This window comes from Solanum dulcamara, chromosome 1, assembly GCF_947179165.1.
Source record: "Solanum dulcamara chromosome 1, daSolDulc1.2, whole genome shotgun sequence".
In the NCBI taxonomy this organism is placed as follows: Eukaryota; Viridiplantae; Streptophyta; class Magnoliopsida; order Solanales; family Solanaceae; genus Solanum; species Solanum dulcamara.
The window spans coordinates 40,316,971-40,377,253 of NC_077237.1; the positions used below are offsets into that span (position 1 = coordinate 40,316,971).

At 36.1% G+C, this 60,283-nt stretch overlaps 2 long non-coding RNA genes and 1 pseudogene across 2 annotated transcripts; 2 read left to right on the forward strand and 1 right to left on the reverse strand.

Annotated features, from left to right (window-relative positions):
- Positions 1–9,524: 9,524 nt before the first annotated feature.
- LOC129892721 (F-box/kelch-repeat protein SKIP11-like) lies at positions 9,525–10,596 on the reverse strand (annotated as a pseudogene).
- Positions 10,597–26,389: 15,793 nt separating this feature from the next.
- Positions 26,390–27,353, forward strand: LOC129887854 (uncharacterized). Its single transcript, XR_008766503.1, has 3 exons — positions 26,390–26,499; positions 26,594–26,685; positions 27,304–27,353. It is a non-coding gene; the product is annotated as an uncharacterized LOC129887854 (long non-coding RNA).
- A 6,444-nt stretch (positions 27,354–33,797) lies between these two features.
- On the forward strand, positions 33,798–34,761 carry LOC129887858 (uncharacterized). The gene is made up of 3 exons (XR_008766505.1): positions 33,798–33,907; positions 34,002–34,093; positions 34,712–34,761. It is a non-coding gene; the product is annotated as an uncharacterized LOC129887858 (long non-coding RNA).
- The last annotated feature ends 25,522 nt before the right edge of the window (positions 34,762–60,283 follow it).

A 60,283-nucleotide genomic window follows, 5' to 3' on the forward strand; every position in this document is an offset into this window, starting at 1 on the left:
CTGGACATGTGAATGCTGTCCATTCTATACTTTCTGGGTGCATTTTTACCTGCCAATATCCTGATTTACAGTCAAATTTACTAAAGAACTTTTTACCTTGTATTCTATTTATTAATTCATTTTTGTCTGGTAATTTGTAAGCATCTGTTTTAGTATTATCATTTAACCTTTTATAGTTAATTACCATTCTTGCTTTTCCTCTCACCTGTTCACTATGGTTTCTAACCATGAATGTTGCTGATCTATGTTTAGAGGTAGATCGTCTTATTACTTCTAATTTTAATAGTTCTTTAATCTGTTTACTAAATTCTTCTGTATCTTCATTATTAGCTTCTATAGCAGCAGTCTTTATAGTATATTCTGGGTTAATTATTTCTAATTTACACATGATCTTGTTATTATCCCAATGTACTAGGGGTCTTTCTCCAATTATTTCCATTTCATCTAGTATTGAAATTATTTTATCTAAGTCCTTAGGATTATTTATTTTTCCTAGTGCATTTATTCCTTTCTGGAAATTATAGAATTCTGTTTCTATATTTATTAGTGTATAATCTTTTTCTATATCTTCTAAGTAAGTATCTTCTAAGTATTCTTCCTGTTCTTCATACAGGTTTTTTGTGGTACATGTATTTCCCTTTGTGCATTCTGTACAACAGGCATTTTCTTCTTTTGGTTTTATATTTATTTGAGATCTTCCCTTTGTAAGAAACTTTTCAGTCTGTACTGGGGTATAAGTAGTATTTTGGAATAACATTATTCCATCTCTAGAAAACAAACAACTCCCATTATTTTGTATGAGGAAATGTAAACCTATTACTAAGTCGGTTTTTATATCTAAGTCTTTTGCCAATATTTTATACATACTATAAGTAGGTTTGTAGAATTCATTACAAGTATTAATGAAGCTTATTTGGGCTTTTTCTATGTAATGATTATAAAAATTATAAGTTCCATCCATTTGTATAGCTGATATAGGTTCTTTAAAAGTTTTTAAAACTTTTTCTGGCAATATCTTTTTATTTATAAGACAGCTTGTACATCCTATGTCTACCAATGCTAAGGTTTCTATTTCTATATCTTTAATTTTTATTCTAGCTAATACTTTTACCGTTCCAAATTGTTTATCTTCATTACATATGAGGCTAGTATTATTTTCTTCTATATTCATTAATTCTGTTTCAATATTGTCTAGATGTATAGTTCCTAAAGTTTCTTCTTCATCTTCTATCTTTAATTTACCTTTTTCTAAATATATTAACCTTTGTTCTATTTCGTTTATTCGGGTTTCTAGAGTTATTAGTCTTAAATCTGTTACTGAGTCTTTTGCTATTGTTTTGTTTTGTTGTTGTTCTTTTTCTTTTTGCTTTCCTATTTTTATTTCTAATTTGTTTTCTATACACGTAATGCATGCTTCCATATAACAATTATTACATTTTGCTCTGTTTATTTTACTGGGGTACCATTTACATATATTACATTGGTTACTGTCTATTCCTTTATGTCTTTCAAAATTATGATTACATTTTATTCCTATGTTCATCATGGTACTTAATTGTAGGTCCTCCAAATTTAGCATTCCTCTTTCTAATCCTATTTCGTTTACTAGGTTGTCTTCTTCTGAATCAGAGGATTCAGACTGTGTTTGTTCTGCTACTTCAACACTTACAATTGAATATATACTTTCTGTATCTGACATACATTCGTCTACATTTAAAAGTGTCTCTTGTAATTCTTCTATTAATTGAGAGTTTCTAGTTCTAATATTATTTCTTTTAGGGCATATATTTGTTAGATGGTCTATACTTCCACATGTATAACATTCTAATTTATTTTTGTAGTTTCTATCACTTCTATATTTTCTAACATGTCTATCTTTATTTAAATAAGGCTTTCTTGCTGATGATCTTTTTAAGTAGTATTTTTTACGTCTATATGGTTTTGGATTATAATATGATTGTCGTTTATGCCTTTTTGATTTTTGTGGCTTTTTATCATAATTTTGAGTTGTATAAATAACTGATTTACAAAAGTTCATTTCATTTTGTTTAAGTTGTTTCTGGATTTGTATATTGGTACATTTTTCTTGTAGTATTTCCATTACATGTTGTATCTTTTGTCCTATTGACCATAAAGCATTTGGGTCTTGTATTACTCCTGCCCTTTTATACCATCTTGCTTCTATTTCTCTTCCTAAAGCTCCTGGTAATTTATGAAATAGTTTTTTACCTAGTTCATCATCAAAGGTGTTACCACTAACTGTACAATAATAGAAATAATCTTTTAAAAAGTCTTTAATATGCATCCAATTTGTTATGCTTAATTGTTCTAATTTTATTATTGCATTCCTTTGTAAAGCTAATAATCCACTATTTGGATCCTCTCCTGTTAACAAAACATGTATTTTATTAGCAAAATTGTATGGATTAGGTCCCATTTCTATTAATCCTTGGAATTCTTGAGGGTAAGTCTGTTTATATGCTTCCCAAACTGCTTTACATGATTCTCCTAGAAAAGTCTCTAAATATTTATACATTGTTTCTGCATCTGTTTCTTGGTAGGTTTTTATGAAATCTGCTACTATTATTCCTTTCCATACATCTATTACTGTATTCCACATTTGTGGATCATGAGCTGCTATATTAAGTATTTTTCCTTTATTTCCTCCTTCTTATAATTTAATTGGTTCTTCTAAAGGCATCCGTCTACCTGCTGGTTTAATGTTATCTCTTATTTCTAGGTCTTGTGTTGTATGCCATGCTTTCCTTGGAAGATTTCCGGAAGTATGTGTAACATTTGCTGCTGGACTAGTTCTTTGGAAAGGGCTCGTACTATGAGCACTAGTTGCTTCATTCATTAATTCTTTGTAACTGATTAGGGATTCTATATCATTAAAATATTCTGAGTTTTCTATGATTGAGGTCTTTTCTATACTTTCATCTGTATCTTGTATTCTGTATATCAAGTTATCGTCTCTTTCTGAGCATGATCTAAAGTGTTCTATGGTCTCTAAAATGTCCATTTTATCTTTTTTACAACCTTTACATTTAAACACACTATAGTTATTTTCTTTGTATAATTCTTTTGCTATTTCTATGACATTATCTACTTCGCATCCTGTTTGTATTAGTTCTATATTCATAAATCCTTCTTCTTGTGCTATAGTACTTTCTGTGTCTGTGTCATCTACTAGGTTTTGAGTTATATAATTATAATCTGTAAATCTTATCGAAGTTTCTCCTTTGGAGCTAGTATACATTAGGTGTTCTTTAGGTGCAAATGATTTAGGTTTATTTAATTTGTCTAAATTCCATTCTAATCCTGCATATTCTTCTGGATTTATTTTAATAGGTTTGATTAATTTTATTCCTTTGTTTCCCATTACTTCTACTACATTATTTACTTGTAATCTAAATTTTGTATTACTATTTAACGTTAGTTTTCCTATAAATCCTAAACACATTAATAAATTATTACCACTAATCATTTCTTCATAACCTTTTATTTGTATTCCTATCTTAATATTATTACCAAAATCCTTTAAATTCATTAGAAAGTCTGGACTAATATAAAATATCCCTCCGTTGTTCGTCATATCTACTTCAGTGAGTCCTATTATAGATTTCTTTAAGTCTGACCATCTATCATTATATATTACTATCAGTACTTTTGTACCTAAATTTTTTCTAGTTAGACCTTTAAGTCCTATAACAATTAGCCCCATATGCATCATCATAAGTCGAGGATTTTTTATTGTCTTTAAAAAATTGGGAGTGACTAAGTTTAAGATAGAGCAATTTTTACCTAGGGCTGAGATTTGTTCTTCTCTATAGTGTCTATATAATTGATTATCTTTTGAGAAACAGCCTACTTTGTATAAGGTCTTGGGATTTAGTAGTTTTAATTGATTTTGCTGAAAAATCTGTAAATCTTTATCTACGTCTACTATTTCATTTAGTTCTTGGTTTTGTTCTTCAGTAAGGTTTCTTCTTCTAGATAGTATTCTTGATATAAGGTTAATTCCTATTCTATTATCTGAGTAGCTTACGCTTGGCCTGCTTCTTTGGATATTTTCTTCGTCTGTTGATCTAGACTTGTGTGAAAAAAGGTCCATGGTTGCGGTTTTTTGACGACTTGTATCTTTTCTTTGTGGGGAGTTATTTCTATTCTTTTTAATTGTTTTACTAAATCGTCTATTTCTCTGTTAGGAAGTTGAGGTATTAGTACTTCAGGTTGTTTTTCCTTCAGTATGTTATCTATTTTGATATTTAATTCTATTAATAATGCTATTATTGTATTATTTTGTTTTACAATAATTTTGTCTGAAGTGCTGGTCGGAATATGTCTTGTAAATCCTATTGGGTCATCATGGTATTTGTTTGAGATTTCTATGGCTTTTAGATAGTTTATATCTTGTTCTTGTTCGTTCATGAAAGGGAAATTTGTTCTAATCTTTTTATTATTTCCTTTAAATTATTTATTTCAGAAATGATATAATCTATTTGTTCTGTGATTTTTGTTATTATCTTGGTGTTTTTTATTTCTAATTCTTTAGGTGTTTCTAGAATCGTCTTTATTAATCTTTCTATTTCCGGTTTAGTAGGTATCTTTTCAAGGTTAAATTTAGTATTTAAAAAATATATTTTTCTATCTACTTCTATCTGTTGCGTCTTTAGAAAATCAAAATTTTGTTCTAACTTATTTAAAGTCTTTATTTGTTTGTTTACTACAAAGTCTATAGTTTCTAGAAGGCGTATTACTATCTTTTCCTTTAGCTGAGTATTATCACTAAGATTTATGATTAAGTCGACTAGCGTATTATGATGTTTATCTTCAGAGTGTAATATATGTTCTCCTTGCGAGAAATTACACCTAATTGTATTAGTTTTATGTATAATTCTATATTTCCTTTCTGGATGTATTCTAAGGTCTAAATATTCTAAGTGTTTTAGGGAATCTATTTTGTTTATTCTAATGTATTATTTTTCCAAATTACTTCGTATAAACTTTCTCTATATGCACTGAATCTAATGTCTGCTTCTATCTGATTTATTTCTCGGATAAATTTTGCTCTAAGTTCTGTCTGTTTTTTATATAAGTCTTCCGAGGTATATGGGTCTATTTTAAGTGTAGGTTTTTCTAATTGTTCTTTCAACCACTTAAGGTTTCGTTTTAGCTGATTTCTGTATTTTTATTCTTCGTGTAAACACTTTTTTCTTAATCTAATTCTTTTTATATATTCTAACGGCATTAATATAATTATCCTAGTGGAATAGAGTTTAAAATCTTTTTGTATTGTTTTATTCTAACTTCAGAGTATACTCTTTGTGTTTCTAGGTTTTTTAATTGAGTCTGTAGATACTTTGTATACTGGTCTACGTGATACAAGGAGTATTGATCTATAACTAGTCTAAGTTCTTTTTCTGACTGCTTAACTTCTGAGTGGTGTTTTAATTCTTCTTGTAACCAACCTGATACTCTTTTATATCTTTGGAACAAAGGTTGATTTTGCATAACCTAAATTATCCTAATTGATAAGCCTATTCACTAATTCTTTTACGACACCAAGCAATTCTGTTACCACTATATTTAAGATCACTCTCTTGGCTTTGGATTTCCCACTTTAAAGCACTAATAAGGTCTCCTCTAAGTAATCGTCGTTCTCTGATCTGATATATTTTATCTATAGAATCTATAGTTTCTACTATGTAAAGATAGTCTTCTAATGCTTTTTACAATTTTATGGCTGTCTTTTTAGCTTAAATTCCCTATATAAAAGCCAATATCTAGATCTACAGTCTCTATGAGCAGGGTGTCTTTTCATGAAAATTGTCTAGCTTTTAGCTGGGTAATAAATTTATATTCTAGTCTAGAGATTATGTCTATAAGTTGTTCTAGTCTAAAATTATCCTTTTTGGTTTTGTTTAACTGCTTGTACTCTCGATATAGAATTTGTAATTCTCTCCTTGTATGTTCTAGGGCTAGACTATTATGTAAAGGTCTTCTCATTTAGTGTCCACAAAAACTTCTCGCTCTGATACCAAAATTAAAATGATATTTCGATAAAATGATATTTCAATATTTCAACAAGGTAGTATTTATATGTGGTAATCAATTTAAGTTTTTTGACTGATTGTTGTAAAATCCTACTCAGTACTCCCTTTCTCAATTTGTTTAGTCATGTTAATCTCTTAGTTTTACCATAATTTTTCCCTTATATATATATAAAAGCATGTTGAGGTGCAATTTGTGATGTACTGTTCATTTTCTGTTGTATTGAGTGAGATCTGTTAGGTTGGGCTGATTTTGTGCAGGTTGTAGTTATGGATGTTCGGATGGATTGTGATGGGATACCTGTGTTTTGCATTGAATTACTTAGAGTTAGTTGTTTGCTCACTGCGTACCATTTTTGTTTGGTACTCATTCCCTTGTTTCGACACTTGTGTAGGTTACGAGCCCAGATCATTGTGATTACTTCTCTTCTACGTCTGAGGCTTATTGTGGAGAGTTGTGAGGTAGTTTCTTATCAAATTAGTGGGCATGTCTAACTACTTTATTATATTCGTGTTCTGTTATTGAAATAATGAGATTGAGAATTATATTTCTTTCGAATCTATTGCAATACATTAGAGGATTGTACACATGACAGCCAGGTTTTTGGGTTATTTTGACAAATACTATGTTATTCGCATTATTGAAACTATCTTTGTCTTTCATTCTATTTTACTTCTACATTTCCTATATTCGTTGGGTTTAGGCTGACTTGTCTTAATGGGAGATGACAAGTGCCATCACGTTGAGTTTTTAGGTCGTGACAACAGACTTAGGCAATTCTCCCCTCATGTGCTAGTTTTAGAGGTTGATTTAGGCCCAAATATCATATCTTTATAAAGGATTATAATTGTTTTTAGCTATGCTCATATCTAAGTCCAACATATTTCTTATAATGTTTGTTGTCAATTGAGGTACACAATTTAAGCGTAGAATAAACATCATTTACTATTTTTCTCAAATTAGTATATAATTATTATGTATAAATTCTAATAATATTTAGGAAATTAAAGTTATCTAAAATTTTAACTTTTACAACAAAGTAAATACAAACCTACTTAAGTTAAAAAATATATCTATAAAAAGAACCTAATAACACAAATTTGTATGAACTTCTAATACGAATTCCCTATTGCTAGAATGTTCCAACGTTTTAGCTATTTGAGATATTGAGTTCTACTTGTGCTCATATTTCAAAGTTATACTAATCTCACATGAAGAAGAATACTTCAATTTAAGTATTGTCTCTATATAAACGGATATGTTCATACTGCTATGTCCACAATTTTTTTGGTTTGGGAAAAATTGCCCACCCTTTAAAATAAGGTAGACCTAATGACATTTAGGAGTAGGATTTGTTGAAGTGCTTTCAATTTGGGTCACTTAATCTATGGGATATAGTTGAAGTAGATCATAAATGAGTTTTCTCTATACGTATATTCGCATATCAATACCAATATAATTTGACGTTTAACATTGATGTCAAAGTTTAGTTCACTACCTTTAGTTTTGCTTCTTAATTGTTAGTGTGATGGAGAATTATGATCATTGTTCTATTTAAATATATTTTTCCTTAAAAAAAATACATTTTAAAAAAAGTTTTGTACTTAATAATATATTGTACAACAATAATTTTTTATATAAATTAATTATTAATTAATGCAAAAAAATGTGCAAAGCAAGTTGTCACGACCCAAAAGCAAGCCATGATGATGCCTACTACAATCCACCAGGTATGCAAGCCTAAACCCCACGGACAGAGATATGCGGAAGATAACAATTTAAGTATAAGGTAATAATAAATATGGCCATGAATAATATATAAGAAAGCGGGTCATATCATAAACCTGTAGTTCGATACGAAATATACAAAAGAGGCCCAAAAGTGACCAGAAAGACAAACTAACACAAGACTAAATCTCCGGACCTGGTGTCACCTATACAGAAGAAACTAAGTACGAAAGGCCATATATACAACAAAACTGACTAAGAAAAATACAAAGCATAAGTTAGTACAAAAGAGGAAAAGCAGCAAGTCTCTGGACGCTAGGAGATCACCACAATTCAAGTCGGTGAAAACCAACGCTCAGGGAGGGCGGCTCGTACTTAGAGTTGCACTAGAAAAGATGAATAAAGGTAGTATAAGTACCAAAACACAGGGTAATCAGTAGGTATCATAGGTTGATCAAGCTCAGAAGAATCATATGTATAAGTAAGTAGTAAGAAAGGTATAACAGGGTCTAAGTAGAAGGTAAAGGCAACCCAAATGGTGAAAAAGTATAAAACAATAATCAAGTTACCACAACAACTATCACAAAATCAATAACTCACATCAAATCAAGTGCAATGCGTATTTGGAAAATGCATAATGAATGTAAAAAGTTTTGAAGTTGTCTCATTGATTTCCCGCAGACCCCTGAGACAACTATCGAACCCCGCCTCAGCTTATCAGAAAAGTAAAATCTAAAATTTAATCAGTGGGCCACTAAAGGTTATCAATATATGCATTATTAGGTGAAAATCGTACTTTACCTCGAAAACCTAGTTTCCATTGGTAAAATCAGTCAAAAACCGATATCCCTCTCCCTTGGAGCTCAAATCCATAGAAAAATGTAGTATATCTCAAAATAGCTCAAAACCTCTTTATCTTCAGAAATTAGATGTGAGTATGCCATAATCATGCTTATGCACCAGTACAATCTAATTAATATTTCAAAACAATCCAACTCACGCATATAACCAGGTAAAACACCAAACACAGCTTAAAAATACTAATCTGGTAGTCCAAGCTCATGGCCTTAGCCTAAAATTTCAATCAAAAAGGGATATAAGATGTAATATAGCACAAAAGGGTCACACAACCCAAATCTAATAAACAAAACACACACCAACTAAGTTTCACACCACTTAGGAGCAGTTTAAGGATCTAAGTATAAATCAAGCCAAAAGTGTAATGACCTTCCAGGTCATTTCTTTCATCTTCTAACCTTTTCGGATTTTAGATCTTTCCTATAGTGACCCCAAGTCATTTATGACTTGATGGCACTGACTGTTCAGTCTCTTGGTTGTCCGTTTGGGGTTTAGGCCTGTTTCCCTATTCTAAAGCTTTTATAACTTGAAAAGTTGACCTCGGTCACAACTTCAAGTAAATGACCTTAAAACAGAATTATGATGGTTCTATCAGTTCCGAAATAGCCAAATTAGGTTAGTAGCATGGTCGGCATGAGAATCGATGCAATTGGTACGGTTTGGGGCCATTTGCCGATTTTGCCTTTAAAATTTAGCCTAAGGTTAAATTTGTCAACATTCTTGGAAAATGTTCTTGGAATGAAATTATGTCAGTAAGGTTAGCTTTGGAAGGTCGAGTTTGATCTAGAACGACCCTTCGTTTGTCTCCCGAGGCTTCCGATCTAATCTCGAGACACATTATGGAATTTGGCTAAAAATGGCACTTGTTGTGGGACTACTTTTCATTAAAATGACATTGTACGGAATTTTGAATGTGTCATTGAGTCTGGAACATTAAATTTGGTAGGGTAGCATATCTCATCTGCACGCACTAGGTTCCAATCGAATCCCGAGCACCCTATCGGAGAATTGGACATGGTAGCCCGTGTTTTATTTTGCTTTTTATACTTCCTCACCTCTATGTTAGCATAATTAGAAGCATACAAATCATTATTTACAACTTCCACCAAAGTAGGTTCTTCAAATATAGCAGGTGTATCACCCCTAGCTCTAGGTTGGTCTGGAGACATGATCAAAAGTTTAGTCTATTTTACTGTTTTCAGATCATATTTGTCTCCACAGTGTGTAAATAGAGTCTTTTAAGACTGTTAATCCAATGCCTCCAATTACATATAACTTTCTATTCATAAATACCGCAGAGCACATCTTACGCCGCTTGTTCATACTTGGTAAAGCTTACCACGTTCTAGTCTCTGAATTGTAAAGTTCTGCTGAGCTAAGTATATTGCTCCATGAGTCACAACCACCACCTAGAATGGCAATCTCCCCAAAGCTGGCAGAGCCAAACAAACACTATGGTTAATTCATTTGTATTCTATATGACCAAGTGTTTGTCAGTATATTGTAAAAATAAGTAATATGCGACAAAAGCTCCTTTGTAAACACAAGCAACTCTACACAAACTGCCAAAGACTCCTTGTTTGAGATCACAAAGCATTCATAGGGAATCACAAATGGTAGATGCATCCAATGGCAATGATTGGGGTCAAAAGCATCCCATTCAAGTAGATGGCTAGAAAAAGAAACACAATGCTCAACAACACCATATTGATGCCACAATCTGTAAATCTCCCCAACTCCTAATTAATGAGAGAAAACTATGATTCAGTTATGTAATAGCTGCATAATCAGACCTGGAGCAATGATTGAGAGGGGTAATGGAGTTTTCTCGGCCAATGAAGTTGTGCAATGCAAGTTGCCAAAGAGATCTGATGCTCTAAATGGAGAAATCTCTCTAGATGACCAAACAGGTAATCAACATTATACTGCAGATAATGGTCCTCTTGTTCCTTCCATTAGCCGAGACAGCTCTATTAGCTCTCTCATTCATTGGTCAAGGTCTGATTATGGGGCTATTGCATATTTGAAATCTCTCTAGATGACCAAACAGGTAATCAACATTATACTGCAGATAATGATCTTCTTATTCCTTCTATTAGCCGAGACAGCTCTATTAGCTCTCTCATTCATTGGTCAAGGTCTGATTATAGGGATATTGCATATTTGAAATATAGCTTTTGCTTATTAATTAGGAGTGGGGAGCTTCACAAACTGTGATATCAACATGGTGTGGTTGAGCATTGGGTTTATTTTTTTGCCATCTACTTGAATGGGAAGCTATAGATTTTGTCGCATATCATTTATCGATACAATATACTGACAAATAGTGCAAGAGTTACCTCAGAGTTAGGGGTTCATCTAAACCCCCTTCTGCAGAAAATTATACTATTTATACATGATTGAAATATTTTTTATGTATATATAGTATAAACCAAACTTCCTTCAACTTGTTTGTGTATCTACTTCTTTAGATTTTGAACTCCCTTAGTCAAAATCTTGGTTCTGCCACTGCTGATAAAAAGAATGCAAATAAATGCACCAAGGTGTTTGTTTGGCTCTACAAGCTTTGGGGAGATTTTCATTCTATATGGTGGTTGTGACTCATGGGTAAATACACTCAGCGTAATTTTTATGTTGACATCTTTATTGATTATAAGGGCCTTCAATATATCTTTTGATAGAATAATTTAAATCTGCGACTACATTGATAGCTTGAGTTACTCAAAGATTACGACATAGACATTTTATATCATCCATCAAAGGCAAATATGGTAACCGATGCCCTCAGTCGCAGATCTATGGGCAGTTTATCCTATTTAGTTGTTAAGAGGTGCCAATTATATTAAGAGCTTCATCAGTTAGCTAGCATGATAGTCAGATTATTAGAGGTAGATAATAGTAGGATCATAGTTTAGGACACAACCATATCATCTCAAGTTGTGGAAATAAAGGCACGATAACATTAGGATCCCATCTTGGAGAAGCTAAGAGCCAAGGCTCAAGACAAGGTATCTTTAGACTTTGATATAGAAAAAGGTGGAGTCCTCAGATATAGAGTTTGATTATATGTTCTGAATATTGCAGGACTTTAACATCAGATTATGGCAGATATATATCATTCATGTAATTCTATTCACCCAGTTTCGACGAAGATATAACATGATATTAAGGATATATATTGGTTGTACATAATGAAGCAGGACATTACGAATTTTGTGACATAGTTTCCTAATTGGCAACAGGTGAAGATTTAGAATCAAAAGACCATCATTCTAGTCAAGGAGATATCCTTTTCTTTATGGAAGTAGGAAGCAATCAATATGGATTTTATTATAGAGTTACCCCATTCATGTCATATGTTTGACTCTATTTGGGTAATTATTGATATTCGAAGATAATCAGCTCACTTCTTACCAGTCAAGACTATTATTATAGCCAAAGACTATGCAAGGCTTTATATTAGAGATATTGTTAGGCTGCACGATGTCCCAACATCTATTATCTCTGATAGTGGAGCACAATTTACTACTAACTTCTTAAAGTATTTCAAGAAAGAACTAGGGACACAAGTTAATCTTAGTACAAGATTTCACCCTCAGATAGGTATCTAGGCAGATCATATAATTTAGATGCTTGAGGATATGTTATGGGCATGTGTGCTAGACTTCAAGAGAAGTTGGATGGCTACTTACCTTTTATTGAGTTTTCATACAATAGTATCTATCATTCCTGCATCAAGTTGGCACCTTACGAGGTTTTTTAAGGGAAAAAATATAGATTCCCCATTGGATGGTTCAGGGTGGGTGAGTCAGAGTTGATTGGATCAGACTTAGTACAACAGATAGTGGAGTATTAGGGAGAGATTATTGAAAGCTCAAAGATGGCAGAAGTTATACTCAGATGTGAGGTAAAGGGACTTAGAGTTTTGTGTCAATAACTGGGTATTCTTGAAATTCTCAACTCTAATGGGTATTATGAGATTTGACAAGAAGGGAAAGCTTAGTTAAAGATTCATTGGGCAATACAGGATCCTTCAGAATGTTGGACAAGTAGCTTATGAGTAGAGTTGCCTTCACGGCTAGAATCTATTTTCCATGTATCGATGCCACGGAAGTGCATGGGAGACCCTTCTCGGGTTTTCCCTATTGAGAATGTTAATATCACAGAGTACTTTTCCTATGAGGAAACTCCAGTTGCCATATTAGATGTGGCTTTAGTTAAACTATTACGGAGAAACAAGAATAGAGAAGAGGTGACCTAGGAAACTGAGGATGACATGAGGTCCAAAAATCCTCACTTATTTCATACCCCAGTTTGATGGAATCTAAATTTATAGTAGCGTAGTAAGGTAAGATACCTATTTGGTCTTTATATTGTTTCTTGATATTATGGTTGTTGTTGTATTTTTGCTCGCACTGTTATTGTAGAGCTATGGTGCTTAGCTATTTATATTGTCCTGTGAGACAACTAGGTTGGAATTTCTGTATTTTAGGTTTCTAGATAGTCACGTTTACAAAGGAGACTCAGCCAAAATTTTATTTTACAACTCTTAAAAACTTAAACGCGTGATTCATTTTTTTTTATTAGAGGACGAATGTTTTTAAGGGGGGAAAGGTGTAACACCCCAACTTCTTAAAATTGCTAATTAACTCGTTTCTTCATGGTTAGATTGATTAATAAATTAAGAATTATGTGGTATGTCATATTTTAAGTGTTCAAGGTTCATATTTTATGTTTAGAAGATTAGTGGGCTGCAAAATAAAAGTTGATAAAAATTATCGTAAGTTCCTTTATAAAGATTTCTCTAAAATTTAGGTCAAATGTCTCAGAGGATTTATGTCAACATCTACAAGGTTAGGGGTTCCACAACCTATCAAATTGAGGGTCTATGTGTCTAATTTTTAACGTATCAAACCGTTTGTCAATACAACTTCAAGACAAAGAGATATGTGCATTTTTGTAAGATAACGCAAGAAGGCACGTAAGGTGGGCCCCTAGGTCGGTGGAACTTTATAAAAGTGTAGATTCTAGATATTTTCTTATTTTTAGTTCATGAAAACACCCAAAATCATATAAATTACCCCTAAATCATCTTTATGCATTTATAATCTCTTCTTGGATCCTTAACAGAAATTATATTGCATCACGAGCTCATCACTTTGGCATAATTTGCTCCATCAATTTTGTGCTATACCTTCTTTGTACTATATGAAGGTAAGAATTTTCTTTTATTGGCTTATGTCTACTTTAGACCTTGGGTAGTAGTTCCCTTGGTGAAAATCCCTATTTTTTGTCGGACTATCATGTCACCTTATCTTTTTACCTATAATTCAGTTATTTTAGTATTATACCATTAGGAGGGTGTGGTAAGAGGTTAATTGACCGCATATCATCATCGAAAAAGGAATGTTAAGGCTATTTCCTTCTTTTAGCATGATTTCTTAAAACTTAGGAGCAATACAAGAAGGTTGTTATTGTTGTTATACTTGTAGACAAGATTGTTGGTTGTTGGCTTCCTGAGTTAGTGTACTCCTTCCTTGTTGGGATTCATATTCTTTAAGTAGTGGCCCTTTGATAGGCATGGTTTATAGGTTATTCATATAGGTTTCTTAGCTAAATTGCTCTCTTTTAGCCCTATTGAATTGTTATTATTTCCCTTGGGGCTATTGTGGTTAGCTGCAGGAATGTGCTCATTTCCTAAGAAGGCTATGTGTTGCCTACAGGGATATATTGATGCCTTAGAAGGATATGTTCTGCCTATAGATCTATTGTGTTGCCTAAGAGGGCTATGAGTTGCCTACAAGGCTATATTATTGCTAGAGAATTCTCTGTGTTAGCTACGAGGCTATATTGTTTACAAGAGGGCTATGAATTGACTATCAGGGTATATTTATGCCTAATAGATCTATGTTCTTACTACGGGGCTATATTATTGCCTAAGAGGGCTATGTGATAGCCTCTGGGCTAGGGGACTGCCAATAGGGGTATATAGACTGAATTGACGCCTTCTGGGCTTATGGGAGCGTAGGTAGGTTGTATTTTATGTTGTTTGTACTTTTCAAGCTTTGGAGGCTTGGTTAGATTGTTGTTTTATTTTTTGGTATGTTTAGATTCAGGAGAAGGTTCGTACGCTTATCTTATTCTTGATTTCCTTGCCTAATTACTTTCAGTAGATTATGATACCTGGTCATTTAGTCTATAGCCTTTCATAAATGGTACATTATTTCGTATTGATGCCCCATTTCCCAAGGGTTGCTTCATGCTTATAGGTCCCCAACAGATGGCTCGATAGATCTCCCCAGCAACATGGTTGAGTTCTAATAGGTTGGGAAGCGCCTTTCTTCTGGAGTTTCCAGATTTTTGAGGTTTGTTAGACTTTGTTATTACATATTTTTTGGGTAGGCTGGACCCCTATCCTGCCAAGCTTTACTACTCTTACAGGCTTGCAGAGTAGTGTATGGGTTGTATAGTTATGTTAATGACCATGTGTCATGGTTTGTTTGTTTGCTAAGGCTTGATAGTTGTGTGATGAATTATCTTGATATATACCTGTGTTCATCTTCTATATAGATACCATGGTGGCCTCAACGGCCCAATCAAGACTTGTGAGCTAGTTGGCTAATTATTTATATGAACTATTAGAAGTACCTATTTCTTTTATAGAGAGGTTGACAGGGGCTTTGCCGGCCTAAGGATTACTTTTTCAGCTGAGATATACTTTTTTATTTTCTTTATTGTGTGTGGCTTCCATGAACTTGTAGAAAATGGTTCAGCATGGTCGGTGCAAGTCTGAGTTTTGGCATTAGGTGTCAGTTGTGCGCTTTGAGTTTGGGGCGTACATATGGACTATCCCTAGCTTGCATTATTAAATAAGAAATTATTCGGATTATCTTATTCTTGGCTCAAACCCATAGAGTAATTTTAACAAGTCCTCATTATTGAGTCTTACCTAACTTTATATTGCTTTTCCAACCCAAAATAGGTTAGAGATCTCAATCAATGTTTTCAACCGCTGATATTTTGGATTAAAACTTCAAGTTAATATTAGATCCATGTCATACAATAAATTTTAGAGAAAATTAATCAAAATCATTCAGGGTTTTACCCCTCTCGCCCCCCATCTAGAACATACACCCCTAGCTAAAGATTTAACTACTCATAAAACAAGGAATGAAAATATCAATAAAGGAACTCATTATTCCAAGCTAGAATGAGGAGCAAAATCTGAATCAAAGCTTTGGGTGATATAAGAATGCAAGTATTTTTTATCTAGAAGCGAAGAATTATTCACTATGACTCTTTTGGTCCTTGGAACTTTCCCAAGGAAATATTAATTTCCATAATTGCATTTTTGGCCCATCAACTTCAGCATCAAGACTTGTGTTGGACCTACAGGATGTCAATTCTTCTTTGTAAGATGCCAGTCCTTCAACCTTCAGCATTTATAGGAGCTTCTTTCCACGACACAAGCTAGACCATAGGTGCAACACGATGATTAGAATCCCAAAAGTCCCCAACCAAGCCTCTTAACATATCACTCATGAGTATACATAGGGTGAGTAAAGAAATAAAGTAAGACATAGATGCTGAAATAAAGTCTCAACATGAAAGTCTCAATAAAGGAGAATAAGTCTCAACTAGAAATGAAAGACAACGTAGACTCCATAACGTCCAAGATGCCTCTACTAACTAAATGGGGGCATAAGAAAACTCTCTAGCTCACCCATTACAACATAAGAAAGTCATACGAACAATAAAGATGAAACTCTGGTCCTCGAAGCATGAGGACTCACCACAAGTGAAAGTATAAGCTTAACTCTATTCATGAATAGGTGGTATGCGATGATCGTCCGACCCTACATTATGATACAATATAGGAAAAAGTATGTGTTAGTACATGAAATGCACTAAGTATGTGAGAAGTATGCATGAAAAATGAATATAGGACATAACCAATATGAATCATGAGATGCATGATCAATATGTTAAAATATGACCAAAACCTTAAAAACCTTTAAAACATAACATCATATGGTTAATGCATCAAAAAATCATTATGAGAAATTTATGCCTTTTCATATACCTTGATGTGGGATAGGACCTTTAGCCGACATATAATAATATGTGAGCTAAATCATGGAATCCGATGTACTCCCACATCGAGAAGGGGAAGGCTACTTTTGAGAGGTAGACTTTGTGATGGTAATTTCTCTATCTCTGTGCTATATATGGATCCACTAGCTATGCCATATTGGCTCTTTTAAATCTACACGGGCAATGTAGTTTGGGACTAAAGTTTGCTACTAGGATTCTCTTGGGTAGCTATAATCGCTACCAGATCGAACCCCACCTTAAATTCCTCTCGGTGCTTAGTCATTATCCCAACAGAACTTTATGAAAACATAGTCATTAAGATCATTAGTAAAGACAATAAAAAATATAAATCATCATTATAAGAAAATCATAGAAGACCTCATTAACATGATTGATTCATAAGAATCCATAAGTTGGTGATAACTACCTTACCACCTCTTTAACATAATTATGTGAGAACTACCTTATTATACCATAACTTCTTACTTAAAACATTCTTGAAACATCATTCATAATCATTCATGATTTTTTCATAAACCTTGATAATCATTCATAAAGCTTTCATTGAAATCACTTGAAATTCATGCTCATAGTTCATTGAAAACATACTTGAAACTAGAATATAGCATGGGTCATTGAAATTCAGCTTGAAATCATGCAACATAATGTGAATTATACATAATTAGGCTACTAAAAATGAAATATATCATAATTTAGAAGACTTAATATAAATTCATGAAATTGGGGCTTTTAGAAGAAGAATCCATAAGAGAAATTTGAGAATAAACTTGGACTCCAATGGTGAAAGGACCCATGGATGAACTCCCACATACCTTAGATCTTAGAAGCCCTAATGTTTCTCTTGATTTGAGACTTGACTTGATTTCTCTTGAAACTAGCTTGAGGATGAAGAATACTCTTGAGAGAATAATTTAGAGAGAGGATATTGGGTTTGAGTAGTAGGGTGAGAATGAGAGGGTTAGGAGGTCTTAGGTGAGTAAATAGGATAGAATAAACCCCCCCAAAATTCCATATTCATTAATGAGATCATAGCAAAAAGACCAAAACACTCCTAACTTAACTTAATTCGAGCGTCCACATGAAAAGGTCTTCATGGACCGTGTAGACCTTCACAGTCTGTGAAGGTATTATCAATATGAAGGGAAGAAATATATAAGGGGTTCACCCTCCATGAGACTCATCACGGCCAATGAAGATCTCCACGGGTCATGGAGAGCGCCGTGGTGATGACCTTAAAGTGATTTGGAGGTTGGGATTTCCACGGACCCTTCCACGCTATGTGGTGTAGTATAAGGGTTGTGAAACCATCCTGTGTCTCTTCTTGTTTCCTTCCCCTGATCCCTGTCCCCATCATGAGGCCACTCCATGGCCCGTGGTGCCCAGAACGGTCTATAGTAGGCACTATGAAGGACTACCTAGTGCCAAAAGTTGTGGTTTCAAACTTGAACTCATTTTTCAGTCTTTCTAACTTATGGGATCTTGCAATATCTCCCCCTTGGGAAACTTCATTCTAAAATGGGATTCAAGCTAGCATGGATGGAATAGCAAAGTGCGATAGGAGCCAAACATGAATGCAGAACATATTGAAAATGCAATAAGAATTGAATATTCAATCCCAAGCTAAAACATGACTTTGAAACTCATTACATAAAGATGGATGCATATGAAAACATAAGTATGAATGAAATATATGGATTTGATAGGGTGGATCATGAAGGACCTTAATACCTCAACTCTCAAAGGAAGGAAAGAGATGAGGATACCATGACATCATATCGGCTTCATCTTCCTATGTAGAAACTTCAACCTCTTGATTCCTCCATAAAACCTTAACTGAAGAAACCTTCTTGTTCCTCAACTTTTTAACTTGCCGGTCTAAAATCTCAACCGAAACCTCCTCCTATGAAAGAATCTCCTTCACACCAATGATGTCCAAAGTCACAATAGAGCTTGGATCACCAAATAACTTTCTCAACAAAGATATATGGAACACCGGATGCACCGATGCCAAATCAGAAGGGAAATCCAACTCATATGCCACCTTTCCTTTCTAGCCAAAATGCATCACACTCTTAATGGGTGAGATTTTTAAGTAAAACCAATCATTAGCCTCAAATTCAAGTTCTCTTCTCTTTACATCTAGATAGGACTTTTGTCCACTATGGGCAATTTTCAATTTTTCTCTAATCAATCTCACCTTCTCTATAGCCAAATGCACCAACTCGGGTCCTATTAAGGCAACTTCAACGACTTCAAACCAACCAATAGGAGACCTATACCTCCTACCATATAAGGCCTAAAATGGAGCCATCTAAATGTTGGAATGATAACTATTATTATAGGCAAACTCTATCAATGGAAAATGCTCATCTTAGTTACCTTTGAAATCAAGGATGCATGCTCTGAACATGTCCTCTAAGTTCTAAATGGTAAGCTCGGCCTGACCATTTGTGTGAGGGTGAAAAGTTATACTAAGCTTTACTTGAGTACCAAGACCATTTTGGAAAGATATCAAAAACCGAGATTTAAATTAAGTACCTCAATACGAAATGATAGACAATGGTATACCATTAATCTTAACCAACTCTTGGATATACAATCTAGCATAGTCCTCTACTGCATATGAAGTCTTAATAGGATAAAAATGAGCTGACTTAGTTATTCAGTCAATGACCACCCAAATCGAATCATGTTGCCTACGAGTACGAGGCAAACCCAAAATGAAGTCCATATTCACATCTTCCCACTTCCAAGTAGGAATATCAATTACATGGTTTTTGATACTCAATGTTCACTTGTTGATAATTTGGAGATTTAGCCAAAAACTATGCAATATCTCTCTTCATGCCATACCACCAATACACCTCCCTCAAATCAAAATACATCTTTGTGGAACACAAATGAATAGAATACCATGATCTATGAACTTCAGACAATATCGTTTCCCTCAATCCATCAATATATACACCTCCCTCAAATTAAAATTCATATTTGTGGAATACAAATGAATAGAATACCGCGATCTATGAACTTTAGACAATATCATTTCCCTCAATCCATCAACATCACAAACACACAATCGTCCTTGATATCTAAAAACACCATCTCTCCCTTGGGAGAAACCCTCAATAGCTTTATCGGCAACCACTTTCTTCAACTAAACCAAAGTAGGATCGTTTTCTTGCTTGGCCTTAACATCCGCCACAAGAGATGGTTCATAACCATTTTGAAAAATAACACCACTATCCTCGGAATCAACTAATCGAACACTGAAATAGGCTAATCTATAAACATCATGAACAAATTCTTTCTTCTCATCCTCAACATAGGAAACACTATTCATGGAAAATCTACTAAGAGCATCAACAAACACGTTCGCTTTTCCAAGATGGTACAACACACTTATGTCATAGTCCTTTAATAATTTAAGCCATTTTCTTTCTCAAAGATTCAAATCCTTTTGAGTGAAGGCATATTGCAAGCTCTTGTGATTGGGGAATACATCAAAATGGACACCATATAGATAGTGTCTATAAAGCTTCAAGGAAAATACCACTCTCCTAACTCCAAGTCGTGGGTCGGGTAATTCTTCTCATGCACCTTGATTTTACTAGAAGTATGGGCTATCACTTTACCGTTTTACATTAAAATACAACCAGGACTAACTCGTGAAGCATCATAATAAAAAACAAACCCATCAGAACCTTCTGGTAAAGTCAACACCAGAGCGGAAGTGAGCCTTTCCTTCAACTCTTGAAAACTCTCCTCATATGCCTCTACCATTCAAATTTAACCTTTTTGTGTCAAAGTAGTCAAGGGCAATGTAATGGAAGAAAAACCTTCCACAAACAGTCTATAATAATCTGTTAAGCCCAAGAAAATCCAACTATCAGAAGGATACAATGATCTAGGCCAATTCTTAATAACATCGGTCTTCTTAGGATCAACTATAATACCTTCACCAGAGATAATATGGCCAAGAAAAGAAACCGACCTCAACCAAAATTCACACTTGCTAAACTTAGCAAATAACTGACAGTCTTTGAGAATTTGCATGACAATCCTTAAATAATTGGCATGCTCTTCCTCATTCCGACAATAGATCAAAATATCCTCAATGAACACAATTATGAACATATCAAAATATTGCTTGAACACCCTGTTCATCAAATCCATAAAAGTTGCAGGAGCATTTGCTAGTTCAAAATACATAACCAAGAATTCAAAGTGACCATACCAAGTTCTGAAAGGCGTCTTCAAAATGTCAAATTCTCTTACACAGATTTAATAATAACCTGATCAAAGATAAATCTTTGAAAAGTAGCATGCTCCTTGAAGTTGATCAAACAAGTCATCAATACTTGGAATGGGATACTTATTCTTAATTGTGACCTTTTTAAATTGCTAATAACCAATACATATATGGAGAGAACCATTCTTCTTCCTTCCAAAGAGAACCGGAGCACCCCATAGAGAGATACTCGGTTTAATAAAACCTTTATCCAATAAATCCTTCAATTGATCCTTTAACTCTTTTAATTTTGTCGAGGCCATTCAATAAAAAGGAATAGAAATGGGTTGGGTATCGAGGAGAAGATCGATACTAAAGTGTATTTTCCTTTTGGAAAGGATGCTTGGTAGATTATTAGGTAAAATTTCTAGAAATTCACTAACAACTGAAACTCACTCAAAAAGAAGAGCTTTGAAATTTGTATCTTTAACCCAGACTAGATGATAGATGCAATATTTGGAAATCATTTTCTGAGCTTTAAGTCACAAAATGAATTGACCCTTAAACACATAATTACTTCCTTTCACTCTAGGACTGGCTCATTAGGAAACTGAAAATTGACCATACAAGTCCCATAACATATAGTAGTATAAGATGTATGAAGCCAATCCATACCGAGAATAACATTAAAATCAATTATATCAAGATCTATAAGGTCAACTAAGGTGACTTTATGGAAAACTGAAATTGGGCAATTGTGATAGATTCTGTTAGCCACAACTGATTCACCAACAGGAGCATAGAACGAAAAAGGCTCTAACATGATCTCAGGATTAACAATGAATTTCATAGCGAGATAAGGAGTAATAAATGATATGGTAGAACCCAGATCTAATAATGCATAAATGTCAATTTCAAATACTTTCAACATGTGAGTCATTGCATCGGGGGAATCCTCTAACTCTTTACGAGTCTGAAGGGCATATAATTTATTTTGGCGATGATCGCCACCCGAAGTAGTACAAAGATGATCCAAATTACCTATAGCCTAACTCTGAGTGTGGGGCCTAGCACCACTCTTTATCTTGATTACCCAACTTTCCACACCTATAGCATATATCTGATCCCCCATAAGCATTCTCCCTTGTAGTTTCTTCTACACTTCTTGCATGGAGGGATGACTTGACCACTTGAAGCTCCTCCTTATGCCTTAGGATTAGGTACCATATCTTTATAAAAATTTCAGAGATTAAGTGTTTGAAGAGTTTTGGGAAGAATATTTTTGATGAAACTAAGGACGGCCACTATTTTTGGACCTACCATGTGAGAAATTACCACCATCAGTTTGGGCCCTCTTGGACTCCCTTTTATATCTCTCTTTCAACTTTTCCTTCTCAATTTGCTCGGCATGTGTCATAAGCCTCGAAAAGTCAATCTCTTTTATAAGCATGGCGATTCTTCATTCTTGACCACCAAATAGGACACACCCAAAACAAACATGCTCATAAGAGCCTTGGATCCACAACCATGAAAGGAGCATATTTTGAAAACATAGTGAACTTGAGGGCATACTACCTCACACTAATATTACCTTGGCGTAAATTGATGAACTCTTACACCTTAGCCTCCCTCAACTCCAAAGGAAAAAACCGGTAAACAAAAGCAACCTTGAATTCCTCCCAATCAACGGGACCATCATTACTACCTCTTTCATCTTTCTATTGCTCATACAAAACTTGAGCAACCCCTTTGAGTTGATATGCCACCAAGTCTGCTTTTTCCACCAGGCTAATACCATGATGTCAACAATCTTATAAATACACTTCATAATCTCTTGTGGATCCTCATCCAGAGAAGAACCATGAAACTCAAAAGGGTTTATGGGGTAGAAAAAAATAATGAACTTGGCTAGCTGTTGTACCCACATTTGGGTTCACGGGATCTACCACCTCTCGGTTCACTTGAACCGCCATGGCTTGGCAAGAACTTGGAAAATGACACTGAACTCTACATAGGAAACTTGTTCATTCGAAGGTCATTTGGAGTTGGTTTCTCCTCTTTGGCATTCTTTCAGGGAAGCATATTTCTTAAATTATAAAGAGGAAGAGTTAGAGGAGGAAGCCTCAGAGTTCAACTTTATCGCATAATGAGATCATGAAACAAATGATTTTTTTCTAAAATACCTCATAGCTTCCTATTAATGATGTGACATGTTTCACACCAATGAACAAATTTCTACTTGATGCAAAATATTAGACTTCCTAGAATACTTTAAACCTTGTATTCTTGTATCAAGTGTGTCACGACCCAAGCAAGATCCTAGGTGTGACACGGAGATTAGAATCCTGAGAGACCCCAATGAAGCCTCTTAGCATATAATAGATGAGCATACATAAGGTGAGTAAAGAAATAAATCAAGACATAGACGCTGAAATAAAGTCTCAACATGAAAGTCTTATTATAGGAGAATAAGTCTCAACTCGAAATGAAAGACAACATAGACTCCATATCATCCAACATGCCTCTACTAACTAGATGGGGGTATAAGACAACCTCCTAACTCATCTATGACAGCATAAGAAATTTATAAGAAGAATAAGATAAAAGTCTTATCCTTGAAGCATGAGGACTCACCACTAGTGAAAGTTTGCTTAACTCTACTCACAAATAGGAGGTACACAATGATTGTTCGACCCTACATTATGATACAATATTGGAAAAAGTAGGAGTTAGTACATTGAATGCACTAAGTATGTGAGAAGTATGCATGAGAAATGAATAAAAGACAAAATTAATATGAATCATGAGATACATGACTGATATCTTAAAATATGAGTGAAACCTTGAAAACCATTAAAATATAACCTCATATGGTCAATGCATCATTATCATCATGAGAACTTTATACCTTTTCATATACCTTGATGTGATCTATGACCTTTAATCGACATATAAGACCATGTGAACAATAACATAGAATCTGATGTACTCCCAAATCGAGAAGGGAGAGACTATTTTGTCATGGTAGACTTCGTGATGATACTTTCTCTATCTTTGTTTTATATATAGATCATTTATCTATGCCATATTAATAATTTTAAACCTATGCGAGCAATGTCATTTGGGTCTAAGGTTTCTACTAGGATTCCCTTGAGTAGCTGCAAGGTCTACAAGACTGAACTCCACCTTAAAGTCCTCTCGTAGAGACCTCTATGGGGATGACCTTGAAGTGCTTTGGAGGTTTAGGTATCCACAGACCCTTCCCCAGCCTATGGTGTTATCTACGGGTCATGAACCCATCTGGGGTCACTTTTTGTTTCCTTCCCCTAATACTTATCCCTACCACGAGGCTACTCTACAGTCTACGGTGTCCTAAATTAGCCATGGTGGCTCCATAAAGGACCACCTGGTACCAAAGGTTGTGGTTTAAAACTTGAACTCAATTTTTTGACTTTTTAACTTTCAAAGTCTTACACTTTTGCATTAGGACTAGAAAATCATTGATCGATCATTATACTGCACCAATTGAAGTGCAAGTTCTGAGATAGCTTGCTCTAGTCCAACTAGCGATATTTCTATCAGCTTCTCTGAGGTGCCAATTCTTTCAATAGTGTGCTTTAGTAGTTTTCAGCTCCAAATTCTTTGAATTTTCTTTTTCGAAGGATTACCTTCACATAAGAGAACTAGGGCCTATAACCCCTTCAATTAGCACTAAAACATAGAAATAACTCATTAATTTGAGTCCAATGAGTCGGTAAAATACCAACTTATCACAGAACTACATCCCACCATAGGATTATAAGGGTCACCCATTAGTTGAGGGCTAACTCCTTAGTCCTTTATAGACATTATATTAATAGTAGCACATTAGCTCAGATCGACCTTCATACCTTGGCAAAGTATATTGTGCCCTTTCGATGAGAATTATATATCAAACTTCATGTAATAGCTCACATGGTTATATGTTTGTTTATAGTATCTCCCATATTTAGTCTTAGATGTTGCATGTCCTTGTAGTCACCTACTTAAGTTTTTAGTATGTTTTAAGTTGCATGTTTTTGTAAGACCCCAAAAGATGAAAAGCCAAACAAAGAAAGTTTCATCTGAAAAAGTTAAATAATTACTGGTGTAGGCTCCTACAGTCATACCTACAGACTGTAGGAAGTTCTATGAGCCATAAGAAAGTAGTCGTAGGGAGCCCAACACTTATGTAGATTTTTGGTTCTGAGACGAGTAAAGTTAATGACTCATAGGGAATTTGATGACCTAAAGAAGTGACCCATAGAAATGGTCTTGGGGAATGAAATTTCACTAAGCGTCCTATCACTCTATGAGGAGTACTTACAGACCATAGGAGTTCCTACGATCCATAGGATTGATTCGTAAGAAGCGATCAGAGACTATGTATTTCTTATTTTGGAAACATTGCCATGAAGAGGGGTCCTTATGACTTGTAGGATTCTTGATGAACCATAGACCTTGGTTGTAAGACAGGTCCAAAGATTGGGAAATTTGGATAATTGTTGATGTGTTATATGGACCATCCGTACTACCCGCAGAAGAGTGAACGACCTATAGAACATGTTCGTAGGGACAACTTATAACTTCTAGATCTTGATTTTTGGTGCACTATTTTGATGACTGGTACCAATGTTGACTAACCAATGACCCATAGGAACCCATTCGTGGGTCAATCTGATAGACTTTAATGAAGGGAATTTTTGTCTTTTCTCATTATTTTAACTAACCAATGTTATAACCCGTATTTTGCACATTAGGATATTTTGGAGATAATGGTAACAAGTCAAGGACAAGGCTATATTTGATCTTGTTGGATACAAAATTCTTATGACTAAATTGGAATTTCAACTTGGAAATATTAGAAAAAGTAAGGGGCAAAAATTGGAATTTCTCATAGAGGCAAAAATTGGAATTTCTCATAGAGGATGTTATATCCCGTATTTTATACGGTTGGATGTTTTAAGGTAGCCGTGGTAAAGTTAAGGGAATGAACATCTTCCAAAATTTATTTAATATACAAGTTGGATATGAATATTATTTATGATCATTAATAGTGTGAAAATATTGTAAAAGGCAAAGGGCAAAAAGGAAAATTCGCAAAGTGGCCTATGGTAATATTGTGGAAGGCTAGGGGTAAAATGGGAATTTCACAAAGTCTTCAAGAAGACTCATGTGGGCCCCACATTCCACATGGCAGCCCATGATTGGATAAAAGGGGTGTGTTGGACCAATGAAACCTTGACATGTGTCACCACTTAGGTCTTGACATGTGTCGCCACTTAGGACTTGACACGTGTCACCACTTAGGGGATGACATGTGTCACTCCTAAAGTTGTATATATATATATGAGTCTTATGAATCATTAATTTCCACACTCATCTAGAGAATTCAATACAAGAAAAACGAAATGACAAGAGAAAGAAAGAAGAGAAGAGAAGAGAAACTTAAGGTAGAAAGAAGGAAAGAGCTACGGTTTTGGGAGGAGAAAAAGGTAAGTTCTCCAATTCCGTTCCAAGAATTAATTATATGAGTTATACCATGATGTTATGAAGATATTATTAATGAAATTTTGTGGTTTGAAGCAGCCCAAAACGTTACCAAACAGCCAATAAGTTTCAGCTGCGCTAAAGGAAATTCCGAGGCAAGTTTTGGCGAGTTTTGGTGAATTTCGGGAAAGGTAAAGTTTTCTGTTTTGAACTGGACTTTATGATGATGTTTTGAAGTATATTACATGTCTTAAAATATGCTGGAAGTGGAAAAAAATGTATAAGGATGTTTGACGTTGGAAACAAACTAAATGGAAGTCGTAGTAGTTAAATCGAAGTCGCGTAGTGTGTTGTTGTGGTGGTGCTGCAGTTTGGTGGTGGTTTAATTGCGTGTTGCAGGGCTGTAAAGTACTCAAAAATGTATGTGGGTGCTGCTGTTTGCAGCCACACAACCCTCCGTTTGGTATGACTACATATTTTACGAAATAAAGGTTAAAAACTCTATTTTGGTACCGTAGTTTGGAATGAGTTGTATAGAGCTTGTATTGTGTAAAGTTGAAGTGATTTACTTGTATACATGCTTCTGGCTGTTTTTTTTGGTATGGTTGTTGACATGGTGGCCGAGTTGAAAACTCAGGGATGTTCAAGTTACAGGGGAGATGCTGCCCGATTTTCGGTAGATTCGGAGCTAGTAATAAACTAGTCGAGAGACATAGATAAGGAAATGATTCCTATGGTTACTTGGGTGTAGAGTTGGAAATTGGAAAGTGAAAGTTTATTAACCTTAGTATTAATTTCATGTTAAATAGGTTCAAGAGACGACGGGGCGAGCATAGTTAAGAGTAATCCGTAACAGGTACGTAAAGCGAACCTTTCTTTCTTTCGCCATGTCTTTGTCATAAGTACGTAAAGCTTATACTTTCTCTTCTTTTGGCATGTATTTGTTATAAGTATGTAAAACCTTTCTTTCTTTTGGTATGTTTTTGACATAAGTATGTAAAGCATATTCTTTTGATTTTCATGTTTTGACATAAGTATGTAAAGCTAATCTTTGTTTTGGTATAGTATTTATGAAACAAAAATATGACTTTTATATAATTTCAAAGAGGTTCCTATTCCTTGAGCCATTAGGATAGCCAATTCCTTGATTTCCAAAAGGTATTTTATTATGCTTCGATACGTCTATATGATTCCAGAAGATTTATTCTGATATAATCCAGGGTAACTTTCAAAAGGTACTTGACATGAGTCTCGTCTCAATTTTTAAATGATAGCTCATTCTGATTATTCCATTGAGTCTTAAATATGATTTAAATTGCATATAGTTTCTCACTACTCCACTCGTGGATGCCTCAATGCTTCCTTCACTGAGTCTGGGCCAGGATATGTTATCGTGCATACTTCTATGCATTATTCGTCGTGTCCCGACGTGAGGGGGCAGGTATGACATGTACATGGGGTGGTAAATGTTATGCCACGGAGTTATGCTGTGCCATGTACATATATGTTTGTGATATGATATGATATGATATGATTTGATATGGCTATCTGATATGATATGATTTGTTACAGAGATATTCCCTACTCTGGTGTTATGCTGTGCCGTGGCGCCGATGATGGGAGGGCGACCACACTTTGTTCACTGAGTCCCATAATGGGGCCAGATATGACATATGTTTTTCTGCATACATTATCTGAGGTTTTGATCAGCATTTGATATCTCCGGACATTTTGCTCAGTTTTGTACATTCTATTGCGGTAATGACTTTACTTATTACAACCCATTATATGTGGTTTGATAAGCATTTGATATTTCTAGATATTTTGCTCATTTTTGCACTTTCTGCTCTGGAAATAACTTTACTTATTACAGTTCATGCTCTACATACTCGGTACATTTTCCGTACTGACCCCCTTTCTTCGGGGGCTGCGTTACATGCCCGCAGGTACAGACGATTGGTTTGCTGATCCGCTCGCTTAGGATATCCACTATGTTGGTCGACAGTGCTCCTTTGTTCGGAACCATATTTTGGTACTGACACTTTCTGTTGTATATATATATATACGTTGTTTAGGGGTACGGCGGGGCCCTATCCCGTCATATGACTAGGATATTATTCCGTAGAGGTCTGTAGACATGAGATGTGGGTTTTGTATATATGTTTTGGGTTTTGTTTTGTGTTTCGTGATGTCCTATCGGCCTCGTGCATTATATCTGTTTAGAGATCCCTTCTAATCATTACCTATATTTATTTGATTAATGTACTAAGTGGGGCTAAGGGTACGTATGGGTGCCCAACTCGGGCACCAGTCATGGCCTACGGAGTTGGGTCATGACAGAAGTGGTATCAGAGCGGTCCTTCATCGGAATGTCTACAGACCATGTCTAGTAGAGTCTTATTTATCAGTGTGTTGCGCGCCAAATCTATAAACAGGAGGCTACAAAGCATTTAGGATGTTACCTTTCTTTCATATCTAAGATCGTGCGATAGAGCCCATCCATAGGACATGAAATTCATTTTTCTAACATTTGATTTCAGCTAAGGAACGATATCGATAGAGGAATGCGATGGATGATATTGGGAGCTACATAGTATACGGGTAAGTAAAGGTATGAAAGTGATATATTGAGTAAGGTGTTGAGCTTGAAATGTAAAGTTGAAAATTTAAAGGAAAGTAGATAGGAAAGTGCAATAAATGCAGTTTGAGGTAGACACATGAGGTAAGTCCATTATTTTCATACGGTTATTGATATTGAAAGCTCTGTGTGATTGTGATATAAGGTGATATAAAAAAATGTATATGTTGGCCCTGTGAGGCATTGTTGCTATCTTCTGCGTGCAGGTTTTGAGATAGTACAAAATACAGAGGAAACTATTCCCAATTTTTTTTTGAGAATGGAACAAAAGCAAGGAAGAGACTGAGACATACGTTTAGAAGATGTCTTGGAAGTTGATACCGATAGGGTAAAATTTATAACGTTGGACTAAAACTGAAAGAGGTTCCCTCTATGTTTTTGGTAAAAGGAGTACCATTTTTACTTGGACAGTCATAATTCGAAAGAGAATTTCGGTTGGAAGGAAAAGTGTCCAGCGATTGAGTTTCATTCTTGCTAGAAAGTACAAAACCCTCAGCTGTTATTTGAGGACTAGAAAAAAAATTGTTCACGACTCAAGACCATGTGAGTCAAGTACTAGGAAGTACTCTGATGCTTAGTGGATATTAGTTCCTCTCTGGTGGAGGTTGGGAAAATGTTGTATAGGGACATATTATCAGTTCCTAGTCGACTAATTGGAGGTGTAACCTGTGAATGGAAAAACATAAATTTGTAGGCAATTCAAGGTCACGTGTTTCATGTGGTGGAAAAATGCTGGGGTGATTTATTAGGGCCTGCGATACGGAGGGATGATTTAGACAAAGTTTGAATACGTTTGCCTCACCAACTAGAATTAACCTGTAGCAAGAATTGTGAGGAAGGTGAAGAAGTGTTATATGAGTAGGGTATACTGTGAATATACGAGAATCGTTATGGAAATAAGTAAAGCTTAGTAAGGAAGCAACTACAAGATATGGTCGTGAGTAAGATTAGGAGTTAGTATCGGGTACACGATAAGGATGAAAGCTCATGAGGCATAAAAGGGTATTATGTATATGTACCTCCATATTGGAAAATAGTGGGATGCCTAGAGGAGAAAGAACAGAAATTACAAAACAACCGAGGCATTATGAAATTATTAAAGGAACAAGTAGTATCCATTGGGAAAAACTGTGATAACAAAATGTGAAACATGTGTCATCAGAGTATAAGTGCCCCGAATGGAGAATCGGACACGGCCATAAGCACTAGTGACGTACGGATTGGGATGAATTGAATGTAGCTTCGACTAAACTACTACATTAGTTATATGACTCGAGTACCAGTACTTGGACTAGATTGTGTAATATTCATCGAGAATACTAAGCAACCCATGGTTGTACTAAGGTTTCTTATAGAGGCAACCTAAAGTATAGATGTTCTAATAGAAGGTGTAGACATGGTGCGGTATGTTAAATATGTTAAAACAGAATCATTTGCGCATGAATAGTTGAAAATGAACAGAGGATGACATGGGTACACCCTAAAGGGGGAAGTGGACAAGAGAAATATAAGCGTAAGAGAAAATCAACTGATGCTATCATATGTATATGGGAACGCTTACACTCCAAATGAGATCCTATAACAGATGGATGGATCTCGAGGCTAATAATAAATAGATATAAGCTGCGGTATCTGAGACCGTGTGAAGAATCATTGGTAGAGACCTTGATGGATGGTGCGATCACTACCCTCGGGAATCTGGTAGTCCAGGACAAAAGATAGTCACGCACGAAAGCAAAAAGTAAAGATTGAGGATCAAAAAGGGTAAAATAGTAATTGTAAAAGATGGATGTGTTACGAAAGTGCCTCAGAATTTGTAAGATCTCGACTCGCTCCCAATAATGTAATAAATGTAAAATGAGGAAATGGACGCGATTATATTAACATTAATGTACCCAATTCCATCAAAGTTATCAGGTTAAGCGTGCTCAGGTGGGAGCAATTTTAGGATGGGTGACCCCTTGAGAAGTATGCAAGAATTCTATATATTCAGACGTAAGACACAAATGAGAGGCTAGAGTAACTTAAGGGAAAACTAAAGTTTATGGAATGGATATAACCGTAAGAGGCCGCGTAAGATGATGTAGACTAGGCTGGTGAAGAGACAGAAAGTACATCACAGCTCTAGAACAACGATATGCTTGAACAGCGTTTGGAGCTATTTTGTAGTCTAGTTGATAGTGAATATATACATATATATATATGAATGTGTAGGATGTCCCACGTACGATTATATCGGTGGACATGTGAGTTCCAACAACTGGTGTCACGGTAATGAAGGCATTAATCACGCTAGGGTACCAAAGATCAAGCGACAATAAGAATAAAAGGTACAACTGTTGCAACATACTCTACTATTATTTGACTGTAGGTTAAATTTGAGATTTTAGTAGAGCAATATTTGGGAAATAAAGAGGGTAAGTACATAGAAAACAAAGAGATCAAACTATTAGAAGGAGGTGAAAAGTAAGGAAACCTCAGTAAGTGAAACTCCCGAGAGAAATCACCGGCAAGGCGCGAGACCATATTATATTAGGCCAAAGAGGGATCACAATATTCTCAAGTACCAAAAAAAAGGAAACCCATAACGAGGAATGAGGACTCGTGTAAGATCTAGTAGTTCGAGTATATTTTCAATTCTCAGGAGAACCAGTGATGGAATGGGCAGTTAATATAGCATCGCCGAGAGGGAAGTTTATTTCCTACCTTAAGGCGAGAAAAATGATCAGAAAAGGTTGTGTTTATCACCTGGTTCGCATACAGTATTTGGAAGAGGAAGCGCCAACCCTTCAGTCAGCTCCCGTAGTTAATGAATTCTCATATATATACCCAGACTAGCTTCCAGGCCTTCCTCCCGAATGGGAGATAGACTTTACCGTAGATGTGCTGCTAGATACCCATATGATATATATTCCTCCATACAGAATGGCATCTGCAGAATTAAAAGAGCTGAAGGAGCAGTTAAAAAACTTACTGGAAAAAGGCCTCATCAGACCGAGTACTTCACCTTGGGGAGCCCCGGTATTATTTGTGTAAAAGAAAGATGGGTCGCTGCAGATGTGTATTGATTACAGGCAACTGAATAAGGTAACCATTAAGAATAAACACCCCCTTCCTAGGATTGATGATTTATTTGATCAGTTGGAGGGTGCTAAGTGGTTTTCAAAAATAGACGTGCGATCGGGTTATCATCAGGTGCAGGTAAGAGAATCAGATAAACGAAAGACAACATTCTGGACCCAATATGGCCATTACGAGTTTAGAGTGATGTCTTTTGGCCTGACAAATGCTCCAGCGGTATTCATGGACCTGATAAATCGAGTATTTAGACCATTCTTGGATATGTTTATGATTATATTTATTGATAATATTCTGATTTATTCTCGGTCAAAAGCAGAGCATGCAAATCATCTGAGAGCGGTACTTGTAGTACTCTGACACCAGAAACTATATGCTAAATTTTCCAAATGTGAATTTTGGTTGACTTCTATGGCACTTCTGGGATATATTATTAGGGCTGATGGTATTCGGGTAGATACACTGAAGATCGAGGCCATAAAGAATGGCCTAGGCCGACGACACCTACAGAGGTACGCAGCTTCTTGGGATTAACAAGTTATTATAGGATATCTGTAGAGAAATTTGCTTGAATTTCAGCACTATTGTCAAGATTAACTCAGAAGGGAGTCAAATTCCAGTGGACTCGTGCCTGTCAACGAACCTTCAAGTTATTGAAAGAGAATTTTACTACAACTCTAGTTCTAACTCTTCCAGAGGTACCAATATGGGTATGTTATTTATTGTGATGCTTCGGGTGTGGGAATAGATTGTGTCTTGATGCAGCACGGTCAAGTTATAGCGTACGCTTCCCGGCAGCTTAAAAAATATGAAAGAAGGGATAGGTAATGGGCATACTTAAAAGGACAACAATAAGAGGAACCCTCCAGAAGTATGAAGACACCGTATGAGGTTAGTTTAACATTCGAGGACGAATGTTCAAAATGGGGGAAGAATGTTATAACCCGTATTTTGCACATTAGGATATTTTGTAGATAATGGTAACAAGTCAAGGACAAGGCTATATTTGATCTTGTTGGATACAAAATTCTTATGACTAAATTGGAATTTCAACTTGGAAATATTAGAAAAAGTAAGGGGCAAAAATTGGAATTTCTCATAGAGGCAAAAATTGGAATTTCTCATAGAGGATGTTATATCCCGTATTTTATACGGTTGGATGTTTTAAGGTAGCCGTGGTAAAGTTAAGGGAATGAACATCTTCCAAAATTTATTTAATATACAAGTTGGATATGAATATTATTTATGATCATTAATAGTGTGAAAATATTGTAAAAGGCAAAGGGCAAAAAGGAAAATTCGCAAAGTGGCCTATGGTAATATTGTGGAAGGCTAGGGGTAAAATGGGAATTTCACAAAGTCTTCAAGAAGACTCATGTGGGCCCCACATTCCACATGGCAGCCCATGATTGGATAAAAGGGGTGTGTTGGACCAATGAAACCTTGACATGTGTCACCACTTAGGTCTTGACATGTGTCGCCACTTAGGACTTGACACGTGTCACCACTTAGGGGATGACATGTGTCACTCCTAAAGTTGTATATATATATATGAGTCTTATGAATCATTAATTTCCACACTCATCTAGAGAATTCAATACAAGAAAAACGAAATGACAAGAGAAAGAAAGAAGAGAAGAGAAGAGAAACTTAAGGTAGAAAGAAGGAAAGAGCTACGGTTTTGGGAGGAGAAAAAGGTAAGTTCTCCAATTCCGTTCCAAGAATTAATTATATGAGTTATACCATGATGTTATGAAGATATTAGTAATGAAATTTTGTGGTTTGAAGCAGCCCAAAACGTTACCAAACAGCCAATAAGTTTCAGCTGCGCTAAAGGAAATTCCGAGGCAAGTTTTGGCGAGTTTTGGTGAATTTCGGGAAAGGTAAAGTTTTCTGTTTTGAACTGGACTTTATGTTGATGTTATGAAGTATATTACATGTCTTAAAATATGCTGGAAGTGGAAAAAAATGTATAAGGATGTTTGACGTTGGAAACAAACTAAATGGAAGTCGTAGTAGTTAAATCGAAGTCGCGTAGTGTGTTGTTGTGGTGGTGCTGCAGTTTGGTGGTGGTTTAATTGCGTGTTGCAGGGCTGTAAAGTACTCAAAAATGGATGTGGGTACTGCTGTTTGCAGCCACACAACCCTCCGTTTGGTATGACTACATATTTTACGAAATAAAGGTTAAAAACTCTATTTTGGTACCGTAGTTTGGAATGAGTTGTATAGAGCTTGTATTGTGTAAAGTTGAAGTGATTTACTTGTATACATGCTTCTGGCTGTTTTTTTTGGTATGGTTGTTGACATGGTGGCCGAGTTGAAAACTCAGGGATGTTCAAGTTACAGGGGAGATGCTGCCCGATTTTCGGTAGATTCGGAGCTAGTAATAAACTAGTCGAGAGACATAGATAAGGAAATGATTCCTATGGTTACTTGGGTGTAGAGTTGGAAATTGGAAAGTGAAAGTTTATTAACCTTAGTATTAATTTCATGTTAAATAGGTTCAAGAGACGACGGGGCGAGCATAGTTAAGAGTAATCCGTAACAGGTACGTAAAGCGAACCTTTCTTTCTTTTGGCATGTCTTTGTCATAAGTACGTAAAGCTTATACTTTCTCTTCTTTTGGCATGTATTTGTTATAAGTATGTAAAACCTTTCTTTCTTTTGGTATGTTTTTGACATAAGTATGTAAAGCATATTCTTTTGATTTTCATGTTTTGACATAAGTATGTAAAGCTAATCTTTGTTTTGGTATGGTATTTATGAAACAAAAATATGACTTTTATATAATTTCAAAGAGGTTCCTATTCCTAGAGCCATTAGGATAGCCAATTCCTTGATTTCCAAAAGGTATTTTATTATGCTTCGATACGTCTATATGATTCCAAAAGATTTATTCTGATATAATCCAGGGTAACTTTCGAAAGGTACTTGACATGAGTCTCGTCTCAATTTTTAAATGATAGCTCATTCTGATTATTCCATTGAGTCTTAAATATGATTTAAATTGCATATAGTTTCTCACTACTCCACTCGTGGATGCCTCAATGCTTCCTTCACTGAGCCTGGGCCAGGATATGTTATTGTGCATACTTCTCTGCATTGTTCGCCGTGTCCCGACGTGAGGGGGAAGGTATGACATGTACATGGGGTTGTAAATGTTATGCCACGGAGTTATGCTATGCCATGTACATATATGTTTGTGATATGATATGATATGATATGATTTGATATGGCTATCTGATATGATATGATTTGTTACAGAGATATTCCCTACTCTGGTGTTATGCTGTGCCGTGGCGCCGATGATGGGAGGGCGACCACACTTTGTTCACTGAGTCCCATAATGGGGCCAGATATGACATATGTTTTTCTGCATACATTATCTGAGGTTTTGATCAGCATTTGATATCTCCGGACATTTTGCTCAGTTTTGTACATTCTATTGCGGTAATGACTTTACTTATTACAACCCATTATATGTGGTTTGATAAGCATTTGATATTTCTAGATATTTTGCTCATTTTTGCACTTTCTGCTCTGGAAATAACTTTACTTATTACAGTTCATGCTCTACATACTCGGTACATTTTCCGTACTGACCCCCTTTCTTCGGGGGCTGCGTTACATGCCCGCAGGTACAGACGATTGGTTTGCTGATCCGCTCGCTTAGGATATCCACCATGTTGGTCGACAGTGCTCCTTTGTCTGGAGCCCTATTTTGGTACTGACACTTTCTGTTGTATATATATATATACGTTGTTTAGGGGTACGGCGGGGCCCTGTCCCGTCATATGACTAGGATATCATTCCGTAGAGGTCTGTAGACATGAGATGTGGGTTTTGTATATATGTTTTGGGTTTTGTTTTGTGTTTTGTGATGGCCTATCGGCCTCGTGCATTATATCTGTTTAGAGATCCCTTCTAATCATTACCTATATTTATTTGATTAATGTACTAAGTGGGGCTAAGGGTACATATGGGTGCCCAACTCGGGCACCAATCATGGCCTACGGAGTTGGGTCGTGACAAGCACCTAGACGTTTTGGGGTATTATGCTAAGCCTATAAATACCTAAATCCTTCAAAATATCACTATTCCTTCTTATTTTCTCAAAATCACTATAAGACATCAAGGATTCTCTCCCAAATGGCCCTTCTTCTTCATCAAGCTAGGGTTCTAAGATTCAAGTTTCTTCTTCAAATTTCAGGTTTGATCTTCTTCATGATATGTGGGAATTCATCCATAGATCCTTTCCATCCATGGAGTCTCAAGATTTTCTCCTTAATTTGCAAGACCCCAAAAGTTGAAAAGTCTAACGAAAGGAAAATCTTGAGAGAATTTGGAATGACCCAGATCTAGGAGTCAGTCTACGACTTGTAGAGGCTATTACGAGTCATAAAGAAAACTCTTGGATGTGAATTAAAGATGGAAATTTGTCTAAGGCAAGTATGAGAGTATACGAGTCATCAAACGAATCGTGAAAGAGTCCATAACTTATATAATGGGGTCATAATATAGGTCTGATACCCCAAAAATATTCAACCCTCAAAACCACTTCTACGACTTGACATGACAAGTTGTAGAGAGGACTATGAATCATAAAGGTGAGTCGTATGCAAAGTTAGAGACTTTTTTTCATGGTTTTGGAGTACTTGTAGGAAAAATAAAGTCTACTTTTCATAGAGTTGAGAATGATTGTAGACACGACTCGTATAGAAAGTTTAGAGAATCGATATTTAGGACTTTTGCAGGGCTTGCAAGATGAGTCATTCCTATGACTTGTCACTAACTCTATGAATCGTAGAGTGCCCTTGTAAGGCTATCTGACTCACGTTATTATTAGCATTAGTATAGTGTTTTTCCTATAAATTAGTAATGTTTGTGGACGTTTGTAGGTCTAGATTCATTACGAAATTGGTCCTAAATACTCCTAAACCCTTTTTATTTTCTCATTATTCCCCCAAACAAGTTTAAGACTTCTCTCCCAAAGTTCATCAAGAGTTCATCAATATCATGAAGCTTTGGTTAGTGTTTCTTCAAGATCAAGCCTTTTTTCTCATATTCAAAGTTTCATTTTCAATCAAGGTATATAGAGATTGATCCATGGGTCCCTTTCACCCATGGAGTCCCAAGGTTTTCATTCAAAAATCTCATGAATTTTAATTGGGTTGTAACCATAATTTTGATGGATTGCATTGAGCTATTTCAATTATGTTTTTAATCATTATAGATTGTCATTATATATATATATATATATATGAATTACATGATTTCAAGTTAAATTATAATTGCCCATGCATGAAGCTATTTTCAATGATGATATTATGAAGCATGATCATGAAATTCGATGATTTCAAGTATTCTCATGATTTTTATCTAAATTAATTATGTATGTGAGTTTTACTCTAGATTCGAGTATGAATTCTGATCATGGATTACAAGTATGTTCAAGTTATGATTTTTATACAAGTTATGAAGAAAGGTGACATAGGGCCCTATGCGGTGACCTATGAACCTAATGACATAAATTATGCAAGTATGATATTGTAATGTTGAAATCCAATACTCACATTGCAATTATGTTATGAAAATGCGCTATTCTATGAATTATGAAGTTTATGAACAAGTTTATGATATATGTTAAATATGATTACTATGCTGTACTATGTATTCTGTGGGATTTGACTTAGCACCGAGCGAACTTGAGGTGGGGGCCCTATCAAAAGCCTAAGTAGCAACCTCTAGTCCCTTAAACTACTTGCCACCATAGGTTAATGAGTCAGTCCCTATAGTTAATAAGTATTTCAATGTATTTCTCGATGACTTTCCCGGTGTTCCTCCCAAAAAGGAAATTGATTTTGGCATAGATCTCCTTCCCAACACTCAACCTATTTCTATTCCTTCATATCATATGGCTCCGGTGGAACTTAATGAGTTGAAAGAGCAATTGATGGATTTATTGGATAAGGGCATTAAGGCCAAGTAAGTCACCATTGGGTGCTCTTATGTTGTTTGTTAGGAAGAAAGATGGGTCACTCCAAATGTGTATAGATTACTGGCATTTGAATAAGGCACCATAAAGAACAAGTATCCAATTTTGAGGATAGATAATTTATTTAACCAATTGCGAGTTACTTTTCAAGGTTTGATCTCCATTTTGGTTATCATCAACTATGGATAAGGGAGTGTGATATTCCTCAGATGGCCTTTCGAACAAGATATTTTCATTTTGAGTTTTTAGTAATGTAATTTAGGTTGACTAATGCTCCCACTCAAGAAAACTAAAAATGCATGAAAGGAACTATCCAACCTATGATCTTAAACTTGCGGCGGTTGTGTTTACTTTAAAATTTTGGTGTCATTATCTTTATGGGGAACATTTTGATGTGTTCACCGACATAAAAAGGTTGAAATATGTGTTTAGTCAAAGCAACTTGAACCTTAGGCAAAGGAGCTGGCTTGAACTGCTAAATAACTATGGTATGAGTGTGTTGTACCATCCAGGTAAGGTGAATGTTGTAGCCGATGCTCTTAGTCATTTTTCCATGGATAGTGTTTCACATGTTGAGGAAGGTAAGAAGGAGTTGGTAAAGGATGTCCATAGGTTGGCACACTTAGGCGTATGTTTGGTTGATTTCAATGACGGGGTGTTCTTTTGTATAATGGCTCTAAATCATCTCTTGTGGCTGATGTTAAGGACAAACAAGACCATGATTCCATTTTGGTTGAATTGAAGAAGTCGGTTACCAAAAAATCCATTAAGGCTTTCTCATAAATAAGAGATGGAGTACTACGTTACCAAGGTCGTTTGTGTGTTCCTAATGTTAATGGACTAAGGGAATCGATATTGGATAAGGCCTATAGTTCTCGGTATTCAATTCATTTAGGCTCTAACAAGATATATCGTGACTTGAGGGAAGTGTATTAATGGAATGGAATGAAGGAGCCATAGCATAGTTCGTGGCTAGGTGTCCTGATTTCCAATAAGTGAAAGTTGAACATCAAAAATTGAGAGGTTTAGCTTAAGACATTGAAATTCCTACTTGGAAGTGGGGAGATGTGAATATGGACTTTGTAATGGGTTTGCCTCATACTAGGAGGCAATATGATTTTATTTGGGTTGTTGTAGACTGAATGACTAAATCAACAAACTTCCTACTGGTTAAAACTTCCCATGGTGCCGAAGACTATGCTAAGTTATACATTTGTGAACTTGTAAACCTTCATGGTGTTCCTTTTTCTATTATATCGGATAGAGGTACTCAATTTATTTCTCATTTTTGGAAGTCATTTCAAAAAGGTCTTGGTACAAAATTTAAGTGAAGTACCGCTTTCCATCCTCAAACTGATAGACAAGTCAAAAGAACAATCCAAACTTTGGAGGACATGTTAAGGGTGTGTGTGATTGATTTTAAAGGAAGTTGGGAAGAGCATTTGACATTGATTGAGTTTACCTACATTAATTGTTATCACTCTAGCATCCAAATTGCTCATTTTGAAGCCTTATATGGAAGAAGATGTAGATCCCCGGTGGGATGGTTTGAAGTAGGTAAGATGTCATTGATTGGTCCCAATTTGGTAGCCGATGCAATGGAGAAAATAAGGCTCATAAGTAAAAGATTAAAGGCGGCTCAAAGTCGTCACAAGTCCTATTCAGACACTGAAAGAAGAGAGCTTGAATTTGATGTAGATGATTGGGTGCATTTAAATGTTTCACCCATGAAGGGTATAATGCATATCAGTAAGAAAGGGAAATCGAGTCTTAGATATGTCACCTTACAAAATGTTGAAGTGTATTGGCAAGGTGGCTTATGAGTTAGATTTTCCATATGAGTTGGCTATGGTTCATCCAGTATTTCATGTATCGATGTTGAGAAAGTTTGTGGGTGATCTAGATTCTATTGAATGGAAATTTTGAAAGTTGAAGAGAATTGGAATTATGAGGAGGTTTTGGCGAAAATCTTAGATCGGAAAGTGGAGAGGTTAAGGAATAAAGATGTTGCACCCGTCAAGGTGTTGTGGAGAAATCAACAAGTAGAAAGTGCTATGTGGGAAGCAGAAGCAGATATGATAAGTCATTATCCGTATCTCTTTCCTTCCATTAAAGCCTAAGGTACTAAGTTGTTTATGATCCAATAAATTAAACTCCTACATTTCAGTCTCGTATGTATTTCATATGCATGCATGTTCATGAAGTTGGTTTTAAAGTCATGATTTATGTTGAGATTGAAAATCCCATGGTTTATGCTTTTATATGTGTCATCGTATATATGTTGGGTTTCTAGTCCTCGTTTCATGTCATTTCTATGCTAAGTTAATCTCATTTGAGGACGAATGTTCCAACGGGGGAAATATTGTAACACCCCGAAAGTCAGAAAGTTGAAAGAAAGGAAAATTCAAGAGAATTTGGACTGACCCAAATCTATGAGTCAGTCTACGACTTGTTAGGATACTATGAGTCGTAAAGATGACTCATCGAAGTGAAATAAAAGATAGAAATTTGGCTAAGGAAAGTATGAGGGTATACGAGTCATCAAATGACTTGGGAAACAATCCATAGCTCATAGAATGGGGTCATAATGCAGGCCTGATACCCTACAAATATTCAACCCTCAGAACCTCTTCTATGACTTGACAAAATGAATCATAGAGAGGACTACGACTCATAAAGTTGAGTTGTATGCAAAGTCAGAGAATTGTTTCTGAGTACCTAGAGGACAAATGCGATTCATAGACTTGAGAATGAGTCATAGACACAACCTATATAGAAAGTTCAGAGACTCAATTTTCAGGACTTTTGAAAGGCATGCGGGACAAGTCATTCCTATGACTCATCGCTACCTCTACTAATTGTAGAGTGCCCTCATAGGTCTGTCCGACTCAAGTTTTAATGTGAGGTAGTTTAGTTTTTTTCCTATAATTTATTAATGTATGTGGACATTTTTAGGACTAGATTTATTACAAAATTGGTCCTAAATAATCCTAAACCCTTTTTATTTCCTCATTATTCCCCCAAACACGTCTAAGACTTCTCTCCCAAGGTTACTCTAGAGTTCATCATCTCCATCAAGCTTTGGTTAGGGTTTTTTCAAGATCAAGCCTTCTTTCTCAAATTCAAAATTTCATTTTCAGTCAAGGTATGTAGGGATTGATCCATGGGTCCCTTTCCCCCATGGAGTGCCAAGGTTTTCATTCAAACATATCATTAATTTCAATTGGGTTGTAACACTAACTTTGATGAATTGCATTGAGATATTTCAATTATGTTTTTAGTCATTATAGATGATCATTATAAGTATATTTCTACATGAATTACATGATTTCAAGTTAAATTACGATTGCCCATGCATGAAGCTATTTTCAATGATGATATTGTGAAGCATGATCATGAAGTTCAATGATTTCAAGTATTCTCATGATTTTTATCTAAATTAATTATGTATGTGTGTTTTACTCTAAATTTGACTATGATTTATGATCATGGATTACAAGTATGTTCAAGTTATAATTTTCATGAAAGTTATGTATAAAGGTGTTATACCCCACACTTTTATACCTTGAAAGGTTCTTTAGCTTCTTAGAAGTTACCATGTGAGCTGGATAATCTATAACGCTACCAAACAACTCTAAGGAAGAGAGAATGTGATACTTGATAGTAGGGAAGATTGGAAATATGTTTATAAGAATCCGGAAGAAGTTTGTTACATCCCATACTTTTGTACTTTGGAATGCTTCTTAAGTTTCTGAGAAAGCTCTTAAGTTTCTTAGAAGTTGTCATGTGAGTCGGATAATCGATAACGCTATCAAATAATCCTAAGAAACGGAGAAGGAGATACTCCATAAGAGAGAAGACTGGAAATAGGGTTATAAGGATTTGAAATGAGTTGGGGGGCAAAATAATAAGTCATGGGACTCGACTTACTTGCGTAAGCTACCAACTTAGATATCTTACGTACTTAAGCTACTTGAGTACACGTCGAGCTTAGGTAGCAAAGAATACATAGGCTCTTAAAGTGAGACGAGATTACGAACCCATAGAAGGAAAATAAGGAGACGACGCGCCTACGTGAAACAAGTAGGTGATGCACCTACTTGGATTAATTAGGTGACTCACATGCTTGGGGTGGACCCCATGCTGCCATGTGGCAGCATGTGAGTGGGCGCATGGATGAGGTGGCGCCCTAGGAGGCTGCCATGTGTCACCCCTATGGGCTGCCACATGTAACCTCTTAAGGACACATATATATACATGTTGTGATGACTATTAAGTCATTTTCATCCAAAAATCAGCAACAAAGAAGAGAAAAAAATGTGAGAAAAGAGAGAAGGCAGCCATGGATTTGGCCAATTTGAGGTAAGCCTCCGACTTTCATTTTGTGAATTAATTATTTAAGTTATCCCACAACTACATGAAGGTGTCTAACAGTATAAAATTACTATTTGGGGCAGCGAAAAGGGACGCGAATAGCCCATCAATTTTCAGCATGTTAAGAGAACTTTTGAGGCCAGTTTTAGCAAGTTCTAGCAAGGTATGGCTTGGATCTCTTCTCCCATATTTTAGTAAGGGTTTGGACAAGTTATGAAGGTATAAATACATATTGTAAACATTAAAATATACATGTTACGACTAAAGAACATTGCAGGTCATGTAGGGGCTGGTTTGAAACGATTTTAACGGGTTAAAGTTTGGCTAGAGTCGTTGTTATTGTGGTGTTGTGTTGAGCATTGTTTTTTAGTAATGAAGGGATTGAAAATGACTAAAAATGACTGTATATTCTTCTGGTTAAATCCACATGACACCTCGATTCGTGTGGTTAAAGGTTTTATGAAATAGAGATTAAAAACTCTATTTTGGTATCATAGTTTTAAGCGAGTTGTTTGGAGTTTGTGTTATGTAATGTTGAAGTGGTTTACTTGTATATATGCTGCTAATTGTTGTTTTTGATTGGCTGATAAGGTTTGGAGGTTAAAACGGAAGTTTGGATAGGGCAAGTTATAGGGGAGATGCTGCCCGATTTTCGCCAACTTCAAAACTAGTAATGAACTAGTCTAAGGGAATGGATAAGGGATTGGTTCCTATGGGTAATTGGTGGTAGAATTACAAGCTAGAAAGTCGAAGGTAACTAACCTTAGAATTACTTTCATATTAAATAGGTTCAAGAGACGATGAGGCAAACGTGTTAAGAGTAATCCGTAAGAGGTATGTAAAGCTAATGTTTCCTCCTTTTAGCATATTTTTGGCATAAGTATGTAAAGCTTATTCTTTCTCTTGGCATGTTTTGACATAAGTATGAAAATCTTATCTTTCTTTTGATGTGGTCTTTATGAAACAAATATATGAATTTTTTTATGGTTCCAAAGAAGTTCCTATTCCTAGAGCTACTAGGATGGCCAATTTCTTGATTTCCAAAGAACATTTTATTATGCTTTGATTCGAGTATATAATTCCAGAAGTTCCATTTTGATGTAATCCATAGTGACTTTCAAAAGGTACTTGATATGACTTTTGTCTTGATTTTGAATGATAACTTAATTTAATTATATCATTGAGCCCTATAATATATTTTGAAATATGCAAACGATTTCAGAAAGACTATTTTGGCATAGACCATCGTGACATCTAAAAGATATGCACTATGATTATCGATCAATTTCTCTTATATGACTTGGCATCGGAGTTACGCTATTGAGTCTCTAGAAATGTTTTGTATTTTATATTATATTTAGTTTCTCACTACTCCACTCGTGGATGCCTCAATGCATCTTTCACTGAGCCCAAGTTAAGTTGAGCACAACTTTTACCCTCAAATGGATGGTCAAGACAAATGTACCATTTAGACCTTGGAAGGCATGTTGAAGGCATGTGTTATTGTCTTTAAGGGTAATTTGGATGATCATTTGTCATTGATCGAGTTTGCATATAATAATAGCTATCATTCTAGCATTTAGATGGCCCCATTCGAAGCCTTACATGGTAGGAGGTGTAGGTCTCCTATTGGTTGGTTTAAAGTTAGTGAAGTTGCCTTGATAGGACCTAAGTTGGTACATAAGGCCATGGATAAGGTTTGATTTATTAGAGAAAGATTGAAGACTTCCTAAAGTCGACAAAAAACCTATTTAGAAGTGACGAGAAGGGAGATTGAATTTGAGGTCAATGATTGGGTTTACTTGAAAATCTCACCCATGATGGGTGTAATGCATTTTGGAAAGAAAGGGAAGCTTATTCCCTGATGTGTTGGGCCATATCAAATTTTGAGCCAGATTGGTAAGGTAGCATATAAGTTGGAGTTTCCCTAGGAATAGGCATTGGTGCATCCGGTGGTTCATGTGTCATTGCTGAAAAGGTGTGTAGGTGATCCTAACTCTATTGTGCCTGTTTGCATCATTGGTGTAAAAGAGAGTTTATCCTATGAGGAAGTACCGGTTGAAATACTAGGCTGGCATATTAGAAGGTTAAGGAAAAAGGAAGTAGCTTCTGTCAAAGTGTTGTAGAGGATCCAAGAGGTTGAGGATGCTACATGGGTGTCATGATCCAACCCCGTAGGCCGTGATGGGTGCCCGAACTAGACACTCCCATATACCCCTGTTAACTATAAGTAAATATGTCCCCTGTTTGAGTTATAATGTATCAACAGGAATGATAACATATAAGCTGACGAGGCCATCATAACATATAGGGCCGTCCCATAATAAAACCCGCGCAAGCCGACAAGGCTTCCATGATAAAGGGGACGACCCAAAACATCTGTCTTATAGGAAGAACTGCACATATATATATATACAACCCATATACATATATACATAATCCACATACATTTCCACCAATCTCTAAGAGTAAGAACAGTAACATAAGGCGGGACAGGGCCCCCGCCGTACCCGTAAATAGATAAATATATACATCAAGGGTTGGTACCAAAATCTAGGCTCCAGCACAATAGAGAGCTTCTTAATTGTTGAGTGGGACTTCTATGCTGGCGGATCCCGAAAGTGTGTACCTATACCTATGGGCATGAAATGTAGCCCCCTGAGAAAGAGGGTCAGTACGACATATGTATTGAGTATACAAAGCATAACTGGAAGAATATCTGAAATAGAGAGAGTTAGGGGGATAAACATGTTACTTAAGAAAACACTGTACTTGTACCTTATGGATCATGAAAACATGCATGCTCATATTATACAATATAGTCGGCCCTTTTAGGGACTCGGTGAATCATAACTGTAGGACCATCATAGGGCCCGAGGCCATCACATCATATCACATCATCATCACATATATATATATACGTACCCAGCCCTCTAGTGAGGGACTCGGTGAGTTGATCATGTCATTGCATTATCATGTCTTCATATAGTGTACCCGGCCCTTTGATAAGGGACTCGGTGGATAATGCAGTGAACTGCACATGATTACATACCTGGCCCTGGACTCGTTGAAGATGGGTTACAATATACATGACTAGATTAGTTGTTATGCCCCATACTTTTGTACATCGAAAAGCTTTCTTAAACTTCTTAACAGTTGCCATGTGACCCAGATTATCTATAATGTTATCAAATAACTCTAAGGAATAGAGGATGTGATGCGCCATAAGTGTGAAGGTTGGAAATAGGGTTATAAGGATTTGAAAAGGGTTGAAGGCTAAATAAGAAGTCGTAGGACTCAACTTACTCGCGTAAGATACCAACTTGGATGTCTTACATACTAGAGCTACTTGAGTACACGTCGAGCTTAAGTAGCAAGAATTATATAGGTTCTTAAAGTAAGACGAGATTACAAACCCACGGAAGAGGCGAAAGGATGTGTAGCACCTACTTTGAAGCAAGTAGGTGATGCACCTACTTGGACTAAGTAGGTGATGCACCTACTTGGACCAAGTAGGTGATGCACCTACTTGGACCAAGTAGGTGACTCACCTTCTTGGTGTGGACCCCACTGCCATGTGGCGGCATATGAGTGGCCGCATAGGCTGAAGTGGCATCCTAGAGGGCTTCCACATGTCACCCCTAAAGGGATTCCACGTGTCACCCTTTTAAAAAGGGTATATATACATGCAATTTGCTGAATATTTTCATTCTTCATCTTTAAGCTTGGAAAAAAATAGAAAAAACCATAGAATTAGAGAGGGAGAGCTATGGCCAAGCATGGCTACCAAGGTAAGCCTCGATTTCGCTCCATGACTTAATTGTTTAAGGTACCCTATGATTAAATAACAGTTTTTAACAATGTAAAATAACTATTTAGGGCATCAAAGAAGTGACGCGAACAGCCCGCAAATTTTCAGCATGGTAAGGAGCTTCCAAAGTTGATTTTTGGCAAGGTATGGCTTGATTCTCGTCTCCCACATTTTGGTAAATGTTTAAGAATGTTATGGATGTGTAAATATGAGTTGGAAACGTGAAAATATGTATGTTACAGCTGAAGGATATTGCAGGCCGTATAGGGGCTGTTTTGACGATATTCTAATGGGTTAAAGTTTGGCTAGTGTCGCTGTTATTGTGGTGTTGTATTGGGAGTTGTTTTGTAGAGTTGCCAGTCTGAAAACATGTCTAACTATAGATATAAGTGATTCTGGTTTCAGCCACATCACATCCTGTTTTGTGTGGTTGAGATTTTACTAAATAAAGATTGAAAACGTATTTTGGAGTCGTAGTTTGAGCGGGCTGTTTGGGAATTGTTTTGTGTAATGTTGAAGTGGTGCAATTTTGTATTGGATGCTAGTTTTTTTGGTTAATATGTTTGCTAAGGTTTGGAGGTTAATTGGAAGTTCGGATAGGGCGAGTTATAGAGGAGATGCTGCCCGAATTCCGTTAACTTCTTAACTAACTTATAGTCTAGTCTAGAAAGGCGAATAAGGAATTGATTCCTATGGGTACTTGGTTGTAGATTTAGAAGCTGGAAATTTAAAGGTTATTAATATTAGTATTACCTTCGTGTTAAATAGGTTCAGAGGACGACGAGATAAGCCGAGTTAAAATCAATCGATAAGAGGTATGTAAAGCTATCTCTCTTTTCTTTTTGCATATCTTAGCCATAAGTGGTTTGTATATGAAAGGTGGGTATAATTTCATTCATAAAGCTCTGAGTATGATTCATAACTCTTACCCACTTTTTGATGTTAGAACTCCCGCAATAATTGAGTTATTGCCTCTCAAGTCTTCTATATGATAGGAAGTAGTAAGTATGTAAAGCCTATCCTTTCTCTTCTTTGGCATGTCCTAGATATAAGTAAAAGATGATATGATTGCTGAGGTTATTCCATTCCTAAGTGTCTCTTATTCACTTTTGGATATCAAACTTTTATAATAGTTGAACTAATTTTCTTGAACCTTCTATATGTTAAGGAAATAATGAGTATACGGGCTCCTAGTCTTAAGGACTGTATGAAAACACATGCTCATGAGTCCTTAGCCATCTGGCCTTACTTTAATACATGGCTAGGGTCCCGAGATTCTAATTGATATAGCCCCTAATGGCAATTAAAGGGCACTTGAGATGACTACAGTACTACTCTAGTGCTCAGACGATAGCTTAGTCTTCTTATACTGTCGAGTCTCTAATAATGATTCAAATTGCATATAGTTACTCACTACTCCATTAGTGAATACTGTAAGACTTCTTTCACCGAGTCCTGAGCCGGGTATGTAATCATGCATAGTTTACTGCACTGACTCACTGAGTCCCTCACTAGAGGTTCAGGTACGTATGTATATATATGATGATGTGGTGTGATAAGGTGATGATAGGACCGGGCCCTATGATGGTCCTACAAATATATGATTCACCGAGTGCCTGAAAGGGACGACTATATTATATGGTATGAGCATGCATACTTTGATGATTCCGTAGGTACAAGTACAGTGGTTTCTTAAATAACATAGTTATATCCTAAGCCTTATCGTAGATGTGCTCTCATTTATACTACGTTATGCTTTATATACTCAGTACATATGTTGTACTAACCCCCTTTTTTCTTTGGGGGGCTTCATTTTATGCCCGCAGGTACAAACACACGTGTTGGGGATCCACCAGCTTAGGACTCCATCCAGCAAGCTTGGGAAGAGGTCTATTATGTCGGAGCCGAGCTTTTGTCACTGAACCACTGTTGTACGTACTTGTCTATTTAGGGGTATGGCGGGGGCCCTTTCCTGCCATATGTTACCATTGATATTTTTAGAGGTTTGTAGACATATGTATGTAGGTTGGTTACAAGATCGTTGCAGCTGGGACTATACGGTGTATTGTAAATATTAGTATGTTATGGCAGCCTTGTTGGCTTGCGTACCCTTTCCTAATATAATGCAAATGAAAGACGTGACATGTGTATGAAAATATAATCACCCACCGGGGTTCTTATGTGCAATCCTTATATTTAATGGGTTCTTGTATACAATCCTTATATTTGATAGTTATGTGTATAGGGGTCCGGGTCAAATCCCAGTCGCGGCCTATGGGGTTGTGTCGTGATAGTAGTGGTATCAGAGCAGTTCATCCTTGGAGTATCTATAGATCGTATCTAGTAGAGTTTTGTTTATCGGTGTGTTGTGCACCATATCTATAAACAGAAGGCTATCGAACATTTAGGATGTTACTTTCTTTCATATCTAAGATCGTGCGATAGGGCTGAGTCATAGGAAATGAAATTCCTCATACTAACCTGTGATTTTAGCAAAAGGACAACATCAATAGAAGAAAGTGACTGACGATATTAGAAGTTACAAAGCACGCAAGTAAGCAAAGGCACGAAAGATATATGTCGGTGAGGTGTTGAATTACGATTGACATGTAAAGCTAGAAATTTTAAGAAAAAGTACACAGGAAAGTGTAACAGGTGCAGTTTGAGTTGGACATACGAGGTAAGTCCATCATTTTATACTGTTATTGATATTGGGCACCCTGTGTAGCTGTGATATGATATGATATGAATATATGTGTTGGACCTAGGCATTGTTGGCATTTTCTGCATGCAGGTGTTGAGATAATAAGAAATATAAAGGAAACTCTGCCCAAATTTTCCTAGAAATAAAAGGAGAATAAGATACAAGGTTGTAGTATGCCTTGTCTATAATAGGAATGAGATTTGACTAAACTATGAGTATGGCTAACCTTGAGAAATAAGTTAATAACCGAAGTGATGGTAATAGTAATGAGGAGGTCAATATTGGCATGGAAAAAGAATTTGGAAAAGACTGGTGAGGCTAAGGGATGATTTAGACAAAGGTTAACTGCTTTACCTCACCGAGTATAATTAACCCATAGTAAGAATAATGAAGACAGTTAAGAAGTGTTATACTATGAGATTGAATGTGAACAGGATGTCATGTGAATATAACAAGGATCGTTATGAGAATAAGTAAATCCTAGTAAGGAAATAACTAAAGGATATGATGTGGTTTGTCGAAAACAGAAAAGCAAGCAGAGAATGAATAAGAAAACTTACATAGACTCATAAGGAAGGTTCAAAATAAAAGGTCAAGCGGTAACGAAAGTAAAAGTGAGTAACAAGACAGGATGAATGCCAGAAATGACTGGTATGCTAAGAAGAAGTAGAGGTAGACAGAAGATGTTGTTTTATAAAAAAACGAGAAATGAAAGGACTACTGAAGGAAGCACTCAAGATAGACGTAATTACTTAAGTATGAGTATCGTACACAAAGGGAAATAGACATTTACGAACTGAAGGTATAGTACGATGAAAAGGTGATAAGACAAGACTGCTATTAAAACCAAGTTTCTATGATTCTAAGTGAGATTAGAAGATACCATCGGGTATACGATAAGGATGAAAGGCATGAGGCCTAGAAGGGTACTGCGTGCAAATAATCTCACCTCGAAATAGGGAAATCCTTAGGGGACAAAGACAGTAGACAGGAGGAATAAGTGGTGCAATATGCATCCCTCATAAAGAAAGAGATGATATAGGTTGGGACAAAAATATTACTTCAAGAAAATTTTGGACACTAATCATCGGAATATAAGTGCTGCCTAAGTAGGATTGAAGCGACTACAAGTATTAACTGACTATTGACCAGAATACATAGAATGTGCCTTTGGATAAATTTCTACATCAATTACATTACTCGAGTACTAATCATCAGATAAGATTTTATATGATATATCGATAATTTGGAGCACCTCATGATTGTATTAGGTTTTCATACATGAGTAACCTAAAGTATAGGTGAGATAAAGGAAGATACAGATATAGCGCAGTATACTAAATATGTTGGAAAAGACTCATATGCATTTGGAAAGTTAGAAATAAATAGACAATAATATAGATACACCCTAAAGAGGGGGAAGTGGATATGAAAAATACAAGCGTGAGATAAAACCAACCGACACTACAATGTGTTAATGTGAACACTTAAACTTTAAGTGAGACCCCATGCTGGAATGAGTTAACAAGATCTAAAGGCTAGAAATAAATGGATAGAAGCCATGATATCTGAGATAGTGCTGGGAATTATTGGCAAAGACCTCTAATAGTATGACACCGTAGAACGGGTGCATATAAAAGAGATGAATATGGCAAAAAGAATAATAATGGGTAACGTAAAGTTATTCTAAAGGATAGCAAGGCTATACAAGACTAAAGGTTGGGATGTCGGCAATGGAGTTATTGGCTATTGATATTGTGACATACAATTAGCACAAGACAAAGGAGAATAAATCCCACCTATGGTAGAAGTAAGAAGACTTAAGGATAAGTAAAGGAAGCAAGACAAGGGTGACAAAATAGACTGCGAGTGCCTGTCAATACAATGGCATATGTGGAGCAGAGTAAGCCAAGAGTAGGGGAGACTATGAGTGGAATTAAACGCACTTGGTGCGAATTGTACAAGAATAGTTATGCAACCTATGAATATTGGTATGCAAAGAGTGAGATCAAGTGATTACTCGATGAAGATAATAAGGAGTCAGTAATAGCAAGGTGATTGCCATAGTTCTAATGCATTAAAGAAAAGTATAAGGTGGTTTGAGGCAAAACTATTAAGATATAATCAGTATTAAGTATGAAAGCCATAGTGGATCCTAACATCAACTGAAGGAGGTAAGGGACTAATATGGCGATATTAAGACATCTTTTGAACTACTATAAGCACCTACACATGCTCGTGTAAAGATTATAATATGATGTGTGGTAAGAGAACTGGAAAGAAGGTCTGAGTAAAAACACAATAGAACATGCCTAGAGTGTTACAAGTTGGGCTAAGAGAATTATAAAATGGGTTAAGTAAGACGATCAGAATTAGCTGGTTGCTAAAAGCTGGTGAACTTGTATGCCAAATCTTTTTCAAAATTATACTAGTGGATGATAGACAGCGCACAGAAAAGCTATGTATAATTATTATATGGGGGAAATCCCAGCGTTATTTGATAGCCAACCCTAAGGATTTAGCTTAGGAGCTACAAAGCAGAATGACAATTAAAGCCTTTTTAAAAGAAAGCGAGAGATAATACATGGGGGCTGATGATTCTAGAATATGGACTTCATTATAAACTTACTTCATGCATTATGGAAGAATGATTCCATATGGGCTATTGTGGATAGGCTGATAGGAATCAACCCACTTCCTTCCAGTTAGGACCATATATTCAGCCAAGGACTATTCGAGACTATATAACAAGGAAATAGTAAAACTTCGCGGGATCCCCACAGCTATGATCTCAAACAGAGATGCCCAATCTACAGCTAACTTCTAGGGATCATTCCAAGAAGGAATTGGGAACTTAGGTAATCTTAGCACAACCTTTCACCCTCAGACTAATGGACAGGCCAAGCACACTATACAAATACTAGAAAATATGTTGTGGTCCTGCATTATTAACTTCATAAGTAGCTGGAGTGATTACCTATCACTTATTGAAGTTTCTTATAATAGCATCCATATGGAACCATAGAAAGCTTTGTGTAGCAGAAGGTGCAGAGCACCTACTGGTGGGTTTAAGGTTGATGAAGGTCCACTGATGGGCCCAGATATAAGCCAACAAGCTATTGATAAAGTGAAACCCATTCAGGAGAAATTAGTAGCAGCCCAAATTCGACAAAAGTCATACTCAAATAATCAACGTCAACCTTTCGAGTCTAAAGTTGGGGGTTGGGTCTTTGTGAAAGCGTCACCAATGAAAAGTGTAACGGGATACGACAAGAAAGGGAAACGTAGCCTGAGATATGTTGGTCCTTACCAGATCATTTGTAGGATAGGCAGAGCTTCCTATGAGTTGTACCTACCGTCGGATGTGGAAGCGGTACACCAGTCCCTCATGTGTCAAGATTTCGCAAAGGTATAAGTGACCCTTCCAAAATATTTCCAGTAGATGAGATCCACATAAAAAGGAGTCATCCTATAAGGAGAAACCTATCACCATCATGGGTCGGCAGATTAGAAGGTGGCGAACTAGGGATGTGACTCCCATCAAAGTGTTATGGAAAAATAAGAATGGAAAAGAGATGACTTGGGAAGCTGAAAGGGAGATAGAGAAGAGATATCTGTACGTGTTCCCTATGCCTACAGGAAGTCTAAACTCCTAGATTAGTTGAGTTAATGAATAAAAGGACTATGGATAACAACTATTATGAAGAATTCCTAAAGTCCTCACAAGACCTTATGAGACTAGTTAACATTCGAGGACGAATGTTCTAAAGGGGGAAGGATATTATGCCCCGTACTTTTGTACGTCAAAAAATTTTCTTAAACATTTTAACAGTTGCCACGTGACCTAGATTATCTATAATGTTATCAAATAACTATTAGGAATGGAGGATGTGATACGCCATAAGTGTGAAGGTTGGAAATAGGGTTATAAGGATTAAAAAGGGGTTGAAGGCTAAATAATAAGTTGTAGGACTTGACTTACTCACGTAATCTACCAACTTGGATGTCTTACATACTAGAGCTACTTGAGTACACATCGAGCTTAAGTATCAAGGATTACATAGGTTCTTAAAGTAAGATGAGATTATGAACTCACGGAAGAGGCGGAAAGAGGTATAGCACCTACTTTGAAGAAAGTAGGTAATGCACCTACTTGGACTAAGTAGGTGATTCACCTACTTGGACCAAGTAGGTGACTCACCTTCTTAGGGTGGACCCCACTGCTATGTGGCAGCATGTGAGTGGCCGCATGGGCTGAGATGGCGCCCTAGGGGGCTGCCACGTGTTACTCCTAAAGGGATGCCATGCGTAACCCTCTTAAAAAGGGTATATATACATGTAAGTTGCTGAATATTTTCATTCTTCATCTTTAAGCTTGGAAAAAAATAGAGAAAACCCTAGAACTAGAGAGGGAGAGCTACGGCCAAGCATGACTGCCGAGGTAAGCCATGATTTTTCTCCGTGAATTAATTATTTAAGGTATATTACGGTTAAATAATGGTGTTTAAAAATGTAAAATAACTATTTGGAGCAGCAAAGAAGTGACGCAAACAGCCCGCAAACTTTAAGCATGTTAAGGAGCTTCCGAAGTTGATTTTTGGCAAGGTATGGCTTGATTCTCTTCTCCCATATTTTGGTAAATATTTAAGAATGTTATGAATGTGTAAATATGAGTTGGAAACATGAAAATATGTACGTTACATCTGAAGGATATTGCAGGTTGTATAGGGGCTGTTTTGACGATATTCTAATGGGTTAAAGTTTGGCTAGTGTCGCTGTTATTGTGGTATCATATTGGGAGTTTTTTTGTAGTGTTGCAGGTATGAAAACATGTATAACTATAGGTATAAGTGATACTGGTTTCATCCACATCACATCCCATTTCGTGTCGTTGAGATTTTACTAAATAAAGATTGAAAACCGTATTTTGGAGTCGTAGTTTGAGCGGGCTGTTTGGGACTTGTTTTGTGTAATGTTGAAGTGGTGTAATTGTGTATTGGCTGCTAGTTTTTTTTTTAATATGGCTTCTAAGGTTTGGAGATTAATTCAAAGTTCGGATAGGGCGAGTTGTAGAGGAGATGTTGCCTGAATTCCGTTAACTTCTTAACTAACTTATAGACTAGTCGAGACTAGTCGAGAAAGGCGAATAAGGAATTGATTACTATGGGTGCTTGGTTGTGGATTTAGAAGCTGGAAAGTTAAAGGTTATTAATATTAGTATTACCTTCATGTTAAATAGGTTCATAGGACGACGAGACAAGTCGGGTTAAAAGCAATTGATAAGCGGTATGTAAAGCTATCTCTCTTTTCTTTTGGCATGTCTTAGACATAAGTGGTTTGTATATTAAAGGTGGGTATAATTTCATTCATAAAGCTCTGATTATGATTCATAACTCTTACCCACTTTTTGATGTTAGAACTCCCACAATAATTGAGTTATTGCCTCTCAAGTCTTCTATATGATAGGAAGTAGTAAGTATGTAAAGCCTATCCTTTCTCTTCTTTGGCATGTCCTAGATATAAGTAAAAGATGATACGATTGCTGAGGTTATTCCATTTCTAAGTGTCTCTTATTCACTTTTGGATATCGAACTTTTATAATAGTTGAACTAATTTCCTTGAACCTTCTATATGTTAAGGAAATAATGAGTATACAGGCTCCTAGTCTTAAGGAGTGTATGAAAACACGTGCTCCTAAGTCCTTAGGCATCTGGACTTACTTTAATACATGGCTAGGTTCCTCGAGATTCTAATTGATATAGCTCCTAATGACAGTTAAAGGTCACTTAAGATGACTATATTACTACTCTAGTCCTCAGACGACAGCTTAGTCTTCTTATACTATCGAGTCTCTAATAATGATTCAAATTGCATATAGTTACTCACTATTCCACTCGTGAATATGGTAACACTTCTTTCACTGAGTCCCGATCCGGGTATGTAATCATGCACAATTCACTGCATTGACTCACCGAGTCCCTTACTAAAGGGTCGGGTACATATGTATATATATGATGATATGGTGTGGTAAGATAATAATGGCACCGGGCTCTGTGATGGTCCTATAGATATATGATTCACCGAGTGCCTGAAAGGGTCGGCTATATTGTACGGTATGAGCATACATACTTTGATAATTTTGCAGGTACAGGTACAGTGGTTTCTTAAATAACATACTTATATCCTAAGCCTTATCGCAGATGTGCTCTCATTTATACTATGTTATACTTTAGATACTCAGTACATATGTCGTACTGACCTCCCTTTTCTTTGGGGGGCTTCATTTCATACCCGCAGGTACAGACATACGTGTTGGGGATCCACCAGCTTAGGATTCCACCTAGTAAGCTTGGGAAGAGCTCTATTGTGTCGGAGCCAAGCTTTTGTCACTGAACCACTATTGTACATACTTGTCTATTCAGGGGTATGGCGGGGGCCCTTTCCCGCTATATGTTACCATTGATATTCTTAGAGGTTTGTAGACATATGTATGTGGGTTGGTTACAAGATCATTGCAGCTGGGACTATACGGTGTAGTGTAAATGTTAGTATGTTATGGCAGCCTTGTTGGCTTGCATGCCCTTTCCTAATACGATGCAAATAAAAGATGCGACATATGTATGAAAATATAATCACCCACCGGGGTTCTTGTGTGCAATCCTTATATTTGATGGGTTCTTATGTACAATCCTTATATTTGATAGTTATGTGTATAGGGGTCCAGGTCAAATCCCATTCGTGGCCTATGGGGTTAGGTCGTGATAGTAGTGACTAACTATATGTAATTTAAAACGTTGTCAAAGACTTACTAAAGTAATAAAGATGAATTGTCATTTGAAAATTATAACGATAGTAATATCAATCATCACTCAATTATCACTATTGATCATATCAAAAGAGCCTTAGAAATTATAGGCATGAATCAAGACGATACAAAATAACTTATAAAAGCCAAGGACATTAACTATCGGAGAATCTCTAAGAACAGGAATCATGAATTACCCTCGAGACTTATGAATGGAATTACCCCCAAAGCTCATATTAATCCTTACTTAATTCTAAGACATGCCAAAAGAAAGAAGGGATTGTTTTACATACTCTCTACTTTCCCTCATGTAGTTGTCATATACATATGTGTCGTTGAATGTACGACCCGATCCTTGGATAGTAACATATGCCAAGGAACATTCGGTCCGATCCTTATATAGTAACATATATCATACTTGGACCATCAAGGGACTCGGTACCATAAACATTTCATCATAACATTATAACTTATGTCAAAGACATATCAGGAGAGAAGAAGGGTAGCTTTACATACTTATGCCAAAAATATGTCAAGAGAAAGAAGGTAGCTTCATATACCTCTTATGGATTACCCTTAACCACGTTCGCCTCATCGTCTTTTGAACCTATTTAACATCAAAGCAATACTAATGTTAATAACCTTTCAGTTTCCAATTTCCAACTCTAGAACCAAGTATCCATTTCCCTCGACTAGTTCATTACTAGTTCCGAAGTTACAGGAAATCGGGCAGCATCTCCCCTGTAACTTGACCTATCCAATTGCTAATATTAGCAGCCATATTACCAAAAACAACTAGCAGCTATATATACAATAAAATCACTTCAACATTACTCAATACAACTCCAAACAACTAGCTCCAAACTACGATACCAAAATAGAGTTTTTAACTTTTATTTAGTAAAACCTTTAACAATACGAAACAGAGGGTCATGTGGATGAAACTAGTAGTAACCACAACCCTTTTAGACTACTTTACATCCCTGAAACACGCCATCCAACCTGCTTCAACCACAGCACCACAATCACAACATACTACTCGACTTCAATTTGAATATAACAACTTCAATTTAGTTTGTTTCTAACATTAAGCATCCTTATATAATTTTTCTACTTCCAGACTCATTTAAGAAATTTAATATGCTGCATAAAAAAATCATAAAGTCCAATTTGAAAGGAAAACCTTACCTTGCCCAAAACATGCCAAAACTCACCTCGAAAGTTCTCCTAGCATGGCTGAAACTTTGTGGCTGTTTGTTATCCTTTTGGTGATTCTACAAACCATAAATTTACATTAGTAATACCTTCATACCCTCATGGTATACCCTAGATAATTAATTCATAGAACGAAATCGTAGAGATTACCTTTTTTGCTCCAAATCTGTGGCGCTCTCTCTCTAACTCAAGGTTTCTCTTCTCTTGTCTTTTTTCTAGACTTTTCTTGGATAAGAATGACTAAAGGATAAAAATGAACTAAAATTCATAAAACATATATATATAGGCTACTTTAGGGGGTGACATGTGTCAACCCCTAAGTGGTGACATGTGTCAAGCCCTTATTGGGCCAATGCATCAAGCCTCCACTCATGGGCTACCACATGGAAGGTGGGGTCCACCCCTTGCTCCTGCTGCTGCCACATGGCACTCTCCTATGCTTCCATGTGTCACTTTCTTTTCCTTCTCATGGGTTCGTAATCTCGTCTTACTTTACGAACCAATGTAATCCTTGCTACGTAAGCTTGGTATGAACTCAAGTAGCTTAAGAATGTAAGATTTTCAAGTTGGTAGCTTACGTAAGTAAGTTGAGTCCTACATCACATTACTTGGCCTCCAACTTCTTCCGAATTCTTATAACTATATTTCCAATCTTCCCTACTATGGGGTGTCACATTCTCCCTTCCTTAGAGTTGTTTGGTAGCGTTATAGATTATCCGGCTCACATGGTAACTTCTAAGAAGCTTAAGAATCTTTCAAGAAACTTAAGAGCATTTCAAGAAACTTAAGAAGCTTAAGAACCTTCCAAGGTACAAATGTACAGGGTATAACAATGGGAGGCCAAAACTGATATGATAACACGATATCCTCATCTCTTTCCTTCCATTCCAAATTGAGTTATTAAGTTCCTTCATGGTTAAATCCTCTGAGTTCATGCATTTTGGTCATTCTCATGTTTTCATATGCATTTATGTTCAGAAATTGAATTTTAAGTCATGTTTTTACTTGGGATAGAATATTCCAACTTTTATTATATTTTCATATGTTTTGCATTCATGTTGGGTTGCTATGTCTCTTTTCCTACCCTATTCATGCTGGCTTGAGACCCATTCTAGGATGAATGTTCCCAAGGAAAGATATTGTAAGACCCAAAAAGAAATCCAAACAAAGAAAGTTTCATTAGAAAAAATTGTAGAAACTGTTGGTGTAAGATTCTACAAGCAAACCTATGTACCATAGGAAGGTCTACAGGCCGTAGGAAGGTAGTTGTAGGATCCCAAAATTTGTGTAGATTTTGTGTTTTGAGATGAGTCTAGTTGATGACTCGTAGGGACTTTGACGATCCGTAGAAGTAACCTATAGAAAGGGTCCTGAGGAATGAAATTTCACTATGTGTCCAGTCACTCTAAGAGGACGACCTATGGACTGTAGTAGTTCCTACCATCTATAAGAAGTAATCAGAGACTCAGTATTTCTTATGTTGGAAAGACTACTAGGACGAGGGGTCCTTATGACCTGTAGGATTCTTGACAGACAGTAGACCTTTATCTTAAGACGGGTCCTGAGATCGAGAAATTTGGCTAAGTTTTGGTGTGTTCTACGAACCATCCCTACGACCTGTAGGAGAGCCGAGATGTAAATTTCTAGTAGCTTGATTTTTGTACACCATTTCGACGATCAGTACCATGACCCATCAACTGACATACGAACTTAGGAACCCATTCGTGGGTTAGTTTGGCAGACTTTAGCAAAGGGCGTTTTGTAGTTTTGGTATTTTCCCATTATCTTAGCTATACAACTGGACGTTTTTGGGTTATTATGTTAAGCCTATAAATCCTTAAAATTATCACTATTCCCTCTTATTTTCTCAAAATCACTCTGGCGCATCAAGGATTCTCTCCCAACGGGCCTTTCTTCTTCATCAAGCTAGGGTTCTAAGGCTCAAGCCTCTTCTTCAAATTTCAAATTTTATATTCATCAAGGTATGTGGGAATTCATCCATGGATTATTTCCATCTATGGAGTGTCAAGATTTTCTCCCTAATTCTATATCAATTTCAATTCAATTACCCAAGGGTTTTTATCAAATTGCATTGGGTTAATTTAATTATGGTTTTACTTGATTCCAATATCCTAATCATGCATAATTTGAATTAAATTACATGTTTCCAATAAGATTTTCAATGGCCCGTGCATTATGCCATGAATTTCAAGTTTCAAGTTATGAATTTATGATCAAATTTTATGTTTGATCTATTAGGGTTATGTATTCTAATTCAATTATGTTTTAAGTATAAAAAACAAATCATGTAAGGAGTTCTTAGAATATGCAAGTTACGATGATTGGGATGCTTAGAAAGGTAAGTGTTCCCAAGTTCAAGTTATGATCATGGTCTTTAAGGAGCTGTTCTTATGTTATATTTTCATGATATTGGATTGGTTTATTTATCTTTCCTAATGACTATATTTCATGTATTCCGTTGGGATTAACTTAGCATCGCGCAAACTTTATAGTGGGGATCCATAAGAGAACTCTAGTAGTAATCATTAGTTTCAAAACTATGTGCCACCATAGGTTTACCTTCATGCATTATCTAGTGGATCAACATATAGCTCATGTTTATCTTTATGATATGAAGTCTACCGTGGCAAGTAGCCTCTCTCTTCTCAGTGTGGAGTTACATCGGATTCCATGTTATAGTGCGTATGGTAATACATATTAGTTAAGGTTAATATCCCACATAGGTATATGTGATGTTCAATAATCTTTTATGATCCATTGATCATGTGTTATGTTCTTACCAAACCAAACCACACCCTTCATGGGTGAAACCTTCAAATACACCCAATCATTTACATTAAATTCAATATCCCTTCTTCCAGTGTTGAAATATGACTTTTGAAGACTTTGAGCCATCTTCAACCTTTATCTAATGATCTTAACCTTATCCAAAGCATCACGTACCAAATCGGGACCTAACCAGGTCATCTCACCTACTTCAAACCAACCAATCGAGGATCTACATTGCCTCCCGTACAAAGCCTCAAATGGTGCCATCTCAATACTCGAGTGGCAACTATTATTGTATGAAAATTCAATGAGTGGTAATAATCATCCCAACTCCCTTTGAACTCCAACACACAAGCCCTTAACATATCCTCTAGGGTTT